Source organism: Humulus lupulus, chromosome 5 (genome assembly GCF_963169125.1).
Source record: "Humulus lupulus chromosome 5, drHumLupu1.1, whole genome shotgun sequence".
NCBI lineage: Eukaryota > Viridiplantae > Streptophyta > Magnoliopsida > Rosales > Cannabaceae > Humulus > Humulus lupulus.
The window spans coordinates 183,750,483-183,822,571 of NC_084797.1; the positions used below are offsets into that span (position 1 = coordinate 183,750,483).

General features: G+C 39.6%; 3 protein-coding genes across 4 annotated transcripts; 1 reads left to right on the forward strand and 2 right to left on the reverse strand.

Moving 5' to 3' along the window:
* Positions 1-18,600: 18,600 nt before the first annotated feature.
* LOC133777910 (uncharacterized) lies at positions 18,601-22,047 on the reverse strand. Of its 2 annotated transcripts, none has more exons than XM_062217667.1 (9): positions 21,532-22,047; positions 20,805-20,956; positions 20,489-20,584; positions 20,334-20,411; positions 19,847-19,915; positions 19,652-19,754; positions 19,474-19,545; positions 19,146-19,234; positions 18,601-19,032 (listed from the first exon to the last, which is right to left on the reverse strand). In XM_062217667.1, the coding sequence occupies exons 1-9, from the start codon at positions 21,866-21,868 to the stop codon at positions 18,862-18,864; spliced, it is 1,167 nt and encodes a 388-aa protein (XP_062073651.1). In that variant the 5' UTR covers positions 21,869-22,047; the 3' UTR covers positions 18,601-18,861. The 2 variants fall into 2 exon arrangements, with proteins under 2 accessions (XP_062073651.1, XP_062073652.1); XM_062217668.1 differs by having other exon boundaries at positions 20,334-20,396; positions 21,532-22,046.
* Positions 22,048-33,213: 11,166 nt separating this feature from the next.
* LOC133779752 (uncharacterized) lies at positions 33,214-33,783 on the forward strand. The gene has a single exon (XM_062219669.1). It carries the CDS (start codon positions 33,214-33,216, stop codon positions 33,781-33,783), a length of 570 nt encoding a protein of 189 aa, XP_062075653.1.
* Positions 33,784-44,482: 10,699 nt separating this feature from the next.
* On the reverse strand, positions 44,483-45,153 carry LOC133833875 (actin-related protein 8-like). Its single transcript, XM_062263484.1, has 2 exons — positions 44,992-45,153; positions 44,483-44,722 (listed from the first exon to the last, which is right to left on the reverse strand). The coding sequence occupies exons 1-2, from the start codon at positions 45,115-45,117 to the stop codon at positions 44,570-44,572; spliced, it is 279 nt and encodes a 92-aa protein (XP_062119468.1). The 5' UTR covers positions 45,118-45,153; the 3' UTR covers positions 44,483-44,569.
* Between the last annotated feature and the right edge of the window lie 26,936 nt (positions 45,154-72,089).

Here is a 72,089-nt window from a genome sequence, read left to right on the forward strand (position 1 = left end):
AATATTATCAATAAATACTGCTTACAGAGTAGTAGCTTAGTTTCAAGTGTTTAACTTGTTATTTAAGTTTGTTTGTGAACTGGCTATTTCCTAACCAGTCATTTTATTTTTGAACAATTTTATTTTGTTTGAGACTCATAATTAGACACGCTTTGTCCTTATTTTTTTTACGAGTAATAAAAGAGATCATGCGCATCGTGGTCGAATCTTGCTACAAATTTTGCATATGTGTTGATTATTCTTACTTTGGCAATGTTCAACTGTCAGTGCATCTTAAAACGAAAAAGGTTTTCTGGAGGAAAAACTGGGCAGTGTTCAACCAGTCGATATCCATCAGATGAATGGCCAACGTTTAAATAGTCGAATGTTTTTGCAGTGTTTAACTGTTGAAATATCCTCCTTATATTCAATGTGCTTCACGAGTAATAACTGCTCGGACAAATTCGGTCAAGTAGCAAGTGATCAAGGATTTTTCAACCTCAATCACTTGGGGGGCACATAGGGTATACTGGTATATAATTCAACACAAGCAATAGGAACACAAGCAAAGATATTTGTTTCCAAGCTGACTTGTAAATTTTTGAAGTCAAAAGGGTCGTTAAGCTAACTTGTTTTACAAAGCTTAAGTAACTTGGAATTTTTTCAAAATTTTAAGTTAAGAACAACTATTCGTGTGTAAACAAAACGCTATGCTCATAAAATGTTAGAGCAATAAGAATATGAGAAAGCATACTTAGTAGTGACTTATGAAATGTTTAGAATTTCTAAGTTAGAAAACTAAGTACTCATATGGAAATTTAAGGCATCTATCGTAATAAAACTTTTAAATGACTCAAGTCTAAAAAAGTGAAGTGTTCATGCCAATAGCTCGGCCATACGAGCAAATTACAATAGCAAGACATAAAATAAATGTCTACTAGTCGAGTAAGGAGTTCTCTGGTCGGATAGAGGCTCACTGGTCGGCTATGGGGCTCCCTGGTCGGATTGTCACTCAGGTTGATCAACACCATCCTCAGCATCAGTGACTTCTTCCAGTCGGAACGATAACGTGGAAGAAAAAGGTGTAACACCACCAGGATTAGCTGCCTCCTCAGGGGCCTTTGCCTCTCATTTGGCAAGTTCTTCTACCTTGGCCTCTTCTGTGAGAAAGTCGAGGTTGAAAGGTTTGTTCAACTTCTGTACCTGGTAGAAGCAGTTGAAACAAATCTCCTCGTAGCGAGTGAGATCAGCTTCCTTTTCTCGCTTCAGCTCCTCGTTCTCGCGAGTCAGTTTTTCTACCTGATCAGTCAACGTCCAGTTAATTTGAAGTTGCTTCTGGTTTTCATCAACCAGCTCCCTAAGAGATCCATCCCGCTTGACAATGGTCTTCTCCACCTGCTCAACCTTGGATCTAAGATCCTTTTCAGAAGAAGTTCAAGTTTCTACTTTGGTTTGGGCTTCCACCAGCTGATCATTCAAGACCTTGATTAACTCCTTGTAGTCCACTGCTCAGTGCTGAGCATGGTTGATTGTAATGAGCGATTGTAGTGGAAAACTGAAAGTTACTACAAGTAAAAGCAAATAATAACAAACTGGGATGTCTTATGATAAAATACTTACATTCATCAGTTGGGCCAGCCCCCTTTGCAGGACAACTTCAACACTGAGCTGAGGCAGAGATTCAAAGCTTTGAATTGTTGAATCATCGTGAAGAGTTGGCTCAAACAATTCCTTCCCGATGTTGCCAGCGATGCGAAGGGGCTCACTTAAGCCAGTCGAGCGAGTGGGGGTTAAACTCGCAGAGGGAGAAATTGATGAGGGAGTCAGCTGCGGGATCATGATGGGCTGCTCGGGTTGTCTTCCCTGGCTGGTCGAGGTTGTCCTTGGGACTTTGTTTGGAGGAGTTGAGCCACTTCCCTCCCCAGGTTTCCTCTTTTGAGCAAGGGTAGTGTTGAATTGGTTGAACATCTTTGAATCTACAAAAGAGTGAACACAAGATTTGTTAGTAAAAATTGGAGCAATATGTAGATAAATATTTTTACTACTACCAGACAACTCTATAGATTCTGTATAACCAAATTATTTATAACCAAACATCAAACTATGACTACTGAACCTGAGTTTAAGATTTGATCAAGAAAGTCGTCCTCTTCTTCAGATGATGAGTTGAAGTCCCTATGAAGCTCAATGGTCTTTCCTTTCCCAGACTATGTGGGAGCGACACGTCTACGTTGATCCTCTGGCAGGGGTTCCCTAATAATAAGGTCTCCTTGTCTACGAGAGTAAGGAGATGGTCCAGGAGAGAACTGATCGGCCACTACTTCGGTGTCAGCGTTGAACTGGTCAGTTGCATTCGCTTCCTCCGTAGTACTTTCTCCTGTGATGTTCTAGTTGCTTGGTAATAACCCCACCATCTGAAGATTGTCCACGTTAACCAACTCTTTTACATTCTTCTCCTTGGTGGACATGCTAGCCAGTTCTTCTGCTTGGGAACACATTTCCTTGGTAGGCAGAGGCTGGTGAAATGGACCCGCATGTGTGAAGGCTAAGTTGTTGGCCTTGATATCTGAAGTCAGAAAATACTCTGTATAGTATTTTTCAGGATTTAATTTTATGAGCAATACCATGGAGGTATTTGATCCCTTTATGCCTGTGGAATAGGTGGAAAAAACCTGTATTCTTGTGGCTTGGGTTGGTCCTAAAGTCGAAGAGGTAGTGCACTTCATGAGGAGTGGGTGGATCCCAACCTTGCATGAAGTATAGAATGTATAAAGCAGACAATGCCTGAATCCCATTGGGAGCAATCTGGAAAGGAGAGACGTTGAAATAATCCGCTAATGACCGAAAGAAAGGATGCAGCGGAATGGTAGCTCCTGCGAATACATGGTATCTGGACCAGGCAGAGTAAGGTCCACCAGGCTTGTTGGCTCTCTGATGAGGACATGGGCATATCACGTTAATCCCTTTCAGACCCGAAGCTTGAATGTGTTTATCAAAAATGCATGGGTTAAGTTTGGAAGGTTTGGCTATAAACCAAGAGGGTGTTTCATCTCCATCTTTTCTTGGTTTTTTAACAGCTAATTGTTGAATCTCGGTGGTAAATTTCTGAATGATTTTTCTCCGAGGTTTACTGGGTTTTTGTATCTGGTGAGGCAGTCTTGAAGAAGCCGCAGTTCGGACTTCACTATGTTCCACTACCTTCTGTGCGGCTCTGCGAGCCACCTGAGGGTCTTGGTCCTGAGGAAGTCGATTGGATTTCTTCACCCTCATTTTTGGATGTTCAGCCTGTTGATTGAGAAACGGTTCTTCGTGAAGGAAATATAAGGCTGACCGGGGAAGGATCTTTTTAAGGCGGCGAAGGCGATCTTCGGGGGTGCAACTGCTAGGAGACTTGGATGAAGAGTCGCTACTTTGAGGAGTATCGCTTGATTGCGGAATTGAAGTGTTAGAATTTGTATGGTTGTGACCTCCCCTATAGTCGAATCGATTCATCTACAAAAAAGAAAAGTATGGTGACGTGGCAATAAAGGTGTACGCCCTAAACATCCACGGGTTATTAGCGAGCTGGAAAAGGGCATAATTCTATCCGCCACGTGGAAGCCTCCTACCCGGAGCTTCTGTTACGAGTCTCCACCTCTTTAGCCCGAGCTAGTCAAAGGGTTAGTAAGAATACTCGAATGCATCGAGTCAGCAGTGTGGACACCACGAGCTGGAACTACATTAAATCTATTGGTGCGGCATAGAACTGACACCCCCGACCATTTATGAAGTCAACCACGCAATGTAAAAGTGCGCATATTAGACATCACGTGTCTACTCTATTCCTGAATTCTCAGACACGCAGCATAAACGTGCGTGTTCAGGCACCCCACGACTGGTTTGGGTCATGCAGCCCATTATCCCCCTTACCTATTGATTAGACAACACTTCATTGTCAGGTTTTAGGAATTAATCATAAGTTTCACAGAGGTGACATGATGGGTAAGAAGGTCACGGGATGGCCCCCTTTACCAACACCCAGGTATCCTCTCCCTATAAATATGGAGACCCTGGGCGTTGCAAAGGGTTGGCGTCTAGCTTGTAAAGAAACACCTTGTAAGGAATACTTGAGATATATCAATAATATTGGCTGGTGGACTAGAGGGATTTTAACCTTCGAACCACCTAAAAGGAAAGGAGTTATAACCTTCCCCCTATAATATTTTCGCCAGTTTGGAATATAAATATTTACATATTACGGTTCATTATCTAGCACTAATCCATCCCGTTTATTCGTATAATTATCTGTTGCCGAAGAACTACGTCAACAGTTTGGTGCATTCATTGAGAGAATTTAGATTGGTGCTATTGCAGAAACCCAACCATGGTGGTTACTTGCTCGAGGCATTGTAATGAAGCGAATCAACGTGATGGGCAGGAGGCCCACCATGCCGCCATATCCGATGAACAAAACCCCGAGGTTCAGCAGCGACCGGGAAAGCAGCCAATGGGCCAGAGCGACACTGGAAGTTCAGCTCCCCGGTCGCCAAATCCAAACTCGAATTTCTACACGGCGATAGAAATGGAAAATGCACAGTTGAAAAGTCAACTGTCGAAAGCAAATCGAAGAGGTCTTGGCCCGATTACCCCCTCTTACAACCGACGCTAACGTCGGAAAGAGGCATAGAGGGACTCATAAGTCCCGCCGGGGGGACCGGTCCAGGCCCATTCGGTCGGTCAGAACCTCGACTCCGAATTCTACTCCCACGTCACACCACCAGGAAAATGTGTTTGAGGAACTTCCTAGGGTCGATCAGCAATTCAGCCGATCGGTCCGGACCTCAACTCCTAGCTCGATTCCACCCTCGAGTGCACCCAGGAGGGCCCGAGGCAGCTCGCAAAGGAGATCCGGGGAGGGCTCGCGACGACAGCCCACCCTGGCCAGCCGTCCTGCACCACGGTCAGACCGCCGAGCGCAGGACGCAAGGAATGGTAGAGCGGAGTGGCCGCGACCTAGCTTAATTCGCTCTGACGGGACTAGGATCATGTCACCAGTTAGGCATCCCCTATCACCAATAAGATACCCATCTCCTCCTCGTCCAGTCTGAGACATTCCGGCTCATGAGAGCAGTAGGAGAAATCCTCCTTCCGCCGGACCTTCCCATCGCAGCTGAGCGCATGGGGGAATCCTAGATCCTCACCCTCAACGGTGGGCTCTGAGTTTTTCAAATGGAAGTTACTGGACTGAGAGTCATCAAAGTGGCATGTCCGGTGAAGACCTGTGCCATCGTTTGAGTTCAGCCCAAAGCCCTCGGGCCACCCCGAGGGCCGACCTCCGAGATCGCCTCAACTCTTAGAGAGGAGATCCAGCTAGAAATGGTAGTCGTGCTCACCCAGAGGAGGGTTTGTCAGAAGTACGCGACAGCAGGAATGTCCCGCCTAACCTAGCTCAAGCTGGGAGGGACAATAACCTACCTAACGCTTACAATGGGACTGGAGCTGTTGAACAGCCCCAGAACAACCAAGGAAGTAAGGACCAAACCCTAGAGCATCTAGCTCAGATGGAGGAGCTGATGAGGAAGCTCTTATCGGAAAAGGAAAAAGATGAGTACGACTCGGGGGACGAACTCGAGCTCTTCGCCCCCAGCATAGCAGCCACAGCGTATCCACCTGGTTTCTATATGCCCCACTTGTCCAAATTCGATGGGGACAGAGACCCGTCGGATCATTTGGGTATGTTCAACACCCTGATCATGGCCCACAACATCGGTCCCGAGCTAAGGTGTTTGATATTTCCTTCCACCCTGACTGGGCCAGCCAGGCAATGGTTCAAGCAGAATAAAAAGCAGTCCATCAGCTTTTGGAAAACCTTTTCTGCCAACTTCAAGAGGGCATTCCGAGCTTCTCAGGCAGCCCGCGTCAAATCTGACACCCTGGCAAACGTAAAGCAACAGTCCGAGGAACCTTTGAAAGCTTACCTGAACAGATTCGCAAATGTGGCGGCTCGAGCCAGGGACGCAAATGATAGTTCCAAGCTTATGTCCTTGAGGACTGGGATCCTCGTTGGAGGCGGATTCTGGGAAGAGATACAGAGAAAAGGTGTCAACACTGTGAACGAATTCTTTAATAAGGCCCAGGGATGGATAAACCTGGAGGAGGCGCGAGCATTGGTCGCGGGAACCAGCCAAGCCACTGATCAGCCTGCTGGAGTGGGAACGAATGTCGTGAAAGCGACCCAAACCATTACACAAAATAACCAATTGGGTGGAGGCAAGAGAAAAGGGAGCGGCGAGGGCGGCCAGCACGGCCCAAAGAAGAACAAACCCGTGGAAAAATTTAAACCAGTCTACATGACTTACACCGAGCTCACGAACACTAGGGAGAACATTTTCCTAGCAAACTCTGCTCACCTTCCCTGGAAGAAGCCGGAGCCTTTGAAGCACCAGAAGGCTAAGCAGGTTCCCTCCAAGTATTGTCGATTCCACAACAACATTGGCCACAACACTGACAATTGTAGGCATCTGAAGGATGAGATCGAGACTCTCATCAGAGTTGGACCCTTGGCTCAGTATGCGCGGAATAGAGTTCCCGCCGGTCAACCAACTCCAGAAGCTCCGATAAGTCAGCCCGGGTCTCAGATAAATCAGGACACCCCTCCTCCTGTGACAGGAGGAGAGATCTCCACGATCTCTGGAGGCCCCCATCTGGCTGGCATGAGCAGAGGTGCCCAGAAGAGATATGTCAACGAATTGAAAGCTCATAACGGAGTGGAGTTCGTCCCAGAGCAGCATCTACCCAAACAACAACGACTGGAGAGGCAACCAATCATATTCACCGAGGAAGATGCCAATCACGTCCAGTTCCCCCATAAGGACCCTCTGGTCATAGCCACCCAGCTCGCCAACCGTAGAGTTAGGAGGATACTGGTCGATAATGGGAGCTCGGTGAACCTTCTATTCTAGTCTACGCTGGAAAAGATGGGTTTATCTGTCACCGAGTTGAAAGCCACCTCCATGATGCTATATGGATTTTCTGGAGAAGGGTCGGCAGCAATAGGAATAATCGAGCTGGTGATTACCTTGGGAGAGGGACCCTGGACTATCTCAAAACTCCTCGAATTTGTGGTCATCAATTGTCCCGCCGTGTACAATGTTATTTTAGGCTGACCTACATTGATAGCGTTTGAAGCGATAACCTCCATCCGCCACCTCGCACTAAAATTCCCCTCTTCCACGGGGATATGCACGGTCCAAGGCAATCAGCTCACTGCCAGGGAATGCTATAGCATTTCTATGAAGGGAAAATCAAGACCCGAGCAGCAAACGATGACCATCCAGGGAAGGAATGAGGAATCTCAGGAAATTGTACCTAGTCCTGAGATAGAAAAACCTTAGAATGCCAGAGGGGATGGTATCATCTTAAAAAATGATATTGACCCCAGAGTAGGCGAGGATAGATCCGAGCTCCAGGCCATCGAAGAGCTCGAGGAGGTAAATATCGACCCACAAGACCCCTCGAAGGTGGTGAAGCTCGGGAAAAACCTATGTAGCGAAAGGAAGGCGAAGCTGATTAGGTTTCTGCAAGAAAATCTAGATGCGTTCGCCTGGTCTCAGGGAGACATGATAGGGATCAACCCGAGAGTCATCATGCACACCCTACACTTGGATAAAAACGTGCTTGCAAAGTCCCAGAAACAAAGGCGCCTAGGAACGACCCGAGATGAGGCCTTAGAGGAGGAAGTAGCCCGGCTCTTAAAGTGCGGCTTTATCTGCGAAGCAAAGTTCCCAATCTGGGTCACCAATCCTGTGTTGGTCCCGAAGCCCAATGAGAAATGGCGGACCTGCGTCGACTTTTCCGATCTGAACAAAGCCTGCCCCAAAGATTGCTTCCCTTTGCCAAGGATCGACTAATTGGTAGATGCCATGGTGGGGCACGAGCTCATGTCTTTTATGGATGCATACTCGAGCTATAACCAGATTGCCATGAATCCCGCAAACTAGGAACACACTAGCTTCATGACCCCAACTAACATTTATTGTTACAAGGTCATGCCTTTCGAGCTGAAAAATGCAGGAGCTACGTACTAGAGGTTGGTAAATAGGATGTTTACCAATCAAGTCGGGAAAAATATGGAAGTGTATGTTGACGACATGTTGGTCAAGTCAAAAACTGCCGATAACCATGTCTCCGATCTGGAGGAATGCTTTAAGATTTTGAGGGAATACGGTATGAGGCTAAACCCCCAAAAGTGTACTTTCGGGGTTGCGTCAGGAAAATTCCTGGGTTTCATCGTCAATACCAGGGGAATAGAAGCGAACCCCGATAAGATCAGTTCGCTACTCGAGATGCCGTCACCCCGATCGCGAAAATACATTCAATGTCTGACAGGAAGGGTGGCGGCCCTTAATCGGTTTATTTCTAAATCTACCGACAAGTGTTTGCCATTCTACAACCTGCTCCGGGGAAATAAAAAATTCGAGTGGATCGAGGAATGCAAACGTGCCTTCCTTGACCTGAAAGCACATTTAGCCGAGCCGCCCGTATTATCCAAACCAACGGCAGGAGAACCTCTTTTCCTTTACCTAGCTGTCACGGAAGATGCGGCTAGTGCCGTACTAGTCCGAGAAGAAGACCAATCTCAAAAGCCAGTCTATTACATCAACAAGAGGCTTCTCGGAGCTGAATCCCGGTATCCGTTGATGGAAAAGATGGCCTTCTGCTTTATTACGGCCTCCCAAAATCTCAGGCCGTATTTCCAGTGCCACTCAATACACGTCATAATCGATCAGCCTTTAAGGCAAGTTTTGCATAAACCTGAAGCATCAGGACGCCTGTTGAAGTGGGCTATCGAGCTCAGCCAATTTGAGATACTATACATACCACGAACTGCTATAAAAATCCAGGCCCTAGCTGATTTTGTGGAAGAATGCACAGGGTTCTGAGAAGACTTGGTGGAAGAATCAGCTCAAGCCTCATGGAAAGTCTTCGTAGACGGCTCGTCTAACGAGACCGGCTCTGAGGCTGGAATCATATTGATATCCCCAGAGGGACATCGATTACACTCGGCGTTATGATTCGGATTCAAAGCGTCCAATAACGAGGCCGAATACAAATCTTTATTCGCTGGGCTAAGGGTGGCCCAGGAGCTGAGGGCCAGCTCCGTCTAGTGTTACAACGATTCCCAGCTCGTGGTAAACCAAGTGTTAGGAGAATACCAAGCGCGGGGAACCAAGATGGCTGCTTACCTTGCCAAGGTAAAGAAAGAGCTATCTGCATTTGAGCGCGGCTCAATCGAGCAGATACCTCAGGAGCAAAATGCCAGTGCGAACGCCCTGGCAAAGCTCGCTACCTCTGGGGAGGCAGAGACTTTGGGGCTGGTGCCAGTAGAGTTCTTGGAAAGACCAAGCATAGAGGAAATCGGGGCAGAGGTCGAGATGATCGACGCCAGACCAACTAGGATGACTCCCATCCTCGAGTATCTCACAGCAGGGAAGTTACCCAAGGGGAAAAATGACGCAAGGAGGGAACTTTACCAAGCTCCGAGGTATACAGTGATAGATGGGATATTATACCGGTGTGGCCTCTCTTTACCTCTCCTACGGTGTGTTCTACCAAGCGAGGCAAAGACCATTTTGCAGGAGGTGCACGAGGGCTTTTGCGGAGATTACGCTGGGGGGCAAAACCTGGCCCTGAAGATATTAAGGCAAGGGTATTATTGGCCTACTCTGTCAAAGGACTCGATCTCCTATGTCCAAAAATGTAACAAGTGCCAGCGATTCGCCACAATTTCCCAGGCTTCTCTGGTCGAGCTGAAGATGATCTCATCTCCATGGTCGTTCGCGGTCTGGGGGATTGACCTGGTTGGTGCCCTCCCTACTGGAAAAGGAGGAGTTCGCTACACGGTGGTGGCTATCGACTATTTCACGAAGTGGGCAGAAGCAGAGCCCCTGGCGACGATCACTTCAAAGAGGGTCCTTGACTTTGTGGTCAAGAATATTGTTTACCAATTCGGGCTGCCAAAGAAGATCGTATCAGATAACGGAACGCAGTTCGATAGCGACCTTTTCACCGAATTCTATGAGAGGCACGGCATAGTTAAAAGCTTCTCCTCCATGGCCTATCCCCAGGCCAATGGGCAGGTCGAGGTTGTCAACAAGACGCTAAAAGCAAGCCTTAAGAAGAGACTGGATGAAGCCAAGGGAGTTTGGCCCGAACAGCTCCCCCAGGTACTGTGGGCATACCGGACCTCGCACCGAACTTTGACGGGTCACACTCCTTTCTCCCTGGCTTTTGGGAGTGAGGCCTTCCTTCCTGTAGAAGTAAAGGTAGCCTCGCACAGAGTCCAGACATTTGACCAAGACCGGAACGACGAATTGCTCTGCGCTTCCCTCGACCTAATTGACGAAAAACGAGAAGCTTCACAGCTGCAGCTCGTGCATTATCAACAAAAGATCACTCGTTATTTCAACTCAAAGGTCAAGAAACACGTCTTTAGTGTAGGCGACCTAGTACTCAGAAGAGTCTTCTTAGCCAGTAAGGACCCCAAGGACGAAGTGTTGGGACCAAACTAGGAAGGGCCCTATCAAATAACAGAGGTCATGAAAGAAGGAACCTTCAAGCTAGCTCGGCTTAATGGAGAAGCAGTCCCACGGACTTGGAACGCTATACACCTGAAGAAATATTATCAGTAATATCTTTGTAAGACTTAATTAGAAAATCCACCTTTGTTTATTAAATAATGAAAGAGAGTCTTTTCGCGGTGTCATATATGTTTGTGGATGTAATGTCAAGTAACCACGAAAGGCCCTTTCCTAATTACTTGGGGGGCATATATCCTGGATACAACCAGGTCCTAAAACTTAGAAGTTTATTCAAATTTATTTATCGATGTTTTTCTTAAAAAGCACGAGATATCAATAAAGGATTAACGCGAACTAAGTTTTTAAAATTAATATCCTGGATACAACCAGGTCCTAAAACTTAGAAGTTGATTCAAATTGATTAATCGATGTTTTTCTTAAAAAGCGCGAGATATCAATAAAGGATTAACGCGAACTAAGTTTTTAAAATTAATATCCTGGATACAACCAGGTCCTAAAACTTAGAAGTTGATTCAAATTTATTAATTGATGTTTTTCTTAAAAAGCGCGAGATATCAATAAATGATTAACGCGAACTAAGTTTTTAAAATTAATATCCTGGATACAACCAGGCCCTAAAACTTAAAAGTTGATTCAAATTGATTAATCGATGTTTTTCTTAAAAAGCGTGAGATATCAATAAAGGATTAACGCGAACTAAGATTTTAAAATTAATGTCCTGGATACAACCAGGTCCTAAAACTTAGAAGTTGGTTCAAATTGATTAATCGATGTTTTTCTTAAAAAGCGCGAGATATCAATAAAGGATTAATGCAAACTAGGTTTTTAAAATTAATGCCCTAGATACAACCAGGTCCTAAAACTTAGAAGTTGGTTCAAATTGATTAATCGATGTTTTTTTTTCCTAAAAAGCATGAGATGTCAATCATAGCACCAACAAAAACTAAGTTCTCACCAAATGCGTTAAAGAGGAGCAACAATAAAGTTAAATAAAAAAATATATATAAATAGATTAAAATAAATCTGAGGAAACCAATTGTCTCGAGGATAAAAAACCTCGTGATATAAAGTTACAAATAAGAAATAAGAGAAAAAGGAGCAAAGGTCCTAAGCCCCACCAGGCCGCTCCGACGAAGTCACCCCTTCGGCGTCCTGCTCGGCTGCAGCGGAAGTCTCCCCAGTCTCAGAGAGCACCTTCTGTTGAAGTCGAGCCTTGAACTTCTCGAGGAAGGACTCCCACACCTCCGGCCCCAGGAAGGAAAAGTCACCATCTTGGTTGAAGGCCCAGCAATGATACAGCATGGCCTCCATGGAGGAGCTGGAAGATGCCCTCTCCGCCACAAGGGCGGCCTTGGCCTCTTCAAGTTCGACCTTCGCGGCATCCAAGGTGACCTTGGTAGCCCCGGCCTCCAGCAGCTTGGCCCGGGTTGCCTCCAGGTTGGCCTGCACAGCAACCAAGGCGACCTGCGCGGCCTTCTCGCTTTCCCTGGCAGCCGCCAGGGCAGCCTTGGCATCCTGCTCTTGTTGTTGAGCAGACGCGAGAGCGACCTGAGCAGTCTGGTGCTCACCCCTGATCTCATCAAACCTGGCCCTGGACCGAGATATGCTTCGGTGTAGAGCCAAAGCCGCCTGCAAGGTAAAAAGATAATAAGGCAAGTGCTTTATAAAAATCAAAGAGAACCATTGGTAAAGCAAACTTACCGTGAGGGTCATCCCCAGTGAAGACTCCATAACATTCTCGGGGCTCCTCGTCTCAATCTCCCGCAAGTCCCTCGGGGTGGCGTTGTAGTAGTGATCCACCATATAGGTCGCGATTTCGTAAACCATCCCTCAAAAGGCCTCGGGGATTTTCTCCAAGGCCTGAGTGTTGACCGGGACGCGCACGGTGGGAGTCGGAGCTGGCAAGGGCCCGGTTGGTACCTCCAGTTCCCGGGTAGAGATAGGAGGTCGCGGGGGAGGTGGAGCCATCTTCTCTGTGGTGGGAGGGGGTGGAGGCACCTTCTCTGTGGCAAAAGGACCCTGGCCCTTCCCCTTGGCAGGAGACTTGGAGGTGGTCCCGAGAGGGGGAGTTTTCTTGGTCAGCCGGAGCTTCTTTATTAAGGGTCCGGACGACCCGGAGGAAGGATTCCCCCCTGGAACATGGATCGCAGAATGTTGTCCCCGGGCTGTGACATCTCCTCGCCTGAAACAAAGACAATGAAGCATCAGTATGCATGTAAAAATATTTTATCGCAAAAAAATCTAAAGAATGTATTGAAAAAGGTCCTACCCTCCGAGCTAGAGGAGGAATCTATTGCCACGACCTCCGGCCGCGGAGCTTCTACGGGGGAGTCTAAGATTATAACTTCACAAATGAGAGGGGGCTCTGGGTCCGGATCCGCCTCAGGACTGGACTCCTCTACATACTGCCTAAGCCTCGGAGCAACTATACCCTCCAGAAGGGAGGGCGACGACCTAAGGTTGGTCCCGTACTCCTCAAAAGATCCTGACCTAAAGGCCAGGGTATTGTCTACTACTATAGTGCCCCTATGGCGGCCCATGTCATAGCGCAACACTAGTTGGTCAACGCACTGGAGCAGAGTTACGTTACGAGCTGGGTCATTTTGATGACGGTGAACGAGTTGGATGGGGTTAAACATAGCAAGTCATAGGTCTGCGGCAGCCCTGTCTAAATCCTTAAACAAGTATGGGTTACCTTGGCCGGAGGGGCCGGCTGTTGCCTCGGACTGGGTCCGCTCCGCGTTGACCCCCTAGGCGATCTCAAGAGCCCGCTTCCGACGTACGAGCGGCACCTCGTCTTCCTCGTCCTGCTCGTCGTCATCCGCAGCCCCCTCCTCAGGGATGGGCGCCATCTCACGAGCTTCTGGGGCAATCTGCGTCCTCCTCAAGGCCAGGCTCTGGCCCGAAGAAATTAACTTACACGCCAGCATCATCTCATCAGACACGAGTTGGCGGTAGTCTTTTTTGCTTGGAGGGAGCCCCGCGAAGGTCTCATATTGACTCTCGAGGGTCACCGATTTAGCCGTCCTCGCAAAAATAGCTACACGATAGTATTCAAGTTAATACGCATGGAAAGAAACAAGTCAGCAACAATTTTGTGAGCTGAGGATAGAAAGAACTTACGAGGACGGTTGAAGTAATGGTGTTCGCAGTTGCAGAACCCCGTCGACATGAAGAACTGGTCCTTGAAGTCGTTAAGGTGGCTGGGCAGCTCGATGACTGCGGCGGAGTTGGGAAAATGGGTCAAGTAATAGAACTTGTCGCCTCGCCCCCGTTGATTCGGGCTGGCTTTGAGGCAGAAGAAATAGAGAATGTCCGCCGGTGTAGGGACCTCCCATTCCTGCTTCAGGAACATGTACCTCAGCCCCGCTAACAGGCGGTAGGAGTTAAGGGGGAGTTGAAGGGGGCCAGCTTCACGAAGTTCAGGAAATCCGTGAAGTACTGGTCCAGGGGAAGAAAGGCCCCAGCCTTGAGGTGTTCGTTGCTCCAGGCCGCGAACTCCTCGTCGAGCGGTGCGCAGCTCTGCTGGCCCTCAAGGGGAGGACGAGCAACAAGAGCGCCTGTCCCTATTTCGATATTATGGGAAAACAGGATCTTGTTGACCTTCCCCTGAGTTGTAACCTTCGAGGAAATCCTCTCGGCCTCGAAGAAGGCACCAGGTCCCACCTCGACCTCTTTCTCCACAATGGGAGCGAAGTGGGGGATAGGGGAATCTGCTACCACCTCCTTCCCCTTGCTGGCCTGCTGGATGACGAGCTGGCGACACTCTTCTTGGGCATGTTCTTCCTGGGTCCCATCTGGTCGTCTAACGAACAAAGATGAAGAAAATTTAGAAAGGCGACCTAAAAATAAGAAAGGGAATCTAGCACGAGGAATGATTTTCCTTACACGGGCTGAGGTAATCTCAACCCGCGGTGAGTGAGGCCACGCAGTTCTATGAACACACGCCTATGCTCCCAACGGGTCCCCGATTGCTCGGGATCCGTGTGTCAGGAGAGTCAGGATAATGCTTGCCTTGGAGGGAAAGTTTCAAAAGCAAAACTGCATGGGAAGCGTGGCCCCTAAGCTACCCGGTTTTGCACCCCAGAAACTTGTCGTCTTCCCCTCTCCAAACAGGCATTTCAAGAGATTACCCAGAAAATTCACCCCTGAATTATCTTGTCCTATGCGTCATATTCCTAAGCATTTTCTCCTATGGTCGATACCCCTAGGATAAAAACCTACGCACAAAATACCAGCCAAAAAGAAAAAAAAACAACCTACAGTGTGCGACTAAGAAAGAAGTTTACATAAACAAAGAAAAATGGAAACATTTAAACATACAGTAGGCAGAGGACTTACAGAGGTTTTTGCTGTGTGAAAATCAAAAAAGGCATAGGAATCGGAATCCTAGTGGAGCCTTTAGAACTGGAGTCACGGAGAAACCCTTGTGTCTGGAACTCAGAGACTTCTGGAATGATAACCGGAAGGAAAAAGGCTTCTGAGGCTAAGAAGAGAGAAGATGAGAAAAAAATTTCAAATAAAGGGTGGCTCATGCGAATGGTGGCCAACCTTATATATACGTAAGAGGCAAAGGAACGAGGACTGTTAAATCGTCTTAATGTGATATACGAGGGTCACAACTCGAAAGACGAAACGACGGCCGAAGATAGGCTAGGCCATTTAATGCGATTCTCAGAAGACGGACCGTCACCAACCACGATGCTCCACGTATCTGATACCAGCGCAATAAGCGGGACATGAAGAGTCGAAAAGGAAGCCTAAAAGCCCCCACTATGGCCACAGGTGACGTCACGTGCCACGAACAGGGGCAAATGTACGCCCTAAACATCCATGGGTTATTAGCGAGCTGGAAAAGGGCATAATTCTATCCTCCACGTGGAAGCCTCCTACCCGGAGCTGCTGTTACGAGTCTCCACCTCTTTAGCCCGAGCTAGTCAAAGGGTTAGTAAGAATACTCGAAGGCATCGGGTCAGCAGTGTGGACACCACGAGCTGGAACTACATTAAAGCTCGTGGTGCGGCATAGAACTGACACCCCCAACCATTTATGAAGTCAACCATGCAATGTAAATGTGCGCATATCAGACATCACGTGTCTACTCCATTCCTGAATTCTCGGACACGCAGCATAAACGTGCATGTTCAGGCACCCCACAACTGGTTTGGGCCATGCGGCCCATTATCCCCCTTACCTATTGATTAGATAACACTTCATTGACAGGTTTTAGGAATTAATCATAAGTGTCACAGAGGTGACATGATGGGTAAGAAGGTCACGGGATGGCCCCCTTTACCAACACCCAGGTATCCTCTCCCTATAAATATGGAGACCCTGGGCGTTGCAAAGGGTTGGCGTCTAGCTTGTAAAGAAACACCTTGTAAGGAATACCTGAGATATATCAATAATATTGGCTGGTGGACTAGAGGGATTTTAACCTTCGAACCACCTAAAAGGAAAGGAGTTATAACCTTCCCCCTATACTATTTTCGCCAGTTTGGAATATAAATATTTACATATTACGGTTCATTATCTAGCACTAATCCATCCCGTTTATTCGTATAATTATCTATTGCCGAAGAACCGCGTCAACAAAAGGTACAAGTGGCAAGAGATACTTGACTGATCAGTTACCTGCTCCGACCGACCAGTCAGGTGCTTGGCTGACCGGAGAGGTACTTGACCGACCGGAGGAGTGCTTGGCCAACCAGATAGGTGTTTGGCCGACCGGTGAGGTGCTTGGCTAACCAGATAAGTGTTTGGCCGACCAGTCAGGTGTTTGGCCGACCGGTGAGGTGCTTGGCCGACCAGTCAGGTGTTTGGCCGACCGGTGAGGTGCATGGCCGATCAGTGAGGTGTTTGGCCGACTGGCGGAGTGCATGGCCGACCGGTCAAGTGTTTTGGCCGACCAGTTTTTTTTCCAAGGAGTGACGTCGACTTACTGAACAGATTATTGTTATGCAAGCGAAATTCCAGCAACGGATTAGACTAGAATCAGTCGTGCCTACGCGGGAATCTCTCAGATTATCCCAAAGAAGTCGTGTATTGTTGTATTTTAAATATTATTATTAACTAAATATTGTGAGAGTAATAGAAAGATCCCGATTATGAGGGATTTCGGTTTGTATGATCATGGGCCTATAAATACAGAGCTCATGGCATCATTTAGGGGTTCGGATTTTGATTTTCCTAAGAGAGTATTTGTATTTCGAGAGAAGTATTGTATTCTTTTCATCTGCACTGAAGAAACTCAGTTGACTTAGGTTCGTCTGATCTTGAGTGTAGATCTATAATCATAACTCTAAGTGGACTAGGCTATTACCAACGCATTGGGACTGAACCACTATAAAAATCATCAGTGTCGTTTTTTCTCTTGAAGGTTTATTGTATTTTTGACGTCTACACGTTGTTGGCCAAATCTGTGGTCAACAACATCCACGCATTACAAAATTTAAATTACATAATCATCGTGGTCCAAGCTCCAGTCTCATTGTTGCCCACAACAAAGATAAACCACCATTTTCCTCACAAAATTACTAAGAACATCCACTTAAAAAAAATTATAACATAAAATACATAAAACTAAAAACATCATAGCTAAATCAATGTGTGATTTAAATGTGTGTCTCATTACTCATAATTTATTTAAAGTTGGACCATATTATAAATCATTGTGTAATTTAAGTGTGTTGCTTGTAATTAATTTAAAATTGAACCATATCACTTTTATTAAGTGGTTAACAATATTATCACATTTCTGCGTGCACATTATTTTGGAAAAATTATGTGTCAATCATGCTCAAATTAAAATAAAATTACCAACACTTGATGGCCTTTATTGATGTCCAACCTCCACCAACCATCCATGTTGTCGCCTATAGCCAACATCACACTATCAACACAAATCATCACCATTCTCACAAAACTGACAAATTCTCTATTTGAGATCTTTACAACGCTCCAACTACCACGAGAAGATTCACTACTGGCAAATGCCTAACAAACTATTCACTTCTGACTTGTGCCAAAATTATGATTTTGTAATTTTTAAGATATGTTTTTAATCAAATATTGTTCTAAATTTTTATTTTAATTGAAATTAATGATTGAACAAATTAAATTAAAAAATACACAAAATATAATGGAAAACACCATAAAACAAAACTTAAAAATATATCATAAATATTCTCAAATTAATACATTATAAGTAAAAAAACACTAACATAAAGTGAAGAAATACATAATAAATAAAAACATTAACATATAATAAAAAAATATATAAGCTAAAATTATGATTCAATTGTAGGATGATGATAATATAAACATTAATATAGATTGATATGTACTTCTCTATTTAAATTTAATTAATAGTTATGTAGTTGTAATGTAATGCTTAATTTATGTAAGGACGATGATATTTTAGTCATGTGTATTATTTTTATTTTATTATTATTTAATTAATATTAATTTGTAAACTCTAAATAATTGTTTGGATTTAATTAATAAAATAAAGAGAGTATTATGTATAAATGTTTTTTTTAAGAGAATATAAATTTTTTTAGTATGATATTTAGAGTTTTGGGTTGGAAATGAAAATAAAGGTAGAGTGTGAATGGTGTAAAAATAATGTAAAAGATAGAGAAAAATAAAGAGACAAGGTTAGAGATGGCCAGAAACTATTCTCTATCTTATAAATTTTCCATATTTCATATTGAAGTGACCCCACCACAAGGGTGCCAAACAAAACTGTATTAAGCAGCAGTCGCAAGAAGAAAAAGGCAACATAACAGCAGAGCTGGGAGCAAGTCAGCAAAAGCACAGAAAAAACTTAGGGAAAAAAAATAGCCAAAATACAACACCAACAAGAGATTATTCGAATCCTTCTACTTGTGTAGGATTGTAACTGTAGGATTAACAATCTCCAGATTAATTCAAAATTGCAATTCCTTATTTTCTGAATGTCCCATATTTTAATGTAAAGACAGGTTGGTGATATATAAAATACAGAGTTAAATTTGGTTTGAATGAAGAAATTAGAATATGTAAAAACTCAATTTTATGTAATATGTACTGAATTTTGTATATATAAAAAAAAAAAAAAAAACAAGCATACTCAATGCTCATTGCCTTCTGCAGTTACATCGTTACAATGTATGAACTAAAAGTGTAAGATATGCTCTATATTTTCTTCATAAAAACTTAAGCTAGTTCATAATATATTATATTCCTATGTGTTGTAGACTGTCTCTGAAACAAATAACTTGCTCTGCTACATTTATTTACAAAGTTCCTCCTTATTTCGCTATTCCAAATCCTGAATATCATAATTCACTTCTTTCTTTCCTTCAAGTTTAAGTTGTCGAATTCTCTGACGTAGTCTTCTCCGGTGATCGTGTATCTTCCAAAGACCATGACCCAATATGACAGCAGAGTATATGCCATGTGTGATTATGGGTGCAAGAATGTTATCCGTCTGTCAAATTTTCATCAGAATAAAATTAAAACCACTTATCCATTTTGAAATCTTCTTGAGTATGCAGGTAAAGAAATAGTTAAATAGATAAAAGAATCCAATGAAAATATTACCTGGATCCACTCAAATCCAAGGTAGAGAGCCAAAAGTCCTTCAAGTAGTGGAGAATAAATCTTCTTCATTTGCCTCCTCTTATACCAGGCTGCAGAACCCAAAAATGAATAAAGCATGAATACTATGATTGCAATAAAATATATGAAAGATAGATATTATTTTCTTCAAGGCAACCAAATCAATGAATTTTACAAGGTGCATTTGATGTACAAAATAGAATGAAAGCAATCAAATACCTAAAGCTAACCAAAAAAAATAGGAAAACCAATGCCATTGACATGGAATAACTCAATTAAGGTGATGAAATGCAAGGGTCAGAGTAAAAACCTGTAAAGAGCTTCTTCATATCTTCACGACCAGCGCGAGATGGCAAAACTGGTGCAACTATGTAAGCAGGGTCTGTAAGAAGCATAAAATAAAATAAAAATAGATAAGTAAACGATAAACCATACAAGCAGAGATGACTATTTAGGAGCTGTATTATCTTGATGGCCCATGAATCCACCTTTTGGAGATGCAGCCATATAGTACAGGGAACCAGTTAGAGTAGCTGTCATAACAGCTGCAAACGCCTGAGCAAATGGAACAAATGGGGGAAGAACTCCAGTCTACAATTTACACAAAAGATAAATCAGTTATCATCAACTTTTCATCATTCCTGATAATGGCAAATAATGCGGAAAGAGAGAGAGCTGCATACCAGAGATGCCATTCCTCTAGTATCTGATATCAGATCTGTACCCTTCAGGAATATTTCAGCCAATGCTCCCTATATAATAAGAAATGAGAGAAAGAATGAAAAAAAAAAGGTAGATAAAAGTAACAAAATTACAAGGGTTGTTTACCAAGCCAAGAATTTTATTGGCATGAAGATGCTAATATAAACTAGGATATTGTTCACACATCATAAATATAAAAAAATTCAACCAGATTTTTTTATGTTGTGTTGTGTAATTCAATATAATGCATCTTAATTATGCTGTGTTTCTTCAAGTTACAAAAGTTTATGCCACTACCTCAGGAAAATATTCAAAAGGGAATACAACTCAATAAAAAACACCTAGCATGAAGATATGTCTCACATCATCAAAGCTGAAGCAGATTATCGGTAGAAGATTGGTTATCTTACATCTAACACATTATGTATTTCACCTAAGTTGAAATGAAATTGATCTGTGAAAGGATACCTGAACTGCAGCTCTGTAAAAAAGCTCCTCTCCCACCGAGCTCGCAGCAACAACTAGTATAAACTGCAAGTTGAAGCACTAGTTCACTATTTGGTACTTGCTCTCCCCAAGAAATTATGAAATTTTTAATAGGTCCATAAATACAAGATCATTACCTGCCATGGAGACATTCCATAGAAAAAGTTCCGGAGTTCCTCATCTTCCACATCTCTGATGGCACGAGCATGAGGAGATAGCTTCACAACTTCGTCCTAAAACCACTTCAGATTGTTTAGATGAAAATCGATTAAGCAAGCCTAATAGAATCATCAAAGCTATGACAAAAATAGACTTTCATTCTGACCATTAACATATCCTTTTGAATTTCATATGTTACTTACTTCTACGACTACCACTAGAAACAGCCCATACCATTTCTTCAGGCCAAATATGAAGAAGTAAAGCCATTCAAAGTATGACAAGCCAACTTACATCGAGTATGAACAAAAGGGCCATAATTGGAGGAGCCGCATATCCCAGGCCTTCTAAAATGGCGTCTAATGATGGGTGAAAACCTCCCAAGCAATCAATTCCAGTGATTGAGCAAATAAATTTTCCTGCTAAAGCCATGGCACCATATATACCTGATTGTGTAAATGAAGAAAAGAACAAGTCAGATAACGAAAATTGAAAACAAATAAATAAAACATTAGTATTTGAGATAGAAATATGAAACACTAAGACCTGCCAGGTTATGCTACCATTCTTTTATCAAAAGTATTATTATATCACTATCTTTGGTCATAACATGAAGAATATTTACATGACGCATAAAATTGTTAACAAAAACAAAGCTCAATTAGAATAAATTAATCGAAAGATAAACCATACTACAAACTATAAACAATAGAATTTTTGGTAAATGCATAAATATTTTACATATATACAAAGCACAAATATAAACTTCTAAAATCTAGAGCAGATTGAAACAACTAACGCAGGCCATTATTTTATATTGAAATTCAACTTCTTGAATTCAAAGAATCACAAAAGCTAGTACTAAAGAATCTCACAGAGCAAAGTGAAAGACATAAAGTTGTACTATATTATAGCTACTAAATTTCCTCAAAGATCTTCAAACCACCAATTATTGCGCCAAAATTCAATTGGGAAAATCTTAGGAGAGAAGAGACTAAGCCAAACAAAGTGAGAAACTGACCAATTCCATAGCTGAGTCTAACAACAGCACCAATCTTCTCCCAAACCGGAAACTCAGCATCTTTAAAAGAATCTAATGTAGTGACCTCCATAGCAGGACTCGTGAACCCTCGTCTGCTCTCTCCTTCACTTCCTCTAGCATCCACAGCCTCCCCACTGCTTTGCTCCGTCGAAGCTTTAACCGGCCGGAACCGAACCATATCGACATCAGAAAAACTCACTCGCCCTCTCCTTCTCCTTACCCTAGCCGGAAAATTACAGAGCCTCGAGGAGAGTCCAACTCTACCGGAAAACGACGCCGTCGAAGAAGGATTCAAGTACATCAATGGAAGCTCCATACCCAAAATAAAAAGAAACAACAACAACAACCGAAAAAGGGTGTTGCTCAAAATGGGTTTCTATCAAAATTTCGGCTTCTTCGATCTTCTACTTCTTCACGAAGCATAGTAGCTTTCCTTCTTCTAAATTTGGTGTCTTTCTCTTCTGATTTTTTTTTTCTTTTTTCGTTTTGTTTTTACCAGTGAACGTTGACCGTTCGTTTCTGTATGTGGGCTGTAGAGGTAGAGAGAATACAGACGATCATGACCGTTGGCTTTAGGCTGGTGGTTAATCGACGGTGAGGGAAGACAAAGTGGGCCCAGTTGAGGTGGAATGTCGTTTGAGGTGACAGTGTAGATTAGAGAATATCCAATTAGCAAATGGGTGATTGACACGTGGAGATAACGCTATCGAATTTGGTTTTCTTTCTAGGAAAAGAGCGTATTAAACTTTAAAAGCAAAACAAGCTTTTATGAGAATTAGGGAATAGTTTGTAAATAGAAAAAGTTGGTACCTATGGCTACATCATAACATCATGGGATGGGATTCAATTAATGAAAGTAAAAAACTTTACTTTAAATGATCGAAAGACAAATTAGAAAAGTTGACCTCAATAATGTTGTTGAATCTTTTAAGAACAACTAATTTATTATTTTATATTACTCTAAAAATAATCTTTTAAATAGGACATTTGGAGAAAAAATCTCTTAATCTACCTAAGTATTCTAAAAAATTTTGTTTTTAATTTCTCCATTCTTAAAAAGTTAAGTACTCTTACCTTTCAAAAAAAAAAAAAAAAGTGATCACTCTTGCTTTAACTTTTCCATCAATCACCATTTAACGACCTTCTAATTTTTTAAGCGACTTATGCCCTTTAGTTTATTTTGGGTTTTATGTCCTTGTAAACATATTTTATCATCAATAAAGATTAAAAATTATTTTGTGAAATATAATCCTCATCAACTAACATAACTGTCCAAGGCTCTATTTTAAGAGTTCTGTTATTTTCTTTTGTTGTATCAAATCCAACTACTTTGAGGTTGTTTGTGATAGCTTTTACTTTTACTTTTGGACACTAAAAAAAAAGAAGTAAAAATTTGAATTTTTAAAGTAAAAATTTGAGCTTTTAAATTAGTGTTTGGATTTATGTTTTAAAAAGACTTTTTTTTTTCCATTAAAGAGATTTTCAAAGTATTCAGTAAGTATAATATAAAAGCTCTTACAAAATAATATATGTCAATTTTGTCCATAAAAATAACAATAATAATATATTTTTTTTGCAATCATAAAAAATAATATAAGCAAAATTAACTATGTGCATAAACATAAATCTTTAGTTATTACATAATCATAAAAAAAAATTAATACTCATGTTTATCTAAGCATGAGTTCAGTTACGATTTTATCACGAATAACTCTCATTTCACTCTCATCTCTTACTAAGTTAATATTTGGGTCATCGTCATTTACAAAATCATCACAAGATGGAAACTCTATGTCATTAATGGTCTCTCTCCTGATAAAATTATGTAAAGCCATTGAAGCAGTACCAATAGTTACTTGTTTATCAAACTTATAATTTGGCATTCATTGCAAAATTTCCCATCATGTTTTCCATACACCAAAACAACGTTCAATAACACTGCGCAATGATGAATGAGCGTGGTTAAATATTTCTTTAGAGCCACTAGGTTGACTACATTGTTGAAATTGAGGAAGATGGTATATTTGCCATTTCTATGGAGCTAAATAACATTTCATATTTGGATACCCTACATCAACTAAGTAATACTTACCTGCAATAAAAAAAATTATCATTTTAAAAAAAATTCAAATCATATTCACAAAAATAATATAAATGATTACAACATACCATTGGGTGGTTTAGGAAAATTAAGATGTGTATTTCTTAATGCTTCAAGAAATATATGAGTATCATGTGTTGTTCCTTCCCAACCCGCGCCATACAAATGTGAATAACATATCAAATCCACATACAGTCATAATATTTTGTGTAGGACAACCCTTTCTTCCAATGTATGGTATTTATTTATCTACTGGAAGTGAAACTCGAACATATGTTCCATCTATTGCTCCGATACAATCCTATTAATAACAATTATAAAATCAAAATCTACATAGAGAGTTAAAATATATATAAATATATACATGCATATGGAGATGACGTATTCATACCTTAAAGTAAGACAAATATCTAGGATTGTTTAGTATATAATATGGGACTTCATCAAAATTTTCAAGTGGTCTAATTTCATCCAAAGCAAGCATACTCATTTTTTCCAATACATTTGAAAATTGTCTACTAACAGTTTCACCTAAATGCTGAAAATGCTCTTGAATCATTCTATTTCCTACACCGTGTCCTAAAATCATCATAAGCATACCAACTGACTCTTCTAGTCTCACACCTTTACTACATTTTAGCCCATAACTTCTCAATCTATCACACAGTTTACAAAAAATATGTTTTTCCATTCAAAACATCTCATGACATCGTCGACCATTTCCATCCATAATTTCCATCATAAATTTCCAGCCAGTGTGAGGTGAATTTTTACATGGTTCCTTAACCAAAAGATTATTATGATAATATACTGATGTTCTTGCAACAACAAGGACAAGTTCATCAATTTCCATTTCTTCTGCTATGACTTGTTGTATATATTCTTCATTCATGTCTTCTGAATTTGCGCCACTATCCATTCTGTATTTGAAAAAATGTACATAATTTTTATTTTTAAGATAAATGAGTGTGATATAATACACTTTAAAAAAGATAAACATGTAAACATATAATATATAATTGTATTGTTTTGGATTATATAAAATAAAAAAAAAAGATAATTAAAAAAAACATATTGTGTCTTTCATAAATATTAAATTCAAGAAACAAAACAAACCACGTTGTTCAAGAAATAAACAAACCACAATGTTCGACAAGAAAAAAAAAACAAATAAAATCTAACTTAGAAATCGAACTCTTGTTCTTTCAACCATTCAATTTGATATTATTAGGCTCCTTCAAAGCTACAAAAATTTCCTTATTTTCTTTCTTTGTGAACAAGGAAGTACCAACTTTGAAAAGAGGGTCCATTGGTTCACAACTTGGAAGTGTAACTAACTTATCAATAACTTCTTGAACACTACATCCCGGTGGATCGGTACGTATGTATGAACTCCTATTTTTGATCACCTCACAAATCTCATCAAGTTTTTGGACAACTTTGATGTTGTAGAATTATTCTTTTTTTCCTTCTTAAATTGCTTTCTATTTGGACCAAGTAATTTAGTCTCTTTTTTCATTGGATCACCCACTCCCTCATGATCACTTTCCTCCAAATTCTCATCAATCTCTATATCATTATGATCCTCGTTGTATAAAGGAGGTAGTGAACCAGAGGTTGGTGCCCAAGCTCTAGCTCATGTAGCAGTAACATCTCTAAACAAATCATCCAGTTTGAAAGAATGTTCTAAACCTCTCACTCAAAATTTAGCAGCATCAGGATATTTCTGTTGATGATTTATGAATTAGGAAACAAAATATATAGTAAAATTATTAATTATAAAAAAAATCATAATTATAGGAGCTTTGTACAGAAACCTACTTGTAACTTTGCATCCCACCATTCATCTGGAGCATCAACGGTTTGCCTCTGTATGTCCCATCTAAGTCCAGTTTCTCCTCTAAGTAATGAATCCCATAGTTGCCACTCTTTTTTAACATTATCCCAATGATTTTTCATTTGCTTTTGATCATAATTTTTTTTGTTGCAAGATTAAATTTTTCAATAAAAATTTTCCAACCTAATTTGCTTAAATGTGATCCATTTCTATTACCTGCTCTCACTTGTTCTATAGCTAAATCAATCCATTTCTCATGTGTTGGTGGATCCCAAATTGCTTTTGATTTTCCTTGTGTTACCTCACCCTCACTCACCATTCTATTTTTAAAAAAAAAGTTTCATATAAGAAATGCAAACTAATATAAAATAATAATACACACACATAATATTTTATTTTCTCAAAATGGGAGCAATAATTATTAATAATGTGAAATTTAACTAAAAAAAATTGAGTACAATAAATTGAAATCTAAAAATTAAAGAAGAAGTATAATAATAGGTAGACAATAAAACCAAAAGACATATGCGGATTTAAGTGACATATATAGAAATCGATTCTCATATACTTGATTAATTTATATATATATCTGTGTGTGTGAAAAATGTCTCTCCTCCATGATAAAGGAGGAAGACAAAAAGATTAATAGAAACACTACTTATCAAGAGTCATTAAGACAACACATTAATCACAAGGAATGGAAGAGAATTTGGATCACTCATGAATCATATTAAGGATCATATTGTAGAGAAGCAAGCAAAGGAGATACTTTCAATATGTGAATCAAATTTAATTATATCAGTATACTATATTATTAAAGCAATTTCATCCCTAAGCATGCATGTTTTCTCTTTTTCAAATTCAGTAATAAATAAAAGTCAATGGTCTAGGGTAGTTTTTTTTTCAATAATAGATATAAAATAATAATAATAATAATAATAATTAATAACAACATAAATGATATATTTGACCCAAAAAAAAAAGAGGTTTTTGTTATAGTTACGCATATGTCACAAAGAATAATTATGCAATAGTAATTTAAAAGCACTAAAATCTAATATAAAAAAATCTTGGAATCCTCTTGTTCATGTATTTAGTGATGATCAATTGATGGAACTTGACAAGTGCCATTAAAACGAATATTTTTTACATAATTATAAGTTTACAATTTACATATATCCATTTAGGCTAGATTGCATGCACACTCATATATATTTTTGTAAATAAAAAATTGAATACGACAAATAATAATTACCATTTTTACGATTTTTTTATAAAAATAATTACGTCTTTTACTTTTTATGTATTTTAGGGATTTTATTTTCTTAAGTAAATGCAATAATACGTTCGGATTAAATATATTTTATTAGTGAAGATTTTCATTCCATAATATAAATATGTTTTTATTTTTTTTTAATGTGATTGGTATATCTTATCAAACTCATTCAAATCTAGACTTTAAAAAATCTAGATAAAAATTGCCCAAATATTTAAATATTTATATTCTAATTTACTCTGTAATATCTTAAAATAATTAGTTGTGTTATGTGGACTTACACACATTTAGTAAGGGTAATCAACTTAATCCGAAATGACTCATTCCATCCCATGAAGATCCAATCTAATTTAAATCTTAGGATAATGTACAATGTCTTTGAAAAGAACAATAATTGTAACGCCCTAGATAGCCAAGACCGTTACACTGTGTGTTTACAAATGTGCAAAACTTGCCAATCAAGTCACGTAGTTAGAAACGTGTTACTGAAACTATAGTTGAACTAGAGTTAAAAGATTTTGGGCACAAAAGTTTCATTTCTTATAATCAAGTATTTTTACATGGGATCCCAAAAGTAATAATGTTAAAAGACAGTTTACAAAATTTCAGGATAAAAGTACAACTACTGGCCACTCTAAGAGCAAAACAGACAATTAGGCTCTTCTCGTCCTGTACCACTCCTCGGGCATGGTGGCCGATTAGCCGACCATGTACATTCAGCCCCAAAGTTCTCCAACTCAAGGCTGGTCCACTTTGCTCTTGCCTTTACCTGCACCACGTAGCACCTGTAATGCCCTTCTACCTTAGAGTCGTTACCAAGTGAGTCTTAAGACAAAACAGTGTGCAAAGACTCGCTACCCGAGGTTTTTAAAACGAAAGTGTGACTAATTAAAGGATAAGGCTGTAATCCTTGAAAATGCGTTGTTCATTAAAAACTTCTAGCATTAAACATTTGGGATCCCAAAATAAGGTTTGAAAACTATTTACATCTTGAAATAAGTTTACAGTTGATCAGTTATAAAAATCATAGATTATTACAGCCAGTCTCGAATAAACCCTCAACCAAAGCAGTCGGGCAGGCCAAACATGTACGCGTCGCTTCACGCTCTCCGTACTCATGGCTGGTTGACTCAAACTATGCCCTTACCTGCAACACAGAGCACCCGTGAGCCGAAGCCCAGCAAGAAAACTCATGCAACACATAACATATGCAAATTATACAGTTAATCATACCAGATAGTCCACAGATAAACAAGTCAACCATTAGACTAAGCAAACATGGCCGTGCCGCCCCCGAAACCTTACCAAAGCCTGGGGTCTCGGTCCTCACCGTAAGGATATCACATTTATCCACTGGGTCCTGCCCTGACTATAAGCATCCCAGGTGCTAAGTGTTACTTCCGGCCCCACTGCCATTCTCGGCCTTTCGCCGTTCTCGGCCTTGCCGCTCTCGGCCTTAGCCGTTCATTGCACTATAATCACACATATAATACATTTCGAAATAATCATTCAACATATAATAATTCATTTAAGGTTATACATTAGCACACAATACAATCTAGGGCCATGCCCTGTAATAACACTATGGGCCCATGCCCTATTCTCAGGTGCTACAGTTTTCTTACCTGTATCCCGAGCTTCACAATGCACCAAAGTCACAAGCACGGTCTTCTAGCACGAGCCTCTCCAATAGCCTAGTCACAACACACATAAAACATCCTTTAATACTAATCAATTCAAAACCACTTCCCGGGACCAATCCCACACTCTCGGGACTCCCAAATTCCTAAAACAAATCATTGGAAACATCCCCCGAACCCCCGGAGCAAAAGCTCAAAAATGCAAAATTTCAAGTCCTGAAAATGGCCTAGCGCCGCGGCGCTACCCAAGAGGGCCGCGGTGCCCTGCCCAATAGGGCCGCGGCGCCCAGCAAGTCAGAAGCCTCCCTCTGCCCAGAAATAGCCTCGCGCCGCGGCGCCCAAGAACAGGGCCGCAGCGCTCCTACGCGAAACCCAGATTTCTGGGTTTCTCCCTGCATTTTCCCCGAGCTAACACCACTCCAAATCATCCCAAGCAGGTACCCAAGCCCCAAAACCAAATCAAAACCCCACATAGACCATCTAACAACTCAGAAACATCATCAAAGAAACCCAAACACACAATCAAATCCCCAAAAATCCACATCTTTGATTTCAACTTCAGAAAATAAAAACCCAAAACTCAAACTTAAACCATGCTTAAATTCCTCAAACCATAACAGAAACAAGCCTTAAATTACATAGAACCCTTACCTTGAATGAAGAATCCAACCCTAAGCTTCCTTCATCTCCTAAGTCTCCAATTTCAACTCCTCCACTCATCTTCTTCTTCTTCTTGCCCTAGCTTTTCCTCTAGCTTTTCTTCTCTCTATTCTTTAACAAAACCAAAATATGACCAAGCCCCAAACCGTGTACCCCTTATTACCCAGCTGCAACATATCTAATTCCCAGCCAAATGACCATTTTACCCCTTCATCAAAACCCTTTGCTAACTAAACCTCAAGGGCACTCTAGTCCTTTCTCCTATATTGCAATTCTACCATTTCTTTCACCTAAACTTGTTACTCTCAGAAGTAACTAATGGTTACCCAGGTTACTAAATCACCAATAACCATTAACCGCTAATTCTCTACTTAACCACAAAATTCCCAAAGTACCCCTAGGCTCCTCTCGAGCCGGGTATAAAATCCCGTTGTGACTTTTAAGTTAACTTGCTCTCTAGGACCGTCTCGGCACGTGCATTACAATAAAAACGCCACACTCACGTGGTACAAATCACATAATACAATTATCACATATATGCCCTCAGCAGGCTAAAATTACCAATTTACCCCTATCACACAAACGGGGTCCCCGTGCATATTTATTTTACCTAAACATGCATACTAACCACATAGTCATGCATCTCAAATAATCAAATAGTCATATAACACGCTTTAAATCATAACCATGCATTTAACTCGTAAAATCACACATAAATCCCAACATGCCCCCCCTGGCACACTAATCAAGGCCCTTAAGCCTTAATAATGATTTTGGGTCGTTACAGCACCCGTGAGCCAAGGCCCAGCAAGAAAACACAATAACAGAGCATAATCATCAATCAACAACTAGATAATTAATACAGTGCAATCATACACTCAACAGTCCAAGACATTCATATAATCAGGCTTTCAACATATCAAACTTATCGATTATCATTATCAACCAATTCACATATAACAATTACGGTCGATGCCCTTAGGTCGCACCCCTATTTATCCCACTGACTCCGGCCCGCTTAAACCGAGCTCAGTGAATATCAAGCTGTCCTCAGCTACCAGTGGCTGAGCTGCGCCCTGTGCGCAAACATTGATTTCGGCACTCTTAGGTCGTTTATCACATGTCCCATGACATAATACCATCTATGACATCATACAAATATAGGGAGCTCTTAATCCCAAAACAATCACATAATCGGGTGTAGTTTTCTTACCTTTGGATTCCGGTAGCTTTGATCAATGATGACAACCCTCAAGCATGATCCCTTCAAAGCCCTAGCGTACACCTAGTCACAATCACAAGTTAGAACCATACCAAACTTCAATTCCAAAATCTAACCTCGGGACCAATCCTGAGCCCTCGGGAAGTCCTAATTCCACCAAACGGGGTGGTGGAATCAAACCCCGAGCCCCTAGGCAAAAACCTTAAGAAATAATCCAAAAACCTCGTTCTGGAAATAGGGTAGCGATACAGTGCCATAAAGAGGGCGTTATAGCACTACAAACAGAGCCAAAAAAATGCCCCAAGCACCCAAGCCTACCGCTGTTGAGCCCTAAGGCTAGTGCTACAGCGCTAATCACAGCCAGACAACACCCTGATTTCTCCTCTTCGAACTTCCTCGAGCCAAAACCCTCCAAAATCCTTCCAAACCTCAACCGAACTCCAAAACAAGCCTACCAACATCTATATCTCACCCCATATGACCCAACCATACAAAACTCAACCACATGCATCATCAAACCAAGAAAAAGCCATGACTGGTCTTGAAACTCAAAAACTCAACATAAAACAATAGAAACTTCAGTATTCAAGTGACCAAGTTCAGAATTTCTTACCTTCAATAGAGAAATTCGACCTTAGGCTATCCTCCACACTTCCTTAGATTTCCCTCCTCAAAACCTAGAATTCCCATCAAAACCTAGTTCAGAAATCCCGTTCAACACCAAAACAAAAACTGAAGAAAACCTTGACAACTTACCTTAATGGGATGAGTAACCTTTGCTATTCCTCAAGCTTAATCAAGGTCCCTAACTCCAAGCTTTATCCCAAGATCTCCCTGAGTTATAGCTCTAGAAGATCCTCAAGAAATGAAAAGGAATGGCCAACCGAGTGAAAGAAAGGTGTTAGCTCTAGGTGTTTTGTTTTTCTTTCTTTCCTCCTTCTTTTCCTTTTGTCTCTTTCCTTTCTTTCTTTCAGCTTCCACTATACTCTAAACATTCCACTAAGCCTTTAAGGTAGAAATAACTCTTATCCCTTATAAACCAAATGACCATATTACCCTCCCAATAATAATTAAACCATAGAGTCATTCTAAGGGCATTTCGGTAATTACTCCCAATTCTCGCTAATTCCTCGAGTGTCTCTAATATTTACCGCTTACTTCCCAACACCTAACTAATCACCAATTATATTCCTTAATATCAAATAGACTATAATATATTTCCTAAATTCCTAGAAATACCCCCAGGCTCACCCCGAGCCGGGTATAAATCCCCGCCGTGACTTTTTTGCTAAACCGCTCACTAGGATCGCCTCGAATCACAAGCTACAAATATATCCACATAGTAATGTGGTCACAAAAATTTATCACGGATATTTACATTTATGCCCTCAACGGGCCAAAATTAGGAATATGCCCTTATAACCTAATCAGGGCCTACATGCATACTAATACACATAGTCATGCATCACAAATATCTAAATAATCATATAAACATGCTTTTAATCATTTAAATCACATATTATCCAGTTATGCCCTCTCGGCACACTAATCAAGGCCCTTAAGCCCTATTAGTATTTTTGGGTCGTTACAATAATAATGAATGTGAAAAAAATTAGTCCCATGCATATGAAAGTGTAAAAAAGGCAGTAGTGAAAAAGCACATCATACTTCTATAACAAGAAATAAATATCTAATCATAATACAACAAGATCTAAACAAAAATGAACAACCAAAATTTCAAATAGAATATTATAATACAAAAAAAATTTAAATATGGTTAGGAAATTAATTTCTATTTATAAAATAAAAAAATTAAACAAATAATAAAAGATACGATTTGTTTAAAATTTAAACTTAAAAATGATTTGTTGCTAAAAAAAACTTAAAAATGATTTGTAGAAAAAACAAGCGTAGTTTAATAAGAACTTTGAACACTATTAGCAGAAAAAATAAATAAAAAAATTACTAACCTTGAATTTTTGTCGAGAAAAAAATGAGTGAGATTGTTTTGAAAATGGCTATTACAAAAATGAAAAGTAGAGAAAATTATATTATATTCTTCATGAAGAAACTAGACAAAATAGATCAAAGAAATTACTAACCTTTAATTTTTTCTTGATGAAGAAATGACTACTGGTTTTTTTTTTTATATAAAAATGGCTGCTAGGTTTTCATTGTGAGATGAATGAAAGATGTGTGTAATATATCGTAATATATAATTAAGGATAAGGATGTAATTTAAATTTTTTCTTTCATAAAAAAATGGGTAAAATAGGAATTATGAAAGCTTCATCAAAAAAATAAAATAACTTCTCGATTTTTTAGAAGTCCTTCCTAGAAAAGCTGGTGAGTCATTACTTCTCTAGAAAGCTCTTCTAAATTAACGAAGCTCTTATAATGTTTCATCTAAACACACTTGAAAGTTACTTTGAGATCCCAAAAGCTCTTTTAAAGCCATGCCAAACAGGGCCTTTGTCTTGTTGGTTATGTATAAAAGGCCAGTGCCTTATTTTATTTTGTCAGTAAGAAAACTGATATTAGAGAGAAAGTAGAACAGAGAGAAAAGGGCATTGGGAAACACTAAGAGAGAGTTGTATTGGGTTGAGATTGAGAGTTTCTTTTGAGAGTAGTGTGTGGCTAGTGTGCCTAGTTGAACTCCTACTTTGGAAGAACTGGATTAGACCAGCAATATGGTTGAACCAGTATCATCTTGGTGCTTTTGTTCTTTTCTTTTACTCTTTTTAGTTTGATTATTTTGTGTAAATCTTGTCAAGTATAATTGTTGTTATCTGATTCTTGTGTTTAGATTTGTTTGTGTTGAGTCTTGTTGTTGTAGAGTAATTACAACAAGTGGTACCAGAGGCCAGGTTCTAGCAAGGAGAAGACTCACTGTGAAGCACTGCAAGAATCAAGAAAGATACAACAATGGCTTCAGCATCAACAAGATTTGATCTAGACAAATTTGATGGAACTAGGGACTTCAGCTTGTGGAAAGAAAAGATGATGGTCATCCTTATTTTCCAAAGGATTTACTCGACTTTGGAAGTAGAGAAACAATCAGAGAAGTCAGAGAAACAAGAGAAAAAGAAAGATGCAGAGTTGATTATGAAGCAAGTTAGGACTGCTATTGTGATGAACCTATCAAATAATGTACTAAGACAAGTCATTGGGGAAAAGACAGCAGCTGGTCTATGGAAGAAGTTGGAGGATCTAAACATGAAAATATCTACATCAACAGAAATCTTCTTGAAGGGGAAAATGTATGGTTTCAAGATGAATGCAACTTTTTCCCTTGAGCAAAATTTCGATGAAGTGAACAAAATAGTTCTAGCCCTTTCAAATATGGGAGAAGATATTAAAAAGGCAGATCAAGCTGTGATACTCATGAACAACTTACCCGATCAATTCAAAGAAATGATGATTGTAATCATGTATAGTCGTGATACACTTACCTTGGAGGTTGTGATGAGTTCTTTAAGATCAAGAGATGCATAATTGACTTGGGAAAAGGCAGCTAAACAACAGAACACAAGAAGAGGTTTTAATGTTTTGAGGCGGGATTGATAAGAGGAGTGTGTCAAGAGGACATTCAAGATTTCACTCTGGATCAAAATCAAGGCCAAAGGAGACAAGAAAATGTCATCATTGTGGTAAAGTTGGTCATTTAATCAGTCATTGTTGGGAATTAAAGAAGAAGATGAAGATAAGAACCAAGATTCATCATCCTTGGTTGACACTCTTTACAACTCAGATAGTGGATGATTCAAAGAGATACCTCAGATTGGATATTGGACAGTGGATGCACATATCACATGTGTCCAACAAGAAGTTGCTTGATTGATTATCAAGAAATAGATGGTGGAAAGGTTCTTATAGGAAATGATCATCAATGTAAGGTGGTAGGAATTGGAAATATAGCTATAAAGGGTCCTGATCGTACAATCTAGATTCTAAACAAGGTCAGGCATATACAAGATTTAAGGAGAAATTTGATCTCTATAGGTGCCTTGGATGATGAAGGGTTATGATTATAAGAGAAGCAAGGATACCATGAAAGTTACAAAGGGTTCTCTAGTAATACTGAAAGGAACTAAGAAAAATGGTTTATACTATTTGGAAGGAGAAACAATACCTCCTGTACAAGCAGTGATATAGAAACACAACAACTCTGGCATGCAAGATTAGGTTACATTAGTGAGCAAGGAATTGTGGAATTTTCAAAACAAGGTATACTTAAGAATTACAAACATGTTAACTTACCATTCTATGAGATTTGTGTGCACGGAAACAATTGGATTACATACATGTTGCCTTGTGAGGTGTAAGCAGAAGAAAAACTCAAGAATGTAATCAATATTTTTTATCCATTGTTGATGATTTCAGTGGGAAAGTATGTGTGTTTTTACTTAAGAACAAAGTGATTATTTGGAAAAGTTTAAAATCTGGAAAACACTTGTAGAAACACAAACTGAAAGGAAAATTAAAATTTTGAGAACTGGCAATGGACTTGAGTTTGTGAATGAGTAATTTAATGATTTATGCACAAGGTTTGGAATACGAAGGCACAAAACAATTGTTCACACCCCACAACAAAATGGGGTTGCTAAGAGGATGAACAAAACATAATGAATAAAGTTAGATGCCTTTACTTGAATCTGGTTTAAAGAAATTTTATTGGGGGAGGCTTTATATACTGCTTGTTACATGAAAAATAGGAGTCCCAATAGAGATAATAATTTGAAAACCCCAGAAGAAATGTGGTCTAATAAACTGCCTTCAATGTCTCATCTCAAAGTATTTGGATGTGTAGCTTATGCACACCATGTATATGATATACTTGCTAATAGATCAATTAAATGTGTCTTTCTTGGTTACCCTACTTGTGTGAAAGATTATAGATTATTTTTCCCCGAAAATAATAAAATAATTACAAGTAGAAATGTTATTTTTAATGAAAATGAATATCCTTTTAAAAATAAATTATTATGATTGGTTAAATACGTAGTGAAATTGGACAGGCACAAAGAGGTGCAAAAACCATAATGGTTTTACTAAAGTCAACAATGAGACTTGACTTTTGGTATAGGCATCTTTAAATCACCATTTTGGGTCCAAAGTGTTTATTTGGAGTGTATAAGAGTACCCAAAAATTTTAGAGGCATTTGGAGATGTTTTGAGACAAGTTTTGGTGTGCCAAGTCAGAGAGACCTGCGTTGCGTTGCCTCTGGGAGGCGATGCATCGCTAGTCCTTTGATGCATCGCCTGCATGGCATCGCCTAGGTAGTCTATACAGTTACATGTTTTTGGCTCCAAAATTCAAATTAAAATGCTCTAATCTCATTAGTTGAGTCTAATGATGGTTCCTATACTATTTAAAAGAGTCATTTGAGTTAATTATTACTCACCTCTCTCTCTCTCTCTCTAAAACCTCCCTCTCTCTAAATCTCAAGATTACAAGTTTTCTCCAAGATCTTCATAAAAAAAGCTTGACTTGTATGAAGATTCAAGGCTTGTGAATCCCAATCTCATTCCAAAGTAGTAGTTTCAAGCAATCTCAAGGAAGAGGCTAGGAATAGAGATTTTTGGACAACAAATCTTCATTTGTGTCAAGCCTTGTTACATTTTGTGATTCACATAAAATCATAAACTTATGATTTTATGTGACTTGGTTTTCTCTCCACAAAGGTCTATTCTATCTCTTGATCTAATTTATGTTATTCTTACATTAAATCCGTGGTTATATTGTGATTAAGTGTTTCTAAATTCATGTTATAATTATTTAATTACTTAATATTTGATTATCAAGATTTGCATTCATACTTTGAATATGGTTCTTGAATAGTCTCTAAGAATTGTAATATTGAATTAATTATCATTATTCATTGTTGATTTAGAAAGTGTAAGCCATAAATCCCCAACAATAAAAAATCTCTATCTCTAATTTCTTTCTTTTGTGTTTTGGATAATCAACAATGAGAGAAATTTGTTCATCTTATACATTTTCAAATCCTTCTTCAAGATTTGGTTTGTGTTGACCACATAACCATGAGAGATTAAAGAAAATTCTATTTGGATATGCGGTACATGAATGTGATTAAGGATTCAAAGTCTTCATCAACAAAGGATGAGACTACTCTATGGGATTACAAATTTAAGGCGATCAGTATCATCAAATTCCTCATTTCTAAATGTGTAGATTTCAAGCATTTGAATGAATGTGTTGCTGCCATATTTTTTTTAGTTTTAGTTTATTGTTTATGTTAAGAGTACAATTGAAACGAACGCCCTAGACTAATACTTACAAAACATTCGCATAACATAGTTTATAAAAGAATAACATTCATTATCAAAGTGGGGACTTGTTTAAAACCATGCAAGTTGGCACCATAAGTTTTAAAAATAAAACATAGATTTTTATGCAAAGTTCAAAGAAACCAAAAATTAAATAACTGAGTCCCACTGATAATTTAGGAAAGTCTCTTAAAAAAAAAAAACATAATTTAAATGGCGTTCTACGTTGATCGTTTTTCCGTCCATAGGATTACCCCACGCCATACACCCCATGATGAAAGAACTCCTCACGTCACCACGCGTGCCATACAGAAATCCTATTTGCTACTTGGAAGGAAAGTAAAGGGGGTGAGCTAAAAGCCCAGTAAGGAAGTACAAACAAATAAGCAAGTAAGAATACAACAAAAACAAACACTAACGTTCATCTAAAACATCATGGTATATCATAACATAATCGTAACATATCATCATATCATAACATAATCGTAACATATCATCATATCATAACATAATCGTGACATATCATCATATCACAAACATACAGCATACATGATGAGCATGGATCGCTAGTTGTCCATGTCACCCTATGAGGTAAACAGGAGATCACTGGTCCTTGAATAACCTCGGCGCGTCCGCCCTAGGAGTTACGTCTCAATGTCCTTAGTAACTCGTTCGATGTATCTGACATCGTAATCTGTTTGATGTATCTAACATCGTAATCTGTTTGATGTATCTGACATCATAACTGGTTTGATGTATCTAACATCCATACACATATCACATTCAACATATCATCACGTTATGGCATTCGTAATTCATAACAATTCGTTCATACAACAATCTTACCATTCATAGCATAAAATCATAGAATCTATCTAACTTCCTTACCTCAGGTCCAAGCTAAGAAATTTCACAATCTTTCAACGAGCCTATATCATAATCAAAACAACATTTCTTAGGTTCATAAAATTACTATTTTTCCCTTCCACACAACTCATGTGTGCATGGGCCATGCACACGTAATAACAGTTACACAAAACATGCAATTATCGCCATAAAAGAATAATGCTCGTTTTACCCATTTTACTAGCATGATCGTTTTATAAAAACCACATAGTTGAATAATAAACATAATTTTGGACGTAAAAGTGGAGTTGCATGTAACATGCATACGTGGGAACATTGCGTAATAGAGATGTTTTCAATAATTCTACATTTCTTACTTTTATTATTTTAAAATCAATAGACATATAACATGCTTTATTTTTCTTAAAATTTCTAAGTTGATTAAATTTCTCAAAACATTATTTTATTTTAGCTCAAAAATAAAATATGTGACAAATTTCATTCATTAATCTCAACTTACAAAGAATTAACCAAAAAGCTTGGATTTAATTAAAATGCCTATTTTTAATATGTTTTTTTAGAAAAATAAATTTTATCATTGTGTTACATAAATGAGGTGAGAAAAATATATTTTTAAGTGTGGAAAATACATTTTGATTTAAATTATTTAAGACTTAGTTTTATGTAACAAAAATCCATATGTGACAATTAAATAACAAATTTTTAACCTTTTTAAAACAAATTTACAGCTACCATTTATTTTCTTCAAAAATCACAAATAAATAGAATCTAAATATTTTTCTCAATCAAAATAAAGGAAAAATCATAACTTATCAAACTATGCATTCATACCATTAAAAATTACCATTTTTCAATATTACCATAACTTAGGAAAAATAATTTATTCCAAAAACTCAACAAATTCATTTTAGTGAAACTCATTTCATATTTTCTTACAAAAATTCCAGCAACTATTTTTATCATTAAAAATCACCATATTCAATTTAAAAGCTCATATTTTCTCAAAAATCAATAAAAATTCTGTAGGTAATTATTTGAGTAAAATATCATTTTAATGGGACTTAAAATCCCCTTTTAATTCCATAAAATTAACATAACATCAAGGACATTATTTATGTATGCAAATCATCTTTTATCAAACTTTCACCCAATTATTTACAAAAATCAGCAAGCTTAATTTCTCATGAAACTCATCTTTCACTACAAGAAAAAACAATATTCATAACACTTAAAAACTGCTAACCGGGACTATTGATAGCACTTCTGAAAATGCTAACATAGCCCCTGTTATTAAAAGTCCAGTCTTTTCTATAACAGTTTTTGAATGTTATGTTCGGTGTTATCTTAAACTATTCAATAACACATTTTTAGGTGCTATAATATTCAAATAATAAATTTTAGATAGAGTTTTTGGTTATAAACTTGAAGTTTAATCTTGTACTTTTTTCATAACACTTTTCAACTGTTACATTTGATTATTTTGATAACATTTTTAGTTTGTTATATTATATAAACCATAACAATTTTTTACGCTTATAATATGTTTTTAAATCATAACATATAGTAATAAAATTTTAAATTTTATTTTGATAAGTATACTTATATGATTTTTTTTTAATTAAAAGATTTTCATTATTGTATTTTGATAAAAAAAATTCAAAATTAATCATAAAATGTAATTCTCAATAGATTGATAAACCATAAGTATTACATTAAACAATAACTAATTCAAACCATGAATGTGTCTACTTCATGAGATCTTAGTTCTAACTTAAGTTTGAAAGCATAACTTAATAAAGTTTTATAATCTTGAACAATTTTTACTTCAAAAATGAAAAATAGAAACATTACAAGATACACAAAAGTAAACCATGCGTGAAACTTGCTCATCCTTCAATTCATCATCTTTTGTGCACTTGTCTTTGTTGTGAGTCCATTTGTTTAGCTACAACAAAATTTAAATAAGTAATGCTTCAACTTAAAGTTATAGTAAACTAAAAGAGTACATAAAAAAAGTTAATTACCTAATTATAACTTTATCAGCTGGCCATGCAATTATACTACCTACAACATCTTCTATAGTAGACATAATTGTTGAAGGCCTCCACAGAAATGCATCATTCTTTCTCACAAAATCTATCCCCACTTTCATAGCACTAGGCCCAAGAGGAACATGGTGAACCTCATCCTTTGGGTCACTTGAGATAAAATAACCTTCTGCAATAATTTCTCCAGATCCAATCCAATCTAATATTTTGCATTTTGAGCCAAATGTGTGGTTCTTGACACTCTAACAATATATCAATATAACAAATTCAGCAGCAGTAAATGATTTTATATTGAATATTATATGTTTTAGATTTTATCATTTTCATATAATTAGTATCATAATTACTTGAGTGGAATGAACATGAGAATTTGATTGAACATTGACATTTGATTGCTCCTCACTCTGAGTAGATGTATTCTATTTACAAGTAAGATAGAAAGACATGAATTCAACATCAAAATTAAAAAAAATACAAAAGTAAAGACTAACCAAAAAATTAAACATGAATCTTAGTTATTATTGCAATTCAGCCACATGAAAATATAGTTTCAGCATCAAAATACTTGATTTTTCATTAAAGAAACAATGAGTTGCTCCATGTGTTGCATTTTGTCTTTCAAATATAGTACCATAAGTGGGCCAGTAAACAATTAAAAATGATAAATAGTGTTACAACATATATCACTTTTTGAATTATATGATTTTTTTTTCTAACAAGTACTAATACGTATACAATAGTACAATAACACCTACTTTGTTACTCTGTTTTTAACCTTTAAAACAATTTTTTCTTTTGTCAACCAATAAATCGTTAAACAAATTTAGAACGAGTAGAATTTGCCTATTTTGATGCTAATTATTACGAGTCAAATTACACTTATTACTCTTTAGCAATATTTTGTTAAGAAAAGTATTTTATGTGTTTTATGATCAACTATTAAAGCAAATGTGGCAATATAAATAGTGTTGAAAAAAATATAAAAAATAGTGAGAAAAAAAATAATGAAATCTTCTACGGAAGAGGTTTTCTCCAAACTCATTTATTTAGTCATTAAAAATTGGGAGGAAAATTAAAAAAAGAAAAACTGACAAAGAAAAGTCAAGAAACACTCTGTTTTCCTCTTCTCTTTTCTTCTCTTCTACATCAAAGAGAAGACAGAATTCAATTTTCAGTAGGCCGAGGGATTCATTCGATAGTTGAGGTTGTTTGTAATATTTTTTTTTTGTTTGTTATGATGCTTTTAACATATTTTTCATCAACTACTAAACTATTTTGTTCCTTCACTCATTAAGTTGATCCTCTAATCTTTTATAGGTGTATACAAAAGGGATACTACTGTTTACAGAGGTTTCAAACTCATTAAAGGAAGTTAAATCCCAATTTGAAGGCCTAACTAAAGGGTTCAAATTTATTGAGATGATTTAATACTTGACAAAATATGTGCTCTAACTAATTATATACATGTGTCTTAATATAATTAATTAAAAAAAAATTAAATTATTTAAAATTAAAAAAAAAACTAAAATTAAACCATAACAATTGCAATAAATTGAAACTGTGTGATGGTTAGTTATAGATATATAGTTAGTGTTGACATGAACTGTGAATATACATTTGTTTTGGATGGATCCACTAGATATTTTGAATCAAATTTTGAGGTTCAAATGCTGTATATTTATTTATTTTTTATTTTGTAGTAATCATAATTTGTAGGTACGTATGAATAGCATTCAATCATTGAGAAAGAAGAATCAAAGGGTCAAAAATGAAAAATGATCCAACCAAAATGATTGAAGCTAGACTGTTATCTTATGTTCTTCTGGACCACTTGAAAACATATTATCAAACGAATAGGGTCTTTTCTTTTTTTATCTATTAAAATTCATTCCTTATTGCTCAAATGGTTTTGATTGTTCTAGTGCTGAGATTTTTAATTGTATGTTATAGCAGTTACTTGATTTTCTAGTACCATGATTCTTAGTCCCACTAAAGATTTCTTGGTCTAAATCTATTACTAATTTCTAGTACTTTAGTTTCATTAAGCTTTCAAGAGATTCTAGTGTTGTTTTTAATTTAAAAATCAGATTTTAAAATGGTAGCCACTAACTAATTGGGTTTGGATCAAAGACAAGATTTTAGCTTGGGTTGTGGCAATTAAATCTAATCTATACATATGGAAATAATGAAAACAATATGACTAAATGAAAAATTTAATCTATACATATAATGAAAAATCTAATCTTTACATATAAAAGCTTACCTAACCATCTATCAATACCAAGTCAAAAAATTCAAACAACACACAATAAGTTTTCTTCCTTATATCACCGCAGCACACAAACAAATTTTCCAGAACCTACTTCTCTAATACACACAAGTTTTCAACCTTCCGTTATCACCGCAGCGCACAATTTTAATCTCAGAACCTACTTCTCTATGGATGAATATTTAAGATATTCAAACTCCTCTAACATTTTAAAGATATTAATAATAAGAGTTAAAAGAACAAATTTCATACCTCTTGCAAATTACCTTTGCAATGCTCCTTGCCAATTCGATCCCCAACCTAAAGAATATAATCAATACTTAAAAGATTAATACAAAATTAAAATTTGTCAATAGATATTAAACAAGCATGTATGATAAACTAAAAAACTAAACAACATGACAAGCAAGCTCAAACAACCAAAAATAAAAGTTGGAATATCAAATAAATGTAACAACAGTGGTTTTATCTTATATTATTTCTTTATTAATCCTTCTTTTAAAAAAGAAACCTTGTGGTTTTCCATGCTTGTTCATATGTAACTTTGATCATTGTTATGAAAATTAACTAGATGAGTAATTTGTCCATGTTGGGACTGTTTTATTAGTATTCAAGTTTTATCATTGTGGTTTTACCTGCGAGAATCCAAGTTTAATGAGGAAATTAGGCTCTGCAACATTTCATGGGAGTGTTATTACTGCTACCAATAAGCCTTAGAAAAAACTGATGAGCAGATGTATTAATAACTTGCACACTATTGAGAATCTCATGTTTTGACCCCTGCATTTTTTTATTATTTGAACTCACCCACTTCGTCAAAGTTGATATTGATACCAAAATCTTAAAATAAACTTTAGCAAAGTAGACTCAACATATATATCAGCATATTTAGTCTCACACAAGCTCGTTTTTACAGATGTGATTTCTCTTTTACTTTGCAAAAGATTTATATCCATTTTTTATTGTTTTTGAGACTAGTTTTACAATCATTATCAAAATTATGGAACTTTATAATTAACAATGACAGAGAACTTTTAGTAGAACAACCAAACACTGATATAAGCACAGGAAAAAGAAGAGTTGTATTCTCATTTATACACGGAAATGAAATGAAACATCAATGATATGAGCCATTCATGGTTCAGTGACTTCAGTATGAAACAGTATACTAAATGCAGATGCAGAGGTTTCCTACTGTACGCAAATGCAGAGGCTATAAACTTATGTTTTTTGCCTTTCACAATTTCAGTTGCAATTGGTCTGTTATGGGGCATTTTGTACTATTTTGCTGGCACAAGACAACAATAGTGTTTTAAAATACCTATTTTAAGATCTTCATGTAATAAATCATGGACTATATGCATATGCTCTAATTTCAATTATTCTTGATCAACATGAAATGTCATCAAACTGTTTAACCATAAGCACCATATCATGACCAGGAAATGTCATCAAACTGTTTAACCATAAGCAATAGCTGTACTCCTGATGTAGTAAGATTATTCCAATATGATTATGACCAGGTATTGTTTTATGAAACTACAGATTGGGATGGAGGATGGAATGCTAAAATGGGTTTTATGAAATGGATAGAAAACAAAATAATTAAATTGTCAAATGTACTATATTTTTTTTTACTGAAATAGTCTAAAATTAATAACAATTACATGAGATAAGAACAAATAATTCTTATCTAAAAATGGTTCAATTAATGAATTAGAATTTCATTACCATGAAATAGTGTGTTACTTTATTTTAGTACCAGTTTTTTGTTGGTTCCTTGATCTGTAATGGAAGTGAAACAAGCACTTTTGTTAGGAAAGGTCATAAAACAGTAGACATGCCTCTTGACAGTGATGTTTTCCAAGTTTTTCTTGGCTATAATGATCCTTAACAGGTATATGCATTTGTCTATATGTATATTTTTTTTTAAAATGAGTTTCAATTCTTAGTTATAAATTTTGCTTGTATAGAGATAGCTATTGGTTTATTCTACATGGTTCCTAAGATCTGAAGCAATCATGATGTTGGGTTTTCTATTTGGTGGAATTAAGTTAAATAATTTGACTTGAAATTTATGAAATTGTTCAAATGGTTTCATTGTTTGATGGCCTGAAATTAAGGTTCATATTGCACTAGGATACCAACTTGGGAAGACATAAATAGTGTTCATGGGTTACAATGGCCTAACCAGGTTCAAGTAAAGTGTTTTACTGCATGTAAGTTAGCAAGAAACAAAAGGTTGTCGAGAGCAAATTAGTAACTTATAAATTCATCAACTGTACTTTTGGTTTATAAGATAAACATGTGTCAAGTAGACTTCTGTAACTTGTTATATTTTAATTGCCTGGTTATTATTTATGTATACATTTGCTGGCATTATGTGGTCATTAATACATGAGATATACAAATACCACTATCCTTATTCTAGACATAACAGTAACTTACAAAAACTACAATATTATAGAGTTCCAATTCTAGTGAAAAACAAGATTAGCTGTACCAAATTTGCAGAAGAATAATGAAACAACTACCTGATTATATGCATATTATTCATATGTTTTTTACAATTTAAACACTATACTTTCATGAAGTCTCAATTATATTCTCTTAGAAGAACTGTATTCTCTTCACATTTTTAACGCCTAGAATCAAGACATAAAGCATTTCTAGACATCTTTTTCGATGAATTATATGGTAGAAGTTTTAATATCCTTGCAGCACACACACACACTCACATGCATCCACACAGTTGGAACTTTCCTGACAGTGCTCGTGAAGCAATAAATATTATAAGTTCCAGAACTTACACTCCTGCCATTCGTGGCTGGAATAAGATTTCTCCTGTTTGAAACCGCTCTTTTGAAAGAGTGAACTGACCTTCTCCTGCTGCGTCAGATGATGCTCGTGTATCTTTGAGTAGCTCAGCCTCATAATCATAGGCAACATAACAGAGATTCTGTATAGAAATAAGGTCATAAATAGAACTCAGCTTCAGCAAGGTCTCCTTACAAAAATGAGAGAGAAGAGCAGTAGAAAACAAAATTGAAACATTCCACTAAAACACAGGATACTAATGGTATTAGTAGTTTAATGTACCATGAGCAAAATATTTTCTTTGAGGGTGCAAAGCTGATAGTATTAAAACAGAATAACTACAGTCAGGAAAAACGAGGATAAATATTCAACAACAATATTCTGCACTCAAGAAACAAGCAAGACTTGTACCTCTTTCAAAGTGCGAACGGTGTACAGCGATTCAAAACTAATATTGTTCTGCTGCATCAACTCCTTAAGAAACCCGGTAAGTTTTAGTGCTCCCAGTCCCACAACCTCCACACCCACTTTGCACATTACTTTACCATATAAAACTAGAAGCCGAAAAAGAAAAGAAAAGAGTATATTTCAGATCCCCAAACATTGAATGCAACCAAGATATGATATAAAAGAAAGCACTGGAAAGTCCATAGAATGAAAATGAAAAAAGAAGAATAAAAGCAGCAAGGCTGCATGGAAAGTTAAAACTGTAACTCATACTGCAGGGCTAATCAGTATATATCATAGGTAAATGAAACCTTGTTGATAGTTTAAGGAAGCATAAAGCATATAAAAGATAAAAGAGAAACTATCACTCCTTACTTGGAACAACTGATGTGACTTGAAACCCAATATTTACAAAAATTCCTGAAGTTCTTCTAGCAGCATACAAAGCTAAAGTTGCCTACATTTTCAAAAACAGAAAATGGATAAGATCTTACAAATAAAAAACATCTATCAAAGAATCAATCGAACATTTTAAGCCAAAAGCAAAAGGTCCAAATTACTCATAAACAAGCATAAGTACATAAAGCATCTTAGCTTATAGTGTTAATAAGTAAATTTGGTGCCTGTTCAGGATTGTCAACCACTCAAGTCATAGAAGCTTGCTTTACAAAAGGAAAATGAAGAATGAAAATTGGATCAAGGCCTCGAAATCTATATCCGATGGTAAATGTCATTTTTGCATGAAACAAACTAATCTTAATTCTTTACCAAAGAGGGGTAGCTCAAATGATAAGGCATATGGCTTGCTATATCACAAGGTATGAGGTTTAAGTTTCTCTTGGATACCTACATAGCAATTGTTAGCGGAATCATAGTTTTAAGAAAAACACACAATTCTCAAGTGTCTCACTAAGGAATTACACGACCAAACTTCTAAAAAATTCAACTATCTAAATTACAGAAAAGGCAATGAATATATAGAAGCTGACCATCATAATGCAATATTGGTATAGACACAACCACTGGCTGTGATGGTGCTCTTACCTGCATCCTGTAAAAGACATATCAAATATACATATGTGAGTAAAGAAGCTCATTTCATGAAAGCCAAAGCAAAGAAAAAGAGAGGAGCTACCTGCTATAAATAGTGGAAAAAAGCTGTCTAAGTCTTGTATACATTGGAGACTCAATATTACCAAATTCCTGCATATGAGAAAGTGACAATTGGGATTACACACAGTTGTGGTTAATGAATGAATGAATGATGAAACTTTGAAGCTGGTAGTTAAAAGGTGACCAAGAAAGTAGCAGAACGCACAGATGGCAAAAATAATAAATCCTATCTTTGGTATTGATTCATGAGCCAAACAGAAACCAATTTTCACATATCTACAAATTTTAACCGGAGTAAATAATAGGACTTTCCAAAATAAACCCAACAACCCAAATCAACTCCTGTTTACTGTTGTTATTTGGCTCTCCTTTGCTGAATGGTGTATATATAAAAGGTCCAGAAGGAGCTGATCCAGCCCACCAATCTTCTTTAGCTGAATTCCGCTTAACAATGTCCATTTGTGATTGATGAAGGGGAAAAGAATGCAATCTGGAATAAATTGAAAATTGCAGAATAATATGTGATGATAAAAGTAGAGCTCTAAGAGTGAATTTACCCTATTTTTAACGATCCAGCCTGGGAAAATTTAAAAGATAGACTAGTAAATAACATAGTTGAAACTGCTACTGAAGCTGGAAATTTTGAGTTGAAAAGAAGTAAAAGAAAACAAATATATATATGGAAAACATCTACCATCCATAACATTTTTATTTTTGGGGAAAAAATGCTAGCAGCATCTATGTCATACTATATCTTAAAGTTGCCAAATATTTCAGATTGTATTCAAATCAAAGTTAAGCAGTACAAATGTCGCCATAATTGCTTCTAATTTAAGAGTGTTTACCATCTCTAATAGTAATCTAGATTTAGTAATATGTACAAGTGAAATTGATCAAACAAAAGTAACAGTCGAGAACTCAGTTTAGCAAAAGAAATATTCACATGCAAGTTAGTATCAGCTACAGTTATCACATTATCAATAATGGACAGATTTGGACAAGAATTATAAAAATCAACAGCCAAGTATAAACAATAAATCAAAGTGGATTATCATACACATATTATCCATACAAACATATATAGCAAGATAAACACCATGAAAAGTTTTTCTTTTACAAAGAATGGAAAGCCAGAACCTAGCCTCAGTCTGTCTATCAGTTCAGCAATTCACAACTCACAAAGTAAAGCACTACCCTTGCTTAAGCATTATGCATTCTGTGCGCATACATCACTAAAAAATATCGTGTTATTTGCTCGTAAAAGTAGAATAGCCTCCTTAAGATATTGTATACTTACCTAATGAAAGGTAGAGCAGGATCAGCAGAGCGTGTTCCAGAAGGCAGCCTATCAGTTGAATTTGAAAGTGCACTAGCAAGACCATTTTGCCCTACAGGTGTAATTAAAGGATAATATGACCTAAGCAGTCGTGCAGCTGCACTCCAGGCAGCAAGAGGATCTCCAGCACGGACAACAGATAGCAGAATCTCTCTCAGTACAACCATTTGCAGGGTGCTCCATTGAGACTCAAAAAGAGAGATTACGGCCTGGTGCAACATTTTTGTGCTATCAGCATGACCTGATCCAACCTCCTTTAGTAAATTTTCCAAGTAAGATAAAGGCAAATAAACTTGTTAACAACATATTTACAAGATATGTTCCATAAAAATAAGAGGATCTGGTCAGTGAAAATTAAATTTTTTTTTAATAAATGACAGATAGTGGTAAAGAACGAGCTCTAAAATAGCTATAAGAAACATAAGAGTCCACCGACAATCAAAGTAGACAAAGTGAAACCCAACTCCTCGTGTCAAATGAATGATATGAGCCAAGAATGCTGCTTAATACATGTAAAGACATGAGATCCCCGAAAATTAAAAACCATCTCCCAGATAATATTTATATACTCACTTTTACAACAAAAGATCTAGAAACAGATGCTGTACTCTGAACACGATATGCTTTTGTTGTCAATGCCAAAACATTCATAGCACTAATAGCAGCCAACTTATTTTCTTGTTGCAAATATAACTGAGCTACCTGCCTTGAAAAGAACGCCGCCTTACGCTCATAACCAAGAGTACCATATAATCGAGCTAATTCAACATATAATATCAGCCTATCACTAGCATCAATCAAAGATTTAGCACCATCTGCAGCAGTGGTCAAAAGTTCAACAACTTCCTTAGCCAGCTCTCTTCTGCAAAAACATAATAAAATAATAAAAATACATAAAATGATAAATAACAAAATAATCTCAAACAACGATAATAATAAATATTCCTAAAAGTAAATACAGGCAAATATGTGAAATCTTTAAAAAAATATTTAAGCTAATAAACATTAGTCAGGCTGAACATTGATTATATCATAATGGGTCATTGCACCAAACCCCTGCAACCCTTAGTCAGCTCAAAAAAAAGTACCCAACAATCCTTGGTAGGATCTCAAGCAAAATACTGGGTACTTTAACTTAGTTCATAATGTCTGCTAATAATGAATGTTAAAACAGATGAAACACATCAAAAATTGACCAAATTGAAAGGGAAAAAAACTGCAGCCATAATAGTATCAGATGGGAAAAAATAAATACTAATTTTTTTTCTAAAATAAACTTCTTTGTATTAATATCGTGAGAAGATGACCTCAAAGTGTCTGAATACAATTATGAGAATAATAATGTAAAGCAAAACAAAACAATAAGACAAAACTGCTTAGTGCAGAAAACTTCCCCATTAAGACTAATGATCCATATTGAAATATTTTATGATGTATTTTGGGATGTGAATCTCTTCCCTCTACATATAAGACTTAAAAGATGTCATTTGTGTGTGTTTCTAATAAAAAAAAAAATAGAAAATAGAAAAGAAAGAACGAAGCAGAATAAGATTTTGTGTTTTTTTTACATATATAAGATAAGAAACGAACCTGAGATAGTGGGCGTGAGGCAGAGAACTCGTGAGGCAGAGAAGCTCCACTCTGGAGCGTGACTTCGTGAGGCGGAGAAAGAGCTCCACTCTGGAGCGAGTCTTCGTGAGGCAGAGATGAGTTGAGAAGACTTCGTGAGGCGGAGAGACGAGACGAGAGAGAGACTTCGTGAGGCGGAGAGGGCGGAGAGACGAGACGAGAGAGAGACTTCGTGAGGGCGGAGAGGGCGGAGTGAGTCTTCGTGAGTGAGAGATGGAGGCTGAGAGAAACTTTCGGGTAACTTAGATTTAGGGAATTTCGGGTAACAAAAATTCATTTTGGCGCCTGAGTTTTATTCATATGGCGCCAAGTCTTCCGTGTGTTTTTAATCCCCTCCAATAATAGCACTTCTAAATATATGCTATTCTTTAATGTAATATATACTAAATATTGTTGTAGTGTTTTATCCCAAAAATTTCACATAAAATCATACATGTCCAAAATCTCATCATACTCTTATTATATACATGATTCTAATATTACTAACATATTCACATGAAATCTTATAAAACCAATTTTCTATTCCATTGAATCTACACATGAAATCCAAAAACAACAACCATGGCAATAGCATACATAAATTCATAACACCATATTCACATATGCCTTTATATTAACCTAACATGTTTCTATCATTATTTTCATGCATCTTATAATTTATTTATTCACAATATAACATGCATCCTATCAAAATTTCATGGATCCAAATATCAAGATTGCCAATTATCATCTTACCCATATTACATAGGTCCTAAAACATGGATCTAATATATTGAAAATCATACAACATCAAACAAAATATCAAGATAATCCTTAGGTATGCCTAGGCCGAAACCCTATATTTGCATTCATAAATTACCACTAATCATTATACATAGAAAAATCGACATCATAACCCTTTTATACATTAAACCATGATACCCTTCATGCAAATCAAACAACTTATTATCAACAAGATATCAAGAACACAAAGTACCCATTTTTTTTCTACCCAAAACATGAATCCCCTTTTAACCATAATCCCTCTAATAATCTATTCATCAAAACCATCACAAAATTTAGGGAGGGATTTCAATACCTCTTCTTGATAGAAAATCAAGAATCAAATCCAACCAAGAGTCCAATAATCCTCCTTGCTCAAACCCTAGGGGGTTGTATATTTTGAATAATCAAGATGGAGAAGAAGATGAACAAGGTTAGAGACAACCCAATCATAATACTAGATTAATCATAAGGAAAACAACCAAAAACCTTACCCTAGCTTGAACCCTTTATTCTTCTTCTTCTTCCTTTCTTTCTTCTTCTCCTTCTCTCTCTAGGTCACGCTCTCTCTCTCTCTCTCTCTCTCTCTCTCTTCTCTCTATAATTCGGCAGCCCCAAGAGCATAATGCTCTTCCATTTTTCCCATTCCCTCTTTATCCTAATTTTCCCATAATGACTCAATAAAAGAAAAAAGGGTAACTTTCCTATTCTCTTCCAAGATTTGTCTTAATTCATATTTATCTAATTATATCACAATAGGTGGAAAAATAAAGATGATCACTTCCTTTCCCAAAATAACATTATCACCTTATCTTTTTTTTAATTTATTTTATCTAAAAAAATTATGGAAATAAGATGATAACTATAATTGACCCAAATACAATAAAAATCTCAATCTTCCTTTCCCATTTAGGTTCACACGTCCAAACCTCTCCATTTCCTTTTTTTTTTATAAATTAATTCAAATAAAATCTAAAATAAGGAAATATAAAGTGTGTAGAAAATCTACACATGTGTACCATGCTACCATGCACTAGCACACACTAAATCACTAGGGTGCATCACTATCTACCATGCACCTTAGTGCATTCAACCAAATCTCACATAATTACCTCAATTGTCACATTTATTTAAAATGTAACACTAATAGTAAAATAACACATGTTACACACTATTCACTTATTAAATTAATTAACCAAACAAACAATTAACAAATTTAAATTCAAAATATTATACCAAACAATTCTAACAATTATATAAAATAATAAACAATCAAATAAAACAAACAATCAACTAAATAAAATAACAACACTTAAATAAAACAATTCACAAAAATTTAAATAATCTAAAATTTTTTTTTGGTGCACTACAACAATGGTGAATATTAATGAAAAATTCAAGGGCTATAGTTATACTTGCTTTGTTTGTAAAATTATTGATCATCACGTGAGATATGGTAATTGTAAAATTAAACATAATTAAGGCAATTGATGTTAAGATCATTGCACTTCTAAATGAATTTAATTGAGTCACTTTGATTGATGATGATATCTTTGTGACCTTAGTTAAATGTAATGCATTCAATGAGCAATGCATTGTAACCCTAATTGAGAATAATGCATTCAATGAGGAATGTATGATAACTCTAAAGGAAATTGACATAGTTTATGCATGTAGTGATGAGACCAATGCAACCTTAAGAGAAGGTAAACATGTCAATGTAATTGATGTTGAGATCATTGCAATCTTGAGTGAAGTAATGCAACCTAAGGGAAGGTGCAAGGATAATGGTATGATGCTTATGCCACCATTTATGTAACTTATGATAAAACTCTTTTCAAAACCTTTGAAAGTGCAAATGAGGGACTTAAAGTCCAAATGAAAGTGAAAAGAGATCCAAGAATCTTGGAAGGGGCTGCATTCATTTGTATTTCACTAAAGGAAAGAAAGTGACTCTAACTAATGTTTCATATGTTCCCAATATGAATAGAAACATTATAAGTGGAAGTCTATTGGGTAAATCCAGTATCAAAATAGAGATTGAATCCAGTAAACTCATTTTGACTAAATTGGGCACTTTTGTGGGAAAAGGGTTATTCATGTGATGATATGATCAAACTATGTACTCTTGATAATGACAATAATAATATGACATCTAATTCTTGTAATGTCATTAATTCAAGTTCTATTACTTTGTGGCATAATAGACTTGCTCATATAGGTTATAGCACAAATAAAAAAGTTATTAAATGTGGATTAGTTAATTGTGATGTGAATGAGCATGATAAATGTGAATTACGTGTTAAATCTAAAATGGTTAGAAACCTTTTCCAAGTGTTGATAGACGTTCAAACTTGCTAGATTTAATACATAGTGATTTATGTGAATTAAATGACAAGTTGACTAGAGCAAGAAATAGATACTTCATAACTTTATAGATGATTGCTCTAGGTATACTTATGTGTATTTTCTTAATATTAAGGATGAGGCATTTAATGAATTTAAATCTATAAAACTTAAGTATAAATCAACTAGAAAGGAAAATTTGGACTCTTAGATGTGATTGTGGTTGTGAGTACTTTCAAATGATTTTAATGTATTTTGTAAACAACGTGGTATTATACATGAATGCACTGCACCATACACTCCACAACAAAATGGAATAGCTGAAAGAAAGAATATGACATATCTTGAGGTGATTAATTCTATGCTTTTACATGCAAAATTGTGTAATAATTTGTGGGGTGAAGCTTTGCTTATTGCGTGCCATATATTGAATTGAATTCCTATGAAAAATAGCAATGTATCTCCATATGAGTTATGGAGAGGAAATAAGCCTAACCTAGGCAATCTTAAAGTGTGGGGGTGCCTTGCTTATTGCAAGAGCATGATGCCTAAAAGGACCAAGTGTTGGGTTTTATGCCCTTATAAAACCATGTTGGATATGTAACATGATTTTGTATTGTCTATAAAAGTAGTAGAAATCATTTAGTTTGACAATCGTGTTTCTTGCTTGTTTTATTACATGATTATTGGAATAATACAAACATTTATAAAATCTAGAATATATGGATATTTACAATTATAGTAACTAGGTCACAGTGGATTATAGTTGTAATTGTATGTTAAAAAGAACGAGTTCTAAGATCAGATCAGTTCATTGGATTTTCATTGATTAGGAAATCTACGATATGATATACTTATACATTCGGGGTGTGATTTCTTGTCCAAGGCATCGACCAAATAGATAAGATAAGATGTATTTGGTTACATCAGACTAGGACCGATATTGATTATTGATAGATAAGTAAGTATCGTTGTTATCGAATCTAATCAATGTCACAAGGTTGACTATAGGTCGAGTTGATCTTAATTCTGAGTGATAATATTCTGCTAATTATATTATTGAAATCTTTTAACTTGTTCATTACCAGCTTACCCTACGGTCTAGCCCATAATTACATCTTGGAATTTAGTACTGTAATTGAGTGGGAGTATTATTCATAGATATGAAATCTATAACTTCTGTATGAGAAGTGAAAAGATAATTTCCTTAATTGCTTTGTTCAAAAGGTTAAATGATTGAGATCTCATTTCTGTGATTAAGTTCACGGAAATATCATTTATAAAGAACTTAATGGGTGTTAATGATAAAATACTGATGAGGGGTAAAACGATAATTTTCACTTAGCTCATTAGTAAGTCATCGATAGATGATTGACTAACTATAATTGTTATAACAATGGATAACATATTTGTTGTTCAAAATACGTTCTATGAATTCAAGAGTTCAATTCTGAGTCTATAGTGGAGTCACGATGAATTAATAAGGTAGTGAAATTATTTGTAAATAAATTCACGCTAAGTTATTGGAGCTTGATTTCATGGATCCATGGTCCCCACATAACCTTTGAGAAAATCATCTAAAATGTCTCAATTAATTGATTTAATTATCAATTAGGATTTTTAAAGTTAACTTGGTCAATTTTGGAAAATTTTACAGAGATATGAGATTTAGAGAATAAAAGAGAATCTTTGGGCGAATTTATTTGTTGTCCGTATTTTCACCTCCTGACACGTGGCAACTCATGTTTGTAGACATCTTCGGGATATGTTACCCCCCGAGGCCACCTGTCTGTGCCAGTTGGTAGGTCGCGAGTGCCTTAAAAGGTAAATTACGCTCTGAGATTTGCCCTCTGAGTTGGAGGTTCTCCAAATGAAGCAACGACAACAATGGATCTCTTTCCTCAATCGTCCCCCAAGTCCGAGGTTCTGGTTCTCCAACCTAAGATAGGCGCTAGATGTCAGCCAATGTGGTTTCACAATGCTAGAGAATTGTCTGACAATCTTTTTGGCAATCCGTCCACAATGTTGTTGAGTGTACGACTCGACAATTCGCACTCCCACTATGCCGTCTGACATGGAGATACGTACAACATGCCCTGACAGTACCTAGGGATGGTTCCTCGTAAAGTAGGTACCTTTCTGCAGTGGGCCCCTTGGACCTCGTCTGGGCCGTGGTCTCTATTCAATTCAGCCTAATGCATTGAGTTGGTATTAATCCCCCAATAATAAGAAGAATGTGTATTAATAACAAATGAGTAGTATTAATGACCCTAACCTCTATAAAGAGGGTTGGGAGTCTCATTGTAAAGGGTTCAGTTTTTTAGAGAGAAGAACACCTTGTACTCAAAGCAATCTAAACGCTGCCTGAGAATACACCATTGGAGCTTGCATCAACTAGCTTCCAATCCTCTTAATACTAGAGACTCGTGGACTAGGGCTCTTTTATAGCCTGAACCATGTAAAAACCTGTTGTGTTCTTGTTAATTATTTCTTTAATCTTTCGTTTTAAGGTTAATAGCGAAAAAGGCAGTCAAAATGTTAGTGCTTTCATTGAGAGTTTGAAGAAAGCATTCAGAACACTTACAACCATGGTAACTACTCGAAGAAACATCGTAGATGACGTACTCCCTCCTATCGGAGTTGAAGGAGGGGAACCTAGCCAGCAGCCACCTCAGGACATGCCTGAGATGGTGGAGGACTAGGACAAAGATGCCGACTACAATGACAAAGATGACGATGTCGACCAAGGGTATTATGAGGAAGAATACCTTCAGTTCATGGATGCGGAGGAGACACCAGAGGTGATGGTGCTCCGTGAGATGGAAGCCACCCATCAACAAAAGATCGATGTTCAAGAGGGTAACATCGCTGCCCTATAGGAGATGGTACTTGCCATGAAGGCCACTCTTGCAACCTAGGAGCTGCGGGTGGACCCCAATGGAAATATACCAGTTGGGTATGGCGTGCTGCCCCTTTGGCACACCCACATGGGGCCATTTTGTAAGTGAGCATGCCTTGGTGCTTGATCATTAGTCAAGTCTTGCACCAAGCAACCTCATGGGATAGGGTAGTGGCAGTTTTGTAATTATGCATATGTCTCCCAGACAAAAATCATATATGTTCCTGGGAAGACCTTATTTCCCTAGAAGGCTCCTTAGGGGGAGGTGACCTGGTGACTTAGGGAATCACCATGTCCATCAGCAAATAGGGGCCAAAGCTGTGTACTCCCTTGCCTAATCAAGGCTATATATTAATAAAACAATATTTATCCATACTTGCCCCTGTGTGCTTCCTTATTGCCTATGTGTTACTTGTTTGTTATCTTCGTTGGGCCATTGCGTGCCACTTGCCTTGTTGTGTGCTTTGTGTTGTGTGGAAACTCCTAGGAATGACTTGCTTTGTGCTTACTCATACTTCATTATTGCCCATTGCATGTCCGAGATGTGTATGTGGCTAAGCACTGAGTTTGTTTGCCTGTAGGTGTCTGTTGTAGGCTGACTTGCTAGCTTGAAGAGTCTACAAGTGCCGCACGTTCCGTCTAGTTGGAATACCCAAATAGCCGGCCCGTGACAATTGGTATCAAAGCCAGGTTAGAAAGAGCTTGGGAAAACACACTATGGTGAGCAACACTCAAAGGATCGAAGCACTTGAGAAGAGTTTGGGGGAATTAGATGGCCTGGACGAAAGGGTCAGGGATCTTTCCTCTGCAAGTCATAACTCTGGATCGTCTGATGCAAACAATCGCATAGCTGCGCTAGAAAAGGAGAATGATGTTCTCCTATCTAGAATATTCGCGTTGGAGAAAAGAAACACTCCAACAAGTACTTCTGTTTCCCCTCGATGGGAAGAGCACATCGCGGCAGTGGAGTGCATGCTGAAGGAATAAGAAGTTTCCATAAATGACACTACGGAAGACTGCAGGGAGGCAGTTGGCGTGCTCAGAGAAGAAATGGCTGAGCTAACTGCCAAGGTAAACCTGACCATGCGAGCAGTTGGGAATGCCCCTGCAATGGGGCTGATAGGTATGGAATATGGCCAAGCTAAAGTACCCGAGCCGAGGCCCTATAACGGGGCTAGAGACGCAAAGGATTTGGAGAATTTCCTCTTCGACATGGAACATTATTTTAGAGCCGTGTGGGCCGATTCGGAAGACGGAAAGGTCGCCATGGCTACCATGTACTTGTCTGGGGATGCCAAGGTGTGGTGGAGGACCAAGTATGATGACATAGCGAATGGAAAGTGCACCATCACATCTTGGGCAGACCTGAAGTGAGAATTAAAGACGCAATTTCTACCAGAAAATGTCGCTTATATGGCTCGATGCCAGTTGAGAGAGCTTAAACAAGTTGGGACAGTCCGAGAATATGTGAAGAAATTTTTGGGACTAATGCTCGACATAAAGGACATGTCCAAAGTAGACAGACTCTTCTGCTTCCTCGAGGGATTGAAACTGTGGGCCAAGCAAGAACTTCAGAGACAACGTGTGTCTGACCTAGCCACCGCTCAAGCAGCTGCTGAACGCTTAACAGACTACACTTCGGAGAGTAGCCTGCCAAAAAGGACTACCCTTCCAACTAGCTCAAGTAGCACTGGGAGTAAGAAGTCTGGGAAGTCATGGCAGGGCAAGAGTGGGGGAGAGAAGAGGATAGCTGAGTCCAATTCTTCCAGCGGTATAGATGCCGTTGCATGGAGGAAGTCGCTAGCTTGTTGGCTCTGCAAAGGCCCACATAAGTCAGCAGTTTGCCCTTACCGGGGCAAGTTGAATGCCCTCATTGGCCAAGAACAACAGGGCGAAGGAGAAGAGGAAGACGAAGAGTACACACACATTGGTGCTATCCGCCTGTTGAATGCTCTCAAGAAACATGGAGAAAAAGGGAAGAAGACCCTGGGAAAGGGGCTAATGTTCGTAGAAGCCACCATCAATGGCAAGCTCACCAAAAGCGTGATGATCGATACGGGCGCCACCCACAACTTCATCTCTAACTCGAAGCAAAGCGACTGGGACTAAATCTGGAGAAAGATGTCGGCCGCATTAAAGCGGTCAACTCCAAGGCCTTGGCCACAACTGGCATGGCTAAAGGGGTAATATTTAAAATCAACACATGGGAGGGGCAGACTGACTTAGTGGTGGTCCATATGGACGACTTCGATGTAGTCTTGGGAATGGAATTTCTAACCGAGAAAGGTGCCATTCCAATCCCTGCCACTGGGAGCTTTCTCATAATGGGAGAGACTCCTGCAATGGTGCCTGCAAAGGTGAAACCACCCCCTGGTGTGAAGCTTCTATCAGCTTTACAGTTCAAGAAGGGTGTGAAGAAGCAGGAGCCCACTTATGCAGCGGTACCCACCGTGTTCGAAGAAGCAGTGGAAGGGATTGTTCCACTAGAAATTACGAAGGTCTTAAAGATGTATGGGGATGTGATGCCAGATAAACTCCCCAAAGCCTTGCCACCAAAGAGGGGGATTGATCACCAGATAGATCTGGTGCCGGGAGCAAAACCTCCAACTAAAGTGCTTTACAGAATGGCACCCCTTGAGCTAGAAGAGTTGAGGAGACAACTAAAAGAGTTATTGGAGGCAGACTTCATCAGACCATCGAAGGCGCCATTTGGCGCACCGGTGCTATTCCAGAAGAAGCACGATGGGAGCTTGAGACTATGCATCGACTATAGGGCTCTCAACAAGGTGACAATTCGCAACACCTACCCCATCCCTCTGATCGCTGATTTGTTCGACCGGCTATGTGGAGCCAAATACTTCACAAAGTTGGACTTGAGATCGGGCTACTATCAGGTGAGGATTGCAGATGGGGATGAACCAAAGACAACATGCGTTACTCGATACGGAGCATTTGAGTTTCGAGTAATGCCATTTGGGTTGACAAATGCACCTGCTACTTTCTGTACACTGATGAACCAAGTATTCCACGAGTATCTAGATAAGTTCATGGTGGTGTACTTGGATGATATCGTTGTTTATAGCACCACGATTGAAGAGCATCAAGAACACTTGGCTCAAGTGTTTTAGAAGTTGAGAGAGAACCAGCTATATGTGAAGCGTGAGAAATGCTCGTTTGCACAAGAGAGCATTTGTATGGATCTGGATAAGGTGAAGGAAATCCAAGAATGTAAAGCCCCCAAAAATGTGAAAGAACTCCGCTCCTTCTTGGGCCTAGCCAACTACTATAGACGATTTGTGGACGACTACTCAAGAAAGGCGACACCCTTGACTGAGCTTCTGAAAAAGGGTGTGACTTGGGCGTGGACTAACAAGTCTGCTGAAGCATTCAGGAGTTTGAAGGAAGCCATGATGAAGGATCCTGTTCTTGCCTTGCCAAATGTTAGCAAGCCCTTTGAAGTATAGACAGATGCCTCAGATTATGCCCTAGGAGGGGTACTAGTACAAGAAGACCACCCGGTCGCATATGAGAGCCGCAAGCTGTCTGAAGCTGAAAGGCAGTATACTGCCCAGGAGAAGGAACTCCTCGCAATTATCCATTGCTTGTGAGTGTGGAGGCATTACTTGCTGGGGTCAAAGTTCATGGTGAAGACGGATAATGCAGCGGTTAGTCATTTCCTTACTCAGCCGAAACTGACCCCTAAGCAGGCTCGATGGTAGGAGTTCGTGGCGGAATTCGACTTCCATTTTGAGCACAGGGCAGGATGCTTGAACCAGGCAGCTGATGCCTTGAGTCACAAAGCAGAATTAGCGACTCTAAAGATCTTGGCTAGTTTGTCGGCTAGTGTGGTGAACACTCCATTCAAGGAGCGCATCAAAGAAAACTTGGAGAAAGACCCGGTTGTCAGGACCATCCTGAAGCTCGTAAAAGAATGCAAGACTCGCGCAGTTCTGGGTGGAGGATGATCTTCTGTGGGCTAAAGGGGGTCTCTTGTATGTTCCGAAAGCTGGAGATTTGTGGAGGACATTACTAAGCAAGTGTCCTGACACCTTGTGGGTAGGTCATCCAGGGTGGCAGAGAACCCATGCACTCTTGAAGCAGGGATACTACTGGCCACACATGCGAGATGGTGTAGTGGAGTACACCAAGACCTGTCTCATCTGCCAGCAAGACAAGGTCGATAGGAACAAGAAACATGGGTTGTTGGAGCCCTTGCGAGTCCCAAGCCGACCATGGGAGAGTGTGTAGCTTGACTTTATCACCAGTCTTCCGAAGACAGGGGATTTAAGTGCGATCTTGGTGGTCGTAGACAGATTCTCGAAGTACACAACATTCATCCCAGTGTCGAAGTACTGTTCGACAAAAGAGACAGCCCGACAATTTTTCAAGCATATGGTCAAATATTGGGGAGTGCCCCAAAACATTGTTAGTGACCGAGATGGAAGATTCACTGGGACCTTTTGGTCTGAACTATTCAGTCTCTTGGGGTCCCAACTGAACATATCCTCGAGCTACCATCCACAGATAGATGGGCAGACAGAAAGATTCAACGGGATGTTGGAGGAGTACTTGCGCCACTTTGTCAATGCGAATCAGAAAAATTGGCCGAAACTACTCAATGTAGCTAAATTTTGCTTCAACTCTCAAAAGTGTTCTTCATCAAATAAGAGCACTTTTGAAGTTGTTAATGGATAGCAACCACTGTTGCCCCACACAGTGGATGAATATCACGGTCGGAACCCGCGAGCCTTTCACTTCACAAAAGACTGGAAGAAAACGACAGAGATTGCCAGAGCTTATTTAGAAAAAGTATCAAGAAGAATGAAGAAGTGGGTAGATAAGAAGTGCAGACCACTGGATTTCAAAGCAGGTGACTTAGTGTTATTCAAGATGAGGCCTGAATAGTTGAGATTCTGAGGGGACAAAGACATCAGACTCGTTCGCAAGTACGAGGGTCCGGTCTCAATCATCTCAAAAGTTGGCCTAACTTCCTACAAAGTCGACCTACCAGCATGGATGAAGATACACCCAATCCTTCACGTCAGCAACTTGAAGCCGTATCATGAAGATCCAGCAAATCCAAAGCGCAACCAGTCAACCAGAGGAGGAGTCATCGTTTAGCCAAGGAGCAAACGTCAACCTGAAGAAATCCTGGCGGAAAGGACGGTCACCACTGACCGTAAAAAGCATAAAGAGTATCTGGTAAAATGGAAGGGGCTTGCAGATGACGAGATCAACTGGGAGAGGGCAGAAGACTTGAAGAAGCTCACGCAGAAGATTGAAGATCTACAAGCTACTTCGTCGAGGACGCCGAAGGATTGAGTGGGGGAGAGTATGGCGTGCTGCCCCTTTGGCACACCCACATGGGGCTATTTTGTAAGTGAGCATGCCTTGGTGCTTGATCATTAGTCAAGTCTTGCACCAAGCAATCTCATGGGATAGGGCAGTGGTAGTTTTGTAATTATGCATATGTCTCCTAGACAAAAATCATATATGTTCCTGGGAAGACCTTATTTCCATAGAAGGCTCCTTAGGGGGAGGTGACCTGGTGACTTAGGGAAGCACCATGGCCATCAGCAGATAGGGGCCAAAGCTATGTACTCCATTGCTCAATCAAGGCTATATATTAATAAAACAATATTTATCCATACTTGCCCCTGTGTGCTTCCTTGTTGCCTATGTGTTACTTTTTTATTATCTTCGTTGGGCCATTGCGTGCCACTTGCCTTGTTGTGTGCTTTGTGTTGTGTGGACACTCCTAGGAATGACTTGCTTTGTGCTTACTCATACTTCATTATTGCCCATTGCATGTCCGAGATGTGTATGTGGCTAAGCACTGAGTTTGTTTGCCTGTAGGTGTGTGTTGTTGGCTGACTTGCTAGCTTGAAGAGTCTACAAGTGCCGCACGTTCCGTCTAGTTGGAATACCCAAATAGCCGGCCCGTGACACTAGGCACCCAATTGGCGTGCCACCTATGCACCCTGTTGGAGTGCCAACTATCAATACAGCCGGTGTGCCCTCGGGCACCCGGCTGAAGAGGTGGGAGATCCGTTAGCTGGAGTGCCCACCAAGCATCCAGCTAGAGTTGGAACCTTAGTGCCGCCATAAGATCGTGGCAAAGGAAAAGTTAAGGATAATCCTGCTCCAAACTAGAAGAGGGGTCATCAAGACCCCGAGGGCCACCAGTTTCCCCAACAGGCTGGTAAAGGTAATGACCCAGGGTCCCGAGGACACCGTCAGGTTGTCAATGACCGTGGAGCTTGGGGCATTCTGTCCCGACGCATCCATATGGATCGCACGAGACCTGGAGGTGGTGTCCCCTCAGGACCTCACCAACTCCATAGGAACAACGGTCTGAGGGCCTACCCAAGGAATGTCTCGCAAAACTGAGAACATGGCATCCGTATCTTGGTAAATGATGAGAATATTGAGTCCGACGGAGAAACCGAGGTGGCTCATCCCGAGGATAATGGTGCGTCCCGAGGTCAAGCTGACTTGTGGGACAACCTTAATGCCCAAAGATGTAATAAGGCCAATGGGCATGAACTTGCCAGGAAAGGTTTATCAGACCTACAGGACAACCTCAACACCTGAAGAAGAGATAACCCAGCGTAGAGTGTCAATTAAGACCGAGATCCGCTCCGTGCAGAGTTAGAAAGTCTAAAGAAGATCATGCTACGAATGGCCAGACAGAAAGGCCACGAATCAGACTCGGAAGATGAAGAAGTAGAGCCATGCGCTCCCCACATTGTTGAAGTCCCCTTGCCACAAGGCTTGAAGATGTCGGCCATCCTGCCCTTTGATGGTGGCTGGGATCCCACCGACCACCTTTCTAAGTTCATCAGGTTGTTGTTGGTACCCCGCATCTCCGACGACGCTAAGTGTCACGTGTTCCTGATCACTCTAACGGGACCAACAGATGAATGGTTCAAGAAGCATTGACTAGGATCCATTCACTCGTGGCAGCAGCTGTCATCTACCTTCAGAAGGCAATTCATAGGAGCTCTGAAGGTGAGCTTCAAGGTCAATGCTTTGGCCAACATTAAATAAGGACCCGTTGAGACCCTCAAGTCATACATCAAACACTTCAAGGAGGAGGCAGCAAGAACCAGAAGGAGGTGGTGGAGAGGATGCCGATGACTCGACGACTTTATTTGTCGGGCACAAGAGTATATCAGCGGGGAGGATGTCCAAATTGGAGCATTCGGAGGACTCGTTACCTTCCCTGCTCCGACTGCATCTGCCCCCGTGGCTTTGGGAATCCAATATTCCCCCTATGCTCCAGTCCAACTAGGCTTAGGAAGAGTCCAGCCCAACTTGAGCGTCCCACCCATAGGTTTCAGTGTCGTGCCAACTTCTGGTTTCAGCGTGGCCCCGTCAGGATATGGAGTAGTGCCCACTAGATACAATGATTTTTAGCCTGCATTCAGTGTTGGAGTTGCTGCTCAATCCCAGTCTGCTACATCTAGTTGAACCCCCAGTGGCTATAGATGCGGGGGCAAAGGCAAAGGCCGAAAGCCCAAGGACAGGGAAAGGCGAGACCCAAGCAAGTTTTGTCGTTGTCACAACGACATAGGGCACCACACCAATGAGTGCTGCCAGCTCAAGGAAGAGATCGAAAACCTCATCAAGTTGGGACATCTCCACCAATATGCTAAGGGTGGAGCGCGCCAGGCCTAACTCCCCGCAGGTGGAGTGCCCATGCTGCCAGTGGACCCATAGGTCTCAGCAGTCGCTCTTGTAGCCCTGTAGCATCTAGTGGTCCGAGGACCTCTGGTGAACGGGAAAGTAGAAACCATCTAAGGAAGGCCCCACTTGGGGGGTACCTCCCAAGGCTCATAGAATAGGTTTGTGGAAGCTTTGAATCATGATGATGAGGTGATGGCTTTGGCTTAGTTGCCTGCCTAAATGCCTCGAGTGATTGACCAAGTCATAATGTTCTCCAAAGACGATGCTTAGAGAATACACTTCCCACACCACGACCCATTGGTAGTTGAGAGCCAAATCTCCAACAAAATGGTGGCGCAGATTCTGGTGGATAACAGGAGTTTAGTGAACATCCTGTTTAGATCAGCCTTTGAGAAAATAGGGCTGATTACCGCAGATTTGTCCTCGTGCGCCTTAACCCTTTACGGATTCTCGAGAGAAGCCCTCATCCCGATGGGCCAGATAAAGCTTCCTGTAACACTTGGAGAAGTCCATCGCCATGCCTTCAAATATTGCACCTTTGTGGTGGTGGACTACTCCTCAGCGTTTAACGCCATCCTGGGATGGCCTGCCCTAGTAGAGTTTGGAGACGTCACTTTAATTTGCCACATGTGCATGAAATTCCCCATGGAGGCAGGGATTGGTACCGTTTGTGGAGACCAGAAAGAAGCGAGACAGTGTTACAATGTGTCTCTCAAGACCACCGTCATGATGGTAGAGACAACAATCCCTGAGTAGTCCGAGGCTTTGGAGGTACATGCGGTCCAGGAGACCGAGCCCAACAAGTTGGATCTGAGGGTTCAAAAGGAGAGGGCCATTGAACCAATAGATGAGGTGGAGGAGGTAGTTCTTGATACCTCCACCCCCAATAGAAAAATAAAAGTTGGGGGAAGTTTGAAGGCGGAAGTCTGAACGACACTAGTGGACTTCCTTCGAGAAAATCAGGACGTGTTTGCATGGTTGCATTCTGACATGACCGGCATTGATCCGAACATCATATGCCGCACCTTGAACATTGATTCTCACTTTGCTCCCATCCAACACAAGAAAAGAACGCTTGATCAAACTCGGAAGGAGGCTCTCAAGGTTGAGGTAGACAAGCTCCTCACCAATGGATTCATCCGAGAAGCCCCATACCCCAGGCGACTATCTAACCCTATTTTTGTGCCAAAGCCAAATGGCACATGGAGGACATGCATCGCTTTCTCAGACCTTAAAAAGGCTTGTTCGAAAGATTGTTTTCCGCTTCCCAAGATAGATTAGATGGTCAATGCCACCTCTAGCTATGAGTTGTTGTCATTCATGGATGCATACTCGGGATATAACCATATTTCCATGCATGTCGTGGACCAGGAGCATACTAGTTTTCCAACTGAAAAGGGTGTCTACTGCTACATCGTGATGCCTTTCGGACTGAAGAATGGTGGTGCCACCTACCAGAGGCTGGTTAATAGGATGTTCAGAACCAGTTGGTGCGAAACATGGAGGCCTACATGGATGACATGCTGGTCAAGTCTAGGACAACTCCCGACCATGTGGGCGACTTGGCAGAGGTTTTCTCGGTGCTTCGTCGATTCAGAATGAAATTAAATCCCCAAAAGTGCACATTTAGGGTCGCCTCCAGAAAGTTCCTAGGCTTTATCATCAGTGCTCGGGGAATTGAGGCAAACCTTGAGAAGATCAAGGCTCTAATCGAGATGTTGTCTCCTCAGAGGCATAAAGAAGTTCAGAGTTTGATAGGGAAGATCACAGCTTTGAGCTGTTTTGTCTTCAAGGCAACAGAGAAATGCATCCCTTTCTTTGATAATCTCTGAGGGAGTGAGAGATTTGAATGGTCAAAAGAGTGCGGATAGGCATTCTAGAAGCTTAAGGCACACATGGAAAATCCCCCGATTCTATCCAAGCTAGTAGACGGAGAGCCTTTCCTGCTCTATATGGCTGTCTCAAAGAATGTTATCAATGCCGCATTAGTATGGGAGGAAGGTCGTGTTCAACATCCCATATATTACATTAGCAAGAGACCCCTCAGTGCAGAATTTAGGTACCCGCTGATGGAGAAGTTAACTTTTTGCCTGGTGGTGACTTCTCTAAAGTTAAGGCCCTACTTCTAGGTGCATCCAATTAAAGTCCTCACAAACCATCCCTGCAGGCATGTCCTTCAAAAGCCAGAGTCATCGGGAAGACTCTTGAATTGGTCGGTAGAGTTGAGTCAGTTCGACATCACCTACCATTCGAGGAAGGCTATAAAAGCTCAGGCACTAGCCACCTTCATCGCCGAGTGTACAAGGAATCATGAAAAGCCTGAAGGCATCCCAGTGATCGGACCAACTTGAAAGTTGTATGTGGACGAGTCTTCAAATGAAAATGGTGTTGGAGCTGGACTCATTTTGGTTTCCCCCGAGGGACATAGAGTGCACAGTGCCCTCCGCTTTGGGTTCGACGCCTCGAACAATGATGCAGAGTACGAAGCCTTAATGGAAGGGCTCCGAGTGGCACTTGAGCTCAAAGCTGAGGGCCTCAAAATTTTTAGCGATTCTCAACTCGTGGTAAACCAAGTACTCAGAGAATACCAGGCCCCGGGAACAAAAATGGCAGCATATCTGGCGAAGGCTTAAGAAATGCTACATAACTTCAGAAAGTTCACTATTCAACAAGTGCCGAGAGAAAAATTCCAACGCCGACGCCCTGGCTAAGTTGGCCACCACCAAAGATGCTGAGTTGATTAATGCGGTTCCCATTGACTACTTGGATTCTCCAAGCATCTTGGCTCCCGAAGAGGTGGAAGCTATAAAACCCCTAGATGGTTGGATGGAGCCGATAATCAAATATCTTGTCTCTGGGGAGTTGCCTCCAGATAAGAAGGTGGCTCGGAAGTTGCTCTATCAGACACCTCGGTACGTGATCATGGATAGTAAGTTGTATCAATGAGGTTATTCTATACCTTTGCTTCGATGTGTATCTCAACAAGAATCTAGTCTAATACTCAGAGAAGTACACGAGGGTTTTTGTGGGGACCACGCTAGGAGGCAAAGTCTTTCCAAAAAAATCTTAAGCCAAGAATACTTTTGGCCCACCATGAATGAAGACATGATGGATTATGTAAAGAAATGTGACAAGTGCCAGCGCTTCGCTAACATCCCTCGAGCGCCTCCAAATGAGCTTACGCAGATGACCAGTTTGTGGCCTTTCACTGTCTGGGGTATCGAACTTATTAGGTCCTTGCCTACAGGAAAGGGAGGGGGTGAAATATGCCATAGTGGCTGTTGACTACTTCACGAAATGGGTCGAGGTCAAGCCACTCACTATAATCACCTCTAAAAAGGCCTTAGATTTTGACATTAAAAACATCGTCTGTCGATACAGACTCCCGAGGAAGATAGTCTCCAAAAATGGGTTACAATTTGATAGTGAAGTATTCGCGAATTTCTGTCAACGACATGGAGTTATCAAGAGCTTCTCCTCTGTGGCCCATCCACAAGCCAATGGCCAAGTAGAAGCAGTTAACAAGTCACTCAAGTCCACTTTGAAGAAAAGGCTAGAACAGGCAAAAGGAGCTTGGCTCGAGGAATTGCCTAGGGCATTGTGGACTTATCGCACCACTGCCAAGAATTCTATCGGCCACTCACCATTCTGCATGGCCTATGGATATAAGGCTATGCTCCTAGTTGAGGCAGCAATCTCCACGCACTGACGGGATATGTATGACCCGACCGCGAACCATGCTTTACTGCGACAATCCTTGGACTTCGTGGAGGAGCTTCATGAAGCTTCTCAGCTTTGCATAGCATCCTACCAGTAGAAGGTAGCCAGGTATTTCAACTCTAAAGTGAAGGATAAAAAGTTTGGGGTTAGAGATCTGGTGTTGCGAAGAGTCTTCTTAGCAACTCGACACCCCGGTGCATGAGTGTTGGGACCTAACTGGGAGGGCCCATACCAAGTCGAGAGCATTGTGTGTCCGGGAACATACCAATTGGCCTAGCTGGGTGGGGAGTTTATTCCCCATGCCTAGAATACCGAGCATCTTCACCGGTATAACCAGTAATATGAGCAATGAACTTTATGAATTTCGGTAATACCCTTTGTAGCCTTCAGGCACATTTAATGAAAATCGTGTGTATAAAACACGGTAGGAAGGAAATTTGTTGTCTGCTTATTTTTTTTAGTTTCCTTTATTCTGTTATTGTTATGAATAAGAGCATCCTCACACTGGCCTGAACAAGTGAACGCAGACTAGTCTCCGATCACTTGGGGGGCATGGAGTTAGGGCAGCGTCATGACTTATAGAGGGTGACCAAGGAAACTAGGCTTTGTCAAGCAGAGTAAGCCTAGTGTCGCCACCCTGAGAATAGGAAAACCTAGGAAACTAATTGAGTCTAGCCTAGGAGACTAAGCTTATTCCAAGCGGAACAAGGCTTAGAACCTTAAAATTAGATAATCTTAGTAGCACCAAAATAAAATTTTGTTTTCTCCCGTGGACATCGTGCCCAAGGAGCTCTAACCAAGTCTTTGACCTCGAGATGCGAACAGAAGACCAAGTACTCCGTACTTGGTCCCGAGGAAGATTTGGGACACCTCTCGTGGACACTGTGCCTGAGGAGTTATGCCCAAGTCATGTTATAGAACTAAGTCGAGTGTTTAAAATAGTTTGAGTGCTTATTCTCGTGGCAGCTAGGTTACGTTGAATTTAGAGAACCAAACCAAGGAAAACATGACTTAGGGTTATTGTTATCGTGAATGTAATGTTACGACAAACTAAAGGAAAATCCTCACGCTCTAAGCACCACAGGCAAGCACTGTCCTGAGTCATTGGAACTCAGGGACGTGGGGCTGCGTCAAGTGCCCATTTGACAGTGTTAAAGTCACTCTCAAGGATCGCGTGCCTACGAAACAACACTAAATGCATAAAAATTTCCTAAGTACTGAGAGAAGGCAATTGCATTAGGGGGATAAAAACGCATTTTAAGGAAATGCATTGTATTTTCTATACAAAATAAAAACATGCATTAATAAAAACATAAATGGCGACAACTACTCGAGGTCCCGAACTTCAGCAGTCCTCGGGAACCTCCTCTACTAAGTCAATGATCGGGTCTGTACTCTGAGAACTCCCTGTCTGGTGGATTACAGCTTGGACTGCCTCGGTAGTTGGAGTTACCTCGGTCACTTGAGCCACCTCGGCAGGGGAAGTTGCCTCTGTAGATTTAGTCGTCTCAGTAGATTGTCGCCTGAGCATTTTGGGCCGCCTTGGCAACTAAAATAGCTTTTGCAACCTGGGTTGCTTAGAAACATTTCTTAAAGAGAAGTTCATACTTCTTGGGATCTCTAGTGAAGTACAAGCTCATGTCTTGGTTATGGTACCAGGTCACGTAGAAGGCGTCCTCAGCAATTGTCTCGACTTCCTTCTTAAACTTCTCCACCTGGCGCTGAGAGGACCTGTTCATCTCCATCGCTTGGAGGGTCTTCCTCTCCCCAAGTTTAGCCTGGTCGGTAACCTCCTCGACCTACTCCTGAAGCTGGGAGTTTTCAAAGACCCCTCAGGCGACCTCAGCTGTGGCCTTCTTTACCTCTTTTTGGGCCCGTTTCATGTCCTCGATGGCCTTTTGGACAACCTCTCCAAGCTCTCGATAGCATTTTTGCTCGGCTTCCAGGGCAGCCTGAATTTGAGTAAGCTCTTATTGGGGGCCTCAGAGCTTTTCCTTAAGGGAGGCTACCTTGTCCTGAGATCGCTGGAGTTGATAAGATTTCTCCATCATGATGTCTACCAAGCGTTGGCAAGCCAAGACAGACCGTAGAAAAGGAAAAGATTAGCTTAAGCATTGATGGATTAAAGGGGAACATAGAAAATTAATAACTTACCCAAACAAATGCATACCGACTTGAGGCCACGAGAGAAGCCTCATTTCTGTCGCCAAGGTGAGCGAAACTTTGGGCGGTCAGCTCACACATAGTGGAGCTAACCCCCTGAAGGAACTCGGCGGCGAGAGGGGTGATGATCTCCCCTAGCTTGGCGGAGAATAAGGTCTCCAACTCGGCCCAACCTATCAAAGGAATGATTTGTCTCTCTCTTGGTGGCTTTAGTTGGCGAAGAGTCTTCGTGGTCTCGTGGAGGGCCTTATTGCCTTCCTCCTGCCTCACTTCAAAATGCTGAAGCATTCTCTCATATTGCTCCAGCAGGGCCCCCTTGTACCTCTCGGGATACACCAGAAGACGAGCGCAGGGTGGAGCCACCTCTTGCTCCGACCCTTGGACCACCTTGTCTGACGCGGGTGAGGGAAGGATCTCCAAGATCGGGGGCAAGTACATCATAGGAATGTCCGCTGGGGGAGTAGGAACTCTCTGCCTCTTAGCTGGTGGAGAGGGTTTCGTATGCTCCCGAGGATGCGATGACCCCCCTATCGTCGAAGAGCTTGGGAGTGCTCCTTATTTGAAGGTGGACCGGGCAATATCACCTAGCCCCATATGACCTGCAAGAACAAGAAAATAGTTAGTGTATAATCCACAATGGTGTAATGCAATAACATAGGCTCCTTGAAGGCCCACCGTGAGTCAAACCTTGGTGTAGGCATTGAGGGTGTTTTATCCTATCTCCAATCTTACAACTCATGTTGGTGCCATATTGGCAAAACCAGTTAGAGTTGAAAGAGGTCACTCAGTCTAATGGTACGAAGCCCCAAGGAGGTAGCTGTCTCCTCAAGCGGTGGAGATACACATCTATCAGATCTAAGTAATACTGAAATTCTTCCTTAGTCCAACGCTGATGTGAAATCTGACCACAGTGAAGGAGAGCAGGGGAAGCCCAAACATGCTCGGGGCTTATCCTATCCCCTACACAGGGAGCATAGTTTAAGGTGAGGGGTAGTTTACCTGGAGCAAGGTGAGAGGCCTCCATCCCCACCTGAAGTTCTTCCTCAAGCTTCCGATCCTCCTAGGCTTCTCGGGCTGCTTCTACGGCGCACATATTCTCTAGCCGTTCCTTCGCAAGCTGCTTGTGTAAATTTTCCCGAGCTTGCCCATCAATGTAGCTAATATGAAGGGATGCCAACTCTCGAGACTTCTTGGACTGGCGAAACTTAGCCACCTCAAGGTTGTTGATTCTTTGTCCCACGTTGAGGAGCCCCGACCTAATGAGATTAGCTTCTGTCACCAGGAGGCTAAGGTCCAGATCTTCGTTGGGGAGGGATTTCATCACCTGAAGATGGTCCTCGAAGAGTTGGACATAGTGGGTCTAGCAGAAGGGGCCTATTCAGAAAAATGGCTAAGTACAGAACACAAAAGAACCCATAAAACATGAAAAATAAAACAATTGGGAAGATACTCACCAACCCTGGAGAAGTCGAGGATCAAGGTCGGATTGCTACGAGTCGAAAAATTGTTCGTAAAGAAAAAGGCATCTTTGAAGTCCCGAGAATGGTTCTCGTTATGGTGAGGAGCCTTGCATTTGAGAGACAAGGCATCATACTTTCCCAAAGCATAGTACCCATCTTGGATGGGTTTTTTCTTCCTTGAGGTGGTGCAGAAGCTGTAGAAATACAAGATCTCCGCCGGTGAAGGCTCGGGCCATTTTTGTTTCTAGTATAAGATATACATCCTCGCGACCACCCTGTAGGGATTAAAGGACAGTTGGAAAGAAGCTACCCCCACGAACTTCAAAAATTTCACGAAGTATTGTTGTAAGGGCAGGGTAGCCCCAGCCATAAGGTGGGCATGGCTCCAGGCACCAAGGCCATTAACGCTATGATGCGCTCTATCGAACTCCTAACAAAGACACATGAGACACTTGTCCCTGATTGAGTAGTGCTTCATGATGGCTTCCAAGACGTCGAGGTGTCAGAGCAGGGTATGGTAGTTCACCGCTTCAAACCCATCACCCTTGTACGTCTTGGTAGGGTGTGGAATTGGAGCTCTGTTTACTTCTTCCACGGTCAAACCCCTGCCTTCAGGCATTTCATGCCTCTCTGCCACTGGGATGTTGGGACAAACAACCAACTCCCTAGCTGGTTCTTGGGCTCCCGCCCCGCCCTGTCTCCGAAGGCACCTTGTTCACGGGCCATGTCAGAAATATCCTGGCCAAAGAGGTAGAATTCGTGTTCATGTAACTGTCGAAGTTCCTCAGACATCTGAGACAAAAACAAATCACTTAGTATTCTGACCAAAGGAAAGATGGCCAAAACACAGATGACTCTAAGGATACTGTTTGGGGAGAAAAATAAAGTTTTGGAAATGTGGGTTGTCCTCGGCGCGTGAGGATAGACAAAAGTTGATGAACCTACCGGAATCTGGGAATTCCCCATATTCTGGTCGAAGGTCCAGAAATGTGAAAGTGACATAAAATATTTTGAGGGCCATTTTGAATGTTCCTAATATCGAAATGCGCCTAGAATGACTCGTAAAAACCAGAAACAACCTCTCAAATGCCACATGACATTCCTAAACAGGCACCCTAAATCCTCAAATATACACAAATAGAAAAATGGGTCAAAGACACTTACTCAATATGAAGCGCAGATAGGTGCTGAGGCGAGTCTTGACTCTGAAGTATCACCTGCCATTATCACTCCAAATATTGCAGCATCCACATATCTGGTAGGCTTCAGAATGCCACACTTGTCAAAATTTGACGGAGATGGAGATCCGTCAAACCACCTAGGAATGTTTAACAACATGATGATGTACCACAATGTCAGACTCAATCTAAGGTGTATTTTATTCCCTACAACTCTGGTCGGGCCAGCCAGGCAATGGTTTAAGCAATACAAGAGACATTCCATAAGCTCGTGGAAGAAGTTTTCCTCCGATTTCAAAAAAGCATTTTGAGCTTCATAGGCAGCTCAGGTTGATACTGATTCATTGGCCAATGTAAAGCAGCAACCTGGTGAGACATTGAAGGCATATCTAAGTCAGTTTGCCAATGTTACTGCATGAGCTAGGGATTCTGATGACAGCTCCAAGCTCATGGCACTGAGGACAGGAATCCTTGTCGGGGGCGACCTGTGGCAAGAACTCCAAAGGAAAGGAGTTAAGAGTGTGGATGAATTCTTGACCCGAGCTCAAGACTTGATTAATCTATAAGAGGCGCAAGCTTGTGTCACAGAAACCTGCCAGCTCCATGTCCATCCCATTGGAGCGGTAACGGACGTTGTAGCTACGGATCAAACCATTACCCAGAATAACCAAGGGGGGAATAATAAAAGGAAGGGAAATGGTGAGGGCGACCAGAGCAGAATGAAGAAAAATGAGTCTGGGGAGAAATTCAAAACTGTTTATGCTACT

Coding starts and splice junctions, on each gene's coding strand:
- LOC133777910 (XM_062217667.1), bottom strand. CDS start 21,868: ATGGAGCTTCCATTGATGTACTTGAATCCTTCTTCGACGGCGTCGTTT. Junction 20,412..20,488: donor ATGGAATGTCTCCATGGCAG/GTAATGATCTTG, acceptor ATAGTGAACTAG/TGCTTCAACTTGCAGTTTAT. Junction 19,033..19,145: donor TTGGATTTGAGTGGATCCAG/GTAATATTTTCA, acceptor AAAATTTGACAG/ACGGATAACATTCTTGCACC.
- LOC133779752 (XM_062219669.1), top strand. CDS start 33,214: ATGGCTTCAGCATCAACAAGATTTGATCTAGACAAATTTGATGGAACT.
- LOC133833875 (XM_062263484.1), bottom strand. CDS start 45,117: ATGTGCAAAGTGGGTGTGGAGGTTGTGGGACTGGGAGCACTAAAACTT. Junction 44,723..44,991: donor CCGTTCGCACTTTGAAAGAG/GTACAAGTCTTG, acceptor ATTTCTATACAG/AATCTCTGTTATGTTGCCTA.